Source organism: Jatropha curcas, chromosome 3 (genome assembly GCF_041381405.1).
Source record: "Jatropha curcas cultivar XTBG-Jc1 chromosome 3, XTBG_Jcur_1.0, whole genome shotgun sequence".
Lineage (NCBI taxonomy): Eukaryota > Viridiplantae > Streptophyta > Magnoliopsida > Malpighiales > Euphorbiaceae > Jatropha > Jatropha curcas.
Window position 1 is genome coordinate 4388708 of NC_143153.1, and position 69453 is coordinate 4458160.

At 31.3% G+C, this 69453-nt stretch overlaps 10 protein-coding genes across 22 annotated transcripts; 5 read left to right on the top strand and 5 right to left on the bottom strand.

The window, feature by feature from the left end:
* The first annotated feature begins 1130 nt into the window (after positions 1 to 1130).
* On the top strand, positions 1131 to 1923 carry LOC105644127 (2Fe-2S ferredoxin-like superfamily protein). Its single transcript, XM_012229394.4, has one exon. The coding sequence runs from the start codon at positions 1234 to 1236 to the stop codon at positions 1723 to 1725; it is 492 nt and encodes a 163-aa protein (XP_012084784.1). The 5' UTR covers positions 1131 to 1233; the 3' UTR covers positions 1726 to 1923.
* Positions 1924 to 7002: 5079 nt separating this feature from the next.
* Positions 7003 to 8036, top strand: AGD11 (ARF-GAP domain 11). The gene has a single exon (XM_020683203.3). It carries the CDS (start codon positions 7250 to 7252, stop codon positions 7715 to 7717), a length of 468 nt encoding a protein of 155 aa, XP_020538862.1. The 5' UTR covers positions 7003 to 7249; the 3' UTR covers positions 7718 to 8036.
* Positions 8037 to 9599: 1563 nt separating this feature from the next.
* On the top strand, positions 9600 to 14002 carry LOH1 (RNA-binding CRS1 / YhbY (CRM) domain protein). The gene is made up of 5 exons (XM_020683355.3): positions 9600 to 9875; positions 10914 to 11148; positions 11868 to 12186; positions 12494 to 12901; positions 13319 to 14002. The coding sequence occupies exons 2-5, from the start codon at positions 11018 to 11020 to the stop codon at positions 13862 to 13864; spliced, it is 1404 nt and encodes a 467-aa protein (XP_020539014.1). The 5' UTR covers positions 9600 to 9875; positions 10914 to 11017; the 3' UTR covers positions 13865 to 14002.
* A 254-nt stretch (positions 14003 to 14256) lies between these two features.
* Positions 14257 to 17416, bottom strand: LOC105644104 (protein FAR1-RELATED SEQUENCE 2). Of its 3 annotated transcripts, none has more exons than XM_012229367.4 (3): positions 17262 to 17416; positions 15309 to 15900; positions 14257 to 14699 (listed from the first exon to the last, which is right to left on the bottom strand). In XM_012229367.4, the coding sequence occupies exons 2-3, from the start codon at positions 15852 to 15854 to the stop codon at positions 14478 to 14480; spliced, it is 768 nt and encodes a 255-aa protein (XP_012084757.1). In that variant the 5' UTR covers positions 15855 to 15900; positions 17262 to 17416; the 3' UTR covers positions 14257 to 14477. The 3 variants fall into 3 exon arrangements, with proteins under 3 accessions (XP_012084757.1, XP_089574926.1, XP_012084765.1); XM_089718800.1 differs by having other exon boundaries at positions 17246 to 17344; XM_012229375.4 differs by lacking the exon at positions 17262 to 17416 and adding an exon at positions 16986 to 17193.
* Positions 17417 to 19663: 2247 nt separating this feature from the next.
* Positions 19664 to 23929, bottom strand: LOC105644082 (protein FAR1-RELATED SEQUENCE 5). Of its 9 annotated transcripts, none has more exons than XR_002285576.3 (4): positions 22179 to 22607; positions 20847 to 21055; positions 20538 to 20635; positions 19664 to 20018 (listed from the first exon to the last, which is right to left on the bottom strand). XR_002285576.3 is itself a non-coding variant. In XM_012229351.4 (3 exons), exons 1-2 carry the CDS (start codon positions 22605 to 22607, stop codon positions 20852 to 20854), a joined length of 633 nt encoding a protein of 210 aa, XP_012084741.2. In that variant the 3' UTR covers positions 20273 to 20635; positions 20847 to 20851. The 9 variants fall into 9 exon arrangements, 6 of the variants coding, with proteins under 6 accessions (XP_012084741.2, XP_037496080.2, XP_012084733.2 ...); XR_002285577.3 differs by having other exon boundaries at positions 20538 to 20654; XR_001047354.4 differs by having other exon boundaries at positions 20538 to 20664.
* Positions 23930 to 25282: 1353 nt separating this feature from the next.
* LOC105644066 (Far-red impaired responsive (FAR1) family protein) lies at positions 25283 to 30756 on the top strand. 2 transcript variants are annotated; one of them, XM_020683333.3, is made up of 4 exons: positions 25283 to 25481; positions 26452 to 26912; positions 28836 to 29014; positions 29591 to 30756. In XM_020683333.3, coding segments are annotated over exons 1-4 (723 nt in total). In that variant the 5' UTR covers positions 25283 to 25480; the 3' UTR covers positions 29673 to 30756. The 2 variants fall into 2 exon arrangements, with proteins under 2 accessions (XP_020538992.1, XP_012084706.1); XM_012229316.4 differs by lacking the exon at positions 29591 to 30756 and adding an exon at positions 29272 to 29587 and having other exon boundaries at positions 25284 to 25481.
* Positions 30757 to 31090: 334 nt separating this feature from the next.
* Positions 31091 to 35081, bottom strand: LOC105644052 (protein SIEVE ELEMENT OCCLUSION B). Its single transcript, XM_012229296.4, has 8 exons — positions 34786 to 35081; positions 34615 to 34671; positions 34272 to 34328; positions 33708 to 34156; positions 33146 to 33252; positions 32838 to 32959; positions 32087 to 32554; positions 31091 to 31988 (listed from the first exon to the last, which is right to left on the bottom strand). Exons 1-8 carry the CDS (start codon positions 34993 to 34995, stop codon positions 31329 to 31331), a joined length of 2130 nt encoding a protein of 709 aa, XP_012084686.1. The 5' UTR covers positions 34996 to 35081; the 3' UTR covers positions 31091 to 31328.
* Positions 35082 to 36557: 1476 nt separating this feature from the next.
* On the bottom strand, positions 36558 to 40094 carry LOC105644040 (protein SIEVE ELEMENT OCCLUSION A). 2 transcript variants are annotated; one of them, XM_089718801.1, is made up of 7 exons: positions 39791 to 40094; positions 39575 to 39631; positions 39038 to 39489; positions 38580 to 38686; positions 38155 to 38294; positions 37563 to 38030; positions 36558 to 37419 (listed from the first exon to the last, which is right to left on the bottom strand). In XM_089718801.1, the coding sequence occupies exons 1-7, from the start codon at positions 39995 to 39997 to the stop codon at positions 36790 to 36792; spliced, it is 2061 nt and encodes a 686-aa protein (XP_089574927.1). In that variant the 5' UTR covers positions 39998 to 40094; the 3' UTR covers positions 36558 to 36789. The 2 variants fall into 2 exon arrangements, with proteins under 2 accessions (XP_089574927.1, XP_089574928.1); XM_089718802.1 differs by having other exon boundaries at positions 36558 to 37416; positions 39791 to 40093.
* A 7997-nt stretch (positions 40095 to 48091) lies between these two features.
* On the top strand, positions 48092 to 51637 carry LOC105644852 (protein SIEVE ELEMENT OCCLUSION A). Its single transcript, XM_089718803.1, has 7 exons — positions 48092 to 48393; positions 48553 to 48609; positions 48686 to 49137; positions 49491 to 49597; positions 49880 to 50019; positions 50176 to 50643; positions 50790 to 51637. Exons 1-7 carry the CDS (start codon positions 48187 to 48189, stop codon positions 51414 to 51416), a joined length of 2058 nt encoding a protein of 685 aa, XP_089574929.1. The 5' UTR covers positions 48092 to 48186; the 3' UTR covers positions 51417 to 51637.
* A 1878-nt stretch (positions 51638 to 53515) lies between these two features.
* Positions 53516 to 58239, bottom strand: LOC105644033 (protein SIEVE ELEMENT OCCLUSION B). Its single transcript, XM_012229277.4, has 7 exons — positions 57909 to 58239; positions 57391 to 57450; positions 56363 to 56811; positions 56162 to 56271; positions 55011 to 55132; positions 54476 to 54943; positions 53516 to 54375 (listed from the first exon to the last, which is right to left on the bottom strand). The coding sequence occupies exons 1-7, from the start codon at positions 58128 to 58130 to the stop codon at positions 53737 to 53739; spliced, it is 2070 nt and encodes a 689-aa protein (XP_012084667.3). The 5' UTR covers positions 58131 to 58239; the 3' UTR covers positions 53516 to 53736.
* Positions 58240 to 69453: the final 11214 nt, after the last annotated feature.

Below are 69453 nucleotides of genomic sequence, written 5' to 3' on the forward strand. Positions count from 1 at the left end.
GCGAGGAGGTTGACCAATCGGTATAGAAGCGTCAATTGGGGCAGGAGGAGGGGCCAGTTGAGAGAAACTCATGATGGAGTAAAATCAAAAGGGGGGAGGCTTTGAAGTAAGACTTTAACAAGGATAAAATAACTCATTCAATGGGCTGGCTTACCAAATTGGTAAAAATTCTTGTGTTCAAAAAAATAATTTAAAACCTCTTACTCTTTACATTAATGAAAAAATTTGAAAAACCACACTTGATTAACATGAGGAAATAAAATTATTCATTCATAAGAGTGGTTATAATTTTTAATCCAGTTCAAATTTAAATATAAAATAATCATTTTTATGGAATAATTGTTTTTTAAATTTTGTTTAAATATTTATATAAACGTTATATAATAAATATTTTTCAAAATTATGAAACATAAGTTTTATAAAAATTAAAAAGCAAATTTCATTTGATGGGAAAATTATTCTATATAAATTTCTACCTGTAAATATAAATTTACACATTTTTAATTGTATGGAATATTGTATTTAATATTTGAGATATTAAATAGTAATATTCATTTTTTTTAGCTTTCTTACTACAAGAAGAAGTTAATAACAGGTATAAAATTCAATTTACCCCATGAATTTGAAAATAACATATAATTTTCTAAAAATCAATTTTCTGTACTATTTAATCCCCTAAACTTACGTCAAAAGAATAAAAAATTTATTTTTAAAGAAAAATAATTTTTTAATATTTTAATTAATGAAAATTATTTAAGAAGTTTATACTTAGAAAAGAAAAAATTATTTTAAGAATACAATAATTACAAAAAAAAAAGTATAGTGTAATTAAACAAAATATTTCATTTAAAAAATTATAAGGTTATAAAAATATTTATTATTTAATTATTTTTAATTATATTTTATTTAAATTAAATATTTTATTATTTTTTAAATATTTGATTTAAATTTAAATTTTTATTGGTAAAAATTTGGTTTTACCTTTCGTTCTTTTGGTTAAAATTTAGGGAGTAAATTATAAAAAAAAATTGTTTTTGGAGTAAATTATAGACTGCTTGACAAATTTAACCTTATTCCTAATACCAAACAATTATGATTGAGAAAGACAAGTGGCAAGAAGTTGAAGGTCACCTGTGTATACTGAACAAGAACCTCACCGTAGAGAAACACTTTTCTCCAAATCACCGCAGTTAGTCTACACAGAACCCGCATTTCTCCACAACAGTCGAAAAAATGGCAATATCGACTCTCCAGAGACTCTCTTCTCAATTCCACCGCCTCCCATCTTTCTCTCCTCTCACCAAATCCATTCTCGTCCGCACCTCTGCCTCTGCTGCTACCACCTCCTCTTCTTCCTCCGCCAAAGTCGCCGATAGAATCGTTAAGCTTTTCGCCGTCGATCTTGACGGTCAGAAGCGGGAAGTCGTTGGCCTCTCCGGTCAGACCCTTCTCAGGGCTTTAGCTAACTGTGGCCTCATCGATCCTGCCTCCCACCGCCTCGAGGAAATCGACGCTTGCTCCGCCGAATGCGAGGTCAGCATCGCCCAAGAGTGGCTCGAGAAGTTGCCTCCGAGATCTTATGATGAGGAGTATGTTTTGAAGAGAAATTCTAGAGCTAGGGTTTTGAACAAGCATGCTAGATTGGGATGCCAGGTCGTCCTTACACCAGACCTGAAAGGTATGGTTGTTGCTATCCCTGAGCCAAAACCATGGGATATCCCCTAAGAGGAGTATGATTTTAAGGTTTTGTTTTGGTTTTGTTTTATCTTGATGTTTGGACTCAGAATATTCAATAATGTGCACACTTCTAATGAATTTATGTTTCCTTAAAGTGGGATATTGTAAGATCACCCTTGAATTGGGTATGCTGGAATTTAATCCTGTTATTCTGGTTTAATTAATTTGAATTTTCTTGCAAAACAAGCTGCTTGTATTGTTGTGCTTTTTGTTGCTTTGATATACTTTTGTGCCCTTTTATGCCAGTTGACTGAGTGTAACACTGTCAAGGTTGCTGAAATAACAAACTGTCTTGACATTGTTGATTGCTAACCATTTTATAACTGGAAAATTAGAACAATGCTAGAGTGAACATGAAGAAAAAAGAAAAAGAAAACCCAAGGTTTCTGGTTCAAAGTCTTAGCTCGTGAAAGATCATTGTAAGTTTTAGGCACTGAGAATATGGAAGTCCAGCTTGCATTATTCAAATGGCAGACATCAACACTGCATAATGTGTTTCTTTTCTCATCAGTTATGCAAATGAATCATTAAACCCTTGCAGTTGTCTAGGTGTAACTGTAGTTTTAAATGCACAGGTCCTTGAGCTTGCTGATAGGAGAAGTTATAGATAGCAGTTTGAGATGTATTATCAAAGGCATAGGCAATATTGTGAGATAATAGAGTAGTTAGTGGTCAGGTCACTTGTAGATTATTTATATTTATATTTCCAAAATGTAGTTCTGTTTAGATTTTGTTCACAAAGAGGATGAATATAATTGCACATGGGGGAACCCATTTAGTTTTTCTAAAATAAAATTGTATTGGAACCCCATTCCCAATTGTATTGTATTGAAATGAAGTTTCCTTGAGATGTTAGATTATTTGGTAATTCTTATTAGAAATGTTCAAAAATGATAGTAAACTTAGTTTTAGGATGACACTGCTCTAGATGGTGTTTGTGAATTGTAAAAGTTGTTCAAAGGTGAAGTTTGAGCAGCTCGATGTTGTTATAGGGCGACTACTACAAAATATGAATGCTAACAAGACTTATTAAATGGCTTTAGAGCTTTTCAATGTATTCTTGTTAACTATTCTTGATTATGAGCAGCTAGGCGCAGAACGTTGTAAATTTTGCAATTGCACGAAATCATCCATTAGTATTGGTAATTTAGGGATTGTGCACTGTTTTTGATGATCACTCAATACATTTTGTGTTCTGCTATCCAGTATCAATGTTTTAGAATTGCACTTTAAATGACTACTAGTACATCCTGGAACGGATGAGAGTATAACCAACAGGTCATTCCTTGCTGAACTTGAGGAACAAAAGAAAAGATTTTAAAATTAATAGTGGATAATCTCCCTAGTATTCATGATTGGCACGTCATTCATCGGCACAAAACTTATCCCAATTGAGTGCTGCCCAGTGTAATCACACTTGGTGCTTGCCTATATTTGTTTGCGGATTGTTTTTGTTAGTATTTGTTGAGGTCGTTGATTCACGACATCTAGTGTCTTGTTTAATGAGAAAGGATATTTATGCAGCCAGGCACCGCCTCAAACTCCAATGGTTTAACCTTTTGTGGAAGAGGGTAATGGTCCTGTCATACTAGGCTTTCCCCAGTTAGATTTGGCATTCTTGATTTGGTTCAATATAAATTTTTTATTAGTTGGAAACAACTGAATTTTATACTATTTAAATCGGAAGTATGCAAAATCAAGCATAACATAACTGAATTGAATTCTTGTTCATTTAAACTGCGGTATTAGCTTGAGCATCAAAGCATAGGAGCCTCTTCATTCCCTAATGCTTTGGAGCTAGTTTGGCTCTAAACTATACACTGTGTGTTAACTGGGTAACAATGCTTGTGTGCTATTTGTTTATCATTTATTTTCTTTTGTTATGAGAGGTTAAATGAACCATGAGCAATTCTAATTAAATTGGCGGATGCTCTAGGTTAGGGTTTTCTATATAAGGTGCAAGAAAAATGTACCCAGAGCTTTTCTATTATTATTATTATTATTTTGGATAAGACTAAGAGCTTGTTTGGTGTAATTTGTAAATTATTCCATAAAATTTATAGAATTTATTCACAAATCTAAACTTTTCATGTTTGGAATTTCATTTACAAATGTTTGTAAATTTTTATGTTTGGTATAATAAAAATTTAATATTGGTTATATTTAGACCAATTTTATCAAAATTGATAGAATTTACAAAGGAATTTTAAACGTAAAAGGAGTACAAACTATTGAATCTAATGAATTCTCGAATAAATTTCATGTTTGATATAAACATGAAAATTAATTTATAAATGAATTTATTTTCAAATAATAAAATAAATTCAATAAAAATTTATTCCAAACATTATGTAAGATTGTACTGTATGAATTTCTTTGTAATGTTAATGTTATAAATTAATCCATGCAATGTCATTACTATTACATTGTATCACAGCTTATCAAACACAGGTCTAGTTGAAAAAAAAAAAAAAAAAAGGATGATGAAACTGTATGGGCTGTAACAGCAAGCCTAACACTTGGGCCTTGTGACTGTTTCAGTCCACTTAAAAACCCTCTCTCTATTTTGCTATCATCGAAACCCTAATTCCTATCTCTATAAATTCATATCTTCTTTGTTTGATTTAACGCTCCTTCTCTTCATCCCTACAACTGTCTCCATTGTTTTCGTTTTTTATGCTAAGCAAAATTTGAATCGATGGCTTCTACACGAAATTGTTTCTCTGTATTTTCTTCTCAAATTCATTCTTACAAGGAAACAAAAAACAGCAGGCAAAGCAAGTCAGCTTCTTGGCTGGATCTCGAAACGATAACGATCCAGACAATTTATTATCAAAAACTTGCTAAATGGAACGCAAGTCAGCATCACTCGCCTGAATCTGATCTCTCTCCGTGATTTTTCGGGCCCTTTTACTGCTGGCATATTCCTTTTTAAGTCCTTTTTTATTTGCGAAGCAAACGCACTCTGTCCCAAAACCGTTTTCATTTGAAACGAATGTTTTGAGGCAATTTCTTCGTTTGCGAAAGCATTTGATTTCTAGCTAACTCGCCCATTCGATCCTTCAATTCGTGATCCTATTGGGCACATAGTTGGACTACATTCATTTTTGGTTTTTCCGTTTTAACTCACTTTTTTGTTTTTATTTAATTGTAACATAATTGTCGCTGACAATTGTTTGATTTTCATTTGTTTCTCTTGTTGATTTCAAAGTCTAAGTTCCACCCCCTATTGAAGGGGATGACTTGAAGTTTCCATGGTGGATGACTCTACTCAAAAGTAGAGCTAATACTGTTGACTTGACTCCACTAGAACCTAATACTTTGACTGGAGAATAGACTCCTATATAATGTTTGGATTGGTGGAAAATATCGGAGAAGAAAATTGAGTTTCTTCACTTGTTTGGTTTGGGAATGAAAAATACGAAAGGAAATATATTCTCTCCAAATTTTGAAAAAAAAAATAATTAAAATTATAATTTTATTCCAGTTTATAGTACTTTTTGTAAAAAATAAAGCTTAAAACCATAATTTTTGACATAATTTTCTTTCTTTTTCTCCTAAATATCCAAACATCAGGAGGAAAAGTTCTCTTTTATTATTTAAAAAAAAAAAAAAGAATACAGGATGTACAATACACAAATGTTGAATTATTCCTAATCCTGAGAGTCAGAGTCTAGCTAACTTGAACATTTGGTCATTTGGTGGACCGAGTCCGCACAATTATATTATTTCAGGTCTTCTGTTTATATATACATGAAAATGATTCGAATTTTAAGTACGGGTGGTCAAATTCTTGAGTATAGCCAATCACCTGCTTTGACTAAGTGAAATGATAACATTACTCTTAATATTGTATTCATGAGCTATATTGTTAATAATTTTTGTTATATTGTTTTATATTTGCTGCATACTTATATTCTCTAGTATATACTTAAAAATTGCATTGTAGTAATAAACATCTAAATATTAAATTTATATTTAGCTGATATATACAATAAGACAACCATTTCATATTGGTACTTTGGAATCTAATTACTCTATTAATAAATATAAACTATTATGATTAAAAGATAATTTTATTTATATAATTTTTCTATTATACCCTTTTTAAATAACACATGAGCAATTATTTTATCGGAATAATGAGTAAGAATTAATGAGTTATAGAAAATAAAATAAAATTTGATAAGTGTTTAAGGGATTAACTATAATGCAAAAAAAGAAAGTGAATTATATTTTTAGAACAAACTAAAAAAAAAAAAAAAAAAAAAGGATAGATTATCTTTTAAGAGGGAGGAAATAAAAATTAATGTAACCGTTCTCTTAACGAGAGTTTAATATGTTCTCCTTGAATTTGTCATCTTCTTCTAACAAGAGTTTAATATGTTCTTCTTGAATTTATCGTTGGCGAAGAGTTTCTTGACAAAATTAAACAAAATCAATTATTTTAATTGTTATTTTCAAAGTATTTTGTTTTAGAGAAAGACTTTTCTAAGAAAAATTCAAGAAAAGTAACACTCAAGTAGTAGGCAAATTCTTGGGGCCAATGTAAGAGTAATTTTTTTATGCATGCCTAGTTAAGGTATAGTATATGTATCTCCAAGCTCCATTTAGGGTAATATTTAGATAAAGTTGGTAAAATTTATATTGAGATGCAGCTCATGTGCCATGGTCCAATTATATATATATATATATATATATATATATATATATATATATATATATATATATATATATATATATATATATATATATAATTGGACCATGGCACATGAGCTGCATCTCAATATAAATTTTATATATATAGTGTTAATTATTCGGTATTCAAAGAATAGCAAAGTGTTTTTTTTCAAATATGTAAAGAAATCCATAGTTAAAACTTGCACTCAAGACGCTGTATTATTACGTAACTAGACTTTCTTGCCGGGTCAACTGAGCAATAATCTCTTCTTATAACTACCAACGGTCAGTAGAATCCAAGAAAAGCCGGCCAGCACCAATTCTCACACCACAAATTAAGTCTCCTAATTGTCTAATCTTAAAATACCGACTTCAAGCCAAGATTAGTAAACGTCCATTTAATTGGACTCATTCAACACAAATATATAAAACATTCTTTTATAAATATGCTTAATTAAATTGTGATTTTAGTTTCTTCCTTTGTCTTAAATCACTAATTACTTCCTTAATTTCCTTTAATCCACTAATTTAACCTTCCATCATCACCACCACTCATTCGTTTTTCTCACTTTACTACCCTTCATTTTCTTTATATTAACAACCTTGTTATTTTCATATCTTCGCTTTGTGCCTTAGTTGAGATTTTAGTTTCTTTCCTTTTAGTATCCCTTTTCCCTTTTGCCTTTGAAACTTCTCTCTAAAGAAGAAATATATCCTAGGGTGTTTCGATCTTTACATAACATATAGATATATAGATTGTGGTTTCTTGATTATCAAGAGTTTCCTTTCCAAGCTCTCTTTGAAGGTTATTAACTTATTATATACATATTGAATGATGGGCATGGATCCGGCTGAGCTACGGCGGGTTTTCCAGATGTTTGATAAGAATGGAGATGGCAAGATCACAAGAAAAGAATTAAGCGATTCACTACGAAACTTAGGTATTTTTATACCGGACAAGGATTTAATCCAAATGATCGAAAAAATAGATGCGAATGGAGATGGGTTTGTGGATATTGAAGAATTTGGAGAATTGTATGAGACGATAATGAGTGAGAAAGATGAAGAAGAAGATATGAGAGAAGCATTTAACGTATTCGATCAAAATGGAGATGGGTTTATTACAGTGGATGAGTTGAAGTCAGTTTTGGCATCATTAGGGCTGAAACAAGGAAGAACCCTAGAAGATTGCAAGACGATGATAAAGAAAGTTGATGTTGATGGAGATGGAATGGTTAATTATAAGGAGTTTAGACAAATGATGAAAGGTGGTGGGTTTGCTGCCCTAGGATCAAGTTAATTATCATCAATTCTTCAATAATAGAGAAGGTAATAAACATGGTTTATATATATATATATAATATATATATATGTTCACAAATGTTTTGATGAAGATAGAAAGAGGAGAGCCTTTTGCAGGGTGAGACCTCTTTGTATCATTTTCAGTTCTAAGAACATGTAAAAAATTATGTGTTCTTGGTGCTTATATATTCTTTAAGTCTTAGTTGTTAATCAAGTTGTGTTGTTTTCACTTCTTGTATTTAGCTTTTATAGCTATTTGTATTGTTTTCAATTCATAGGCAAAAGGGAAATCTTATTATTTTTTTTTTCTTTTTTAATTAATCTTGTTCTCCCTTAATTTTATTTTATTTTTTTAAGTTCATTAAATTGGCAAACTTACAAATTCTTATTATTTCTATCATTCATAAGAACAAAATATTCCTCCTTCCAAACATGTCTAATAATAAGTTACAGAACATACGATAAAGCATGTATATATATACTTAGAATTCAATTTCAAAAGTGATAATCATAATAAACAACTAATTAAAATGTAGGAAAAAATTGCCTAGATCCGATCCATGTCCTTATTTATGGACCAAACAAATGAAATTATGAATTTTTTAAAAAGTGTCCGACTTTATTATTTTTTTCAAGTATATATGTTAACCCTCATTTCAATAAGAATTTATCACATTTGAAAATAACTTATTCAATTTATCATTTTGGGATTTTCTGCTAAGAAAACCAAACAATTCAAATAAATTGAAATTAAAACGCTGCATTTTATTTCTGAAATTGCAATGTTAATTCCATTTGGTAACATGATTAAATCTCCAACAACTTATTTAGTTTAAATAAATTCCATAAAATTTAATTGAATTCAATTGAATTCCTCCATATTTTATATTTTTGGTTTGAAAAAAATATTAAAATCCAATCAATAAGGTGTTGGTTGGAGCGGTAAGTGATTTCAAACCCCATAAAAGTGAGAACACAAACTCGATCCTTGGAAAGCAAATTTTATTAGAAAGGCCAATTACATTTTCGTTCTACAGAACAAGAGAGATTGTACCTCCTGTTATACCATTTAAAATCAATTCTTATCAAATTTGATAGAATTTAAAATGAATCCTGTAAAATAACATCACATTTAGATTAAAATTCTCATATATACATAAAAAATTTATCAAAGACATTTTGTTTTCCTATTGTGAAAAATGAGACAAAATAATAACAAAAAATGAAAATTTTAAATGACAATTAACTAATAATTTCATTTAAGAATAGATCCATACATTAAAAGTAAATAAGGATTATCCCCATTAAAGTAAAAATAAATAAATAAATAAATAACCAGTCAACTTTGAGAATTTCATTCTACTTAATTACTCTACTTATATTTATACATTTCCCCGCTATATTTGGCACATTGATTTGAAAAAGAAAAAATAATTATAATAATATTGTTTATTGATTTTTATATAATAATATTACAAATATATTAAATGTAATATTTTTTTAATAGAGTTAAAAATCATTATTGATTTTTAAATTGACTTCAATTCAAATTGTATGATTTAGAAATAATAATTCATTCAAAAACGAATTTCATATTTTTAATTTTATTTGAAAATGGATTTTATATTTTCAATTAAATGGTATGTAATTCTTTTTAAATTTCTCTTTGTTTATTTTTTAAAAAACAATTCACCTTTAAAAACTACTTTCCCCTTCTGAAAAGAAAGTAACTTTTTAAAAATAATTTAAGTTTCCCTTTATCTAAGAACTCTTTTATTATAATAAATTTATGAAAGGAAATTGTTTTTCTGGAATAATATTTTTTACTTTAGTGAAAGTTATTTTTATTTCAAATGTCTTAGTTTTACATTTTTCGTTTATTTTCCCAATTCCAACCCGCTGCTCGCTCCGCGCCTCTGAGACCGCCTTCACACGCTTATTTTGGTCATTTTCTCTCATATCATTATCACAGACGTAGCATCTCAGCCGTTTCCACGTCCAGACCCGCCACTCGCTGACTCGCTCCACGTCTCCGTTCCCTTCAGTCCTTCACCGGCCATACCATTTACTAAGGACTGGTTCAATGAAGTTGGAGTGCCTTGTTTCACTCCTGCCGATCTTTCCATTCTCTACATCAATTTCGTATAACTCTTGGGGTAAGTATAATCGCTGTTATTTAGGGTTTTTGATTTGGATAATTGATTTTGTAATCTTATTACGATTAATTTCAGTCTTTAATTTGTGCTTTGAATTTATAGTGTCGATGATATGTTATTTATTAACGTTTCTTTGAAACTCTCTTTGAATTGGACCAGATTGTTTCTTGTGATTTGATTAGTTGCGGTTAACTCGATATACTGTTAATTTTTTCTTGTTAATGATATAAATTATGTTTTTAAGAAAAAAATGGATGCTATATTGGCAGTGGCTGTTGGTTTTCGCCCTGGTTTTCATGTTGTTAGTGACTTTGATACTTTTTGTTCACTACTATTTTACTTCAATTTGAGTAAATTTAAGTGATTTGGATATTTATTTCAACAATTCATGGAATTCCTGAATAATAAATGGTACATTTAGATAAAATTTGCAAAGCAAATTCTAAAAACCAACATGGTTCACAGCAATGGAAAGAAGATGTAGGGGGGATATTTAATCCAAGTTCACCTGAAATCAATTCTCGAGGTGTGGGCTAGTAATTTCCTTATCTTATTTGTTGGTCCTATGGTATAAATACTTTAGTTATGATTCTTATGAAAATGGTTGATTTTTTTTTTCTAAATTTATTTACCTGGAGTATTAGTATATTAGATCACGCCTGACGTATGAATTCTAAGAGTAAATTTCAGGTTTACATACATGTCATCAATGTAAAGTCCACTTACTATCAGACCATAAAATTTAATATATGATATCACATCTAAATATTAAAAGAAAAGGATAACATATAGTAATTACATGAATTATTCTTTTTTTTTTTTTTTAAGTTTAGTATCTCTGCTTTATTTTATTTTATTATTGAGCACATGAAGAAACGAGTTTTTTTTTCCTTATTATTTTCCTTTTTGGCTGGAATTTTGTAATCAGAAAACTAAAAATGGATGTAGTAATAGACTAAGATGAAACTGTACTTAACCAATCATCAAAAGATAAAGATGTAAATTTTCTTTTGTTCATTTTTTCCTAAAATTAAACAGGTTAATCAAATTGGAGGGCTTTCAACATTTGGCAAGAATAAAAGAGATTAAAAACTACGAGTGTGCTGAAACAGAGAAAACCCACCGAAAAGCAGAAGAAAAAAATGGTGGTAAAGAGGGTTTTAGCATCTACAGCATCAGTGGCACTCACCAAATGTCTCCAGCTTAAGAATTTGTCATCTAATCCTTTGCTAATGGTTTATTTCTTTCCTAAGTCACTTCATCATAAAACCAGGTATTTCTCTTTTTAATAAAATCATATAATTGAGAGCTCTTAAATTGGATTTGGCATGTTTCCTTTTGTAATGCCTTTGCTTTTTCAGTTTTTGGTATTACTTATTTTTTGCTGTGATTAGCCGCTGAATTATTTACTTCTTTTTTTTTCTTTTTTCTTTTTTTTGGAATTCTTATTGAAAATGAAATCTGAAATTATGCCTGCATCTTAAATTAGGTAATTGTTTGTTTGTACTATATATTTATATTTAATAATGTATGAAGATATTTTGGCTGGTAAGCCTTGAATTTTTGGATAACATGTTTTGGCTAATAGTAGATTTCCTAAGTCCCCTTCATCTAATGTAATTTTGATTTGTTCATTGGTCGGTGAAAAACCTAATTTCCAAATCTGCTGTCAATGAAAATTCTTCAGCAGTCTTGCTTGATTTCTCCCTTCATAAAACTACTTCGGTTATGAATGGAATACGAGTTCTATTTGAAGAAAATGCTTTTTTTAGAAAAATACTCATTTGAGTCATTTGGTTGGTTTATCAAGTATCATTTTTCTCTTTGGTGTGGCACAAATTCCTTCAAATGAATCAAGAATACTAGGTGTGAAATTTTGAAATTAAACGGCTAAGAGGACTGTTCTGCTATTTTTAATGAACTTGAAAGTATAAATTGAAATGATATTTATTTGGACAGCATTTGTATGAAGATGAACTCACACTTTATTAGTTTGATTGATGTTATATGCAAGGCTTCTGCTCAGGCACCTGCCCTTGGACCATTCTGTCATATTAAAGGGCCTCCTCTAGTGGGACATCTAGGGATACACACTGGTTCAACTTTGAATGATGTTCACAAAGATGGGTTGCCACCAACTGATTGTGGGAAAAGCACAATTGTTGATGATTCTGGTGGTGCTAAAGTGAAGAGGAAGAAGTTGAAAGGAAAACGAGCTGTTGTAAGGTGGCTAAAGTTCTTCAGGTGGAAAAAGAAGAAAGAGTATGAAAGAATGACAACAGAAGAGAAACTATTGTACAAGTTGAAAAAGGTAGACTTCAGCTTTTTTCTTTTAGTATGTTGTATAATGTATAAGGAGAAATTCTTCCCATTTTGCTTTCCCAATTTGAGTTGGTCAATTGGAATAATGATTTCTAGAGACCTTTAGAATAAATACTTGCTTCCTGATTGTATTTTTATGCAGCATATATTTTTAGTATTTTTTTTTCTCTTCTTGGTTGGGGTGATGGGGATGTCGAGGTTAACTACCTAGTTGAAATTTTAAGCTATTGTTAACTGATTATGGTATGCTTTCTTGATCCACCTTCTGAATATGATTTGTCAGTTCCTTCCTATAGGCTCGAAAAAAAGAGGAAAGGCTTGTTCAAGCTTTGAAAAAGATTGAGCCTGCAGAATCATCAGAAACAACTCATGATCCAGAGATATTGACCCCAGAAGAGCATTTCTTCTTTTTAAAGATGGGCCTCAAGTGTAAGAATTACGTCCCAGTTGGAAGACGAGGAATATACCAGGGTTTAATCCTTAACATGCACTTGCACTGGAAGAAACATCAAACTCTGCAGGTGGTTGTGAAGACATTCTCACCAGAGGAGGTCAAGGAGATTGCTGCTGAGCTAGCACGATTGACTGGAGGGATTGTGCTAGATATTCATGAAGAGAACACAATAATCATGTACAGAGGGAAGAATTATACGCAGCCACCAACAGAAATAATGTCACCTAGGATCACTCTTCCCAGAAAGAAGGTCATCATTGTCCTTGCTGGTCATCATTGTCCTTGCTGTCTGTTTTCTTTATTCCCAAATAACTTGTCATCAGCTTTTCAAAGTTAACAAAAATCATATGAACAGGAAATAGTCTTGCTTTCTTCCTCACTGCAGTTTGAGTAAATTAGGATCTTTTCCCCCCCTGATCTGACGTCATCAAATATTTTTTTGGGAGAACTACGCATAATCATTTTTCTTATTTGTTGCCTGATCACCCTTTATAGAATTCTTCCAGTGGTTGATAAATACTTTGTAATTGAAACAGATAAAGCATGGAAACAAAGGCCACACACATGCACACACATTCTTGTTAAACTTATAAATTCAAAAGAGAGCTTTAATACTGAATTTTTGTGTCGGTTGATTTACCTATTCTTTCCAATCTATCTTGTGCAGGCTTTGGATAAATCAAAGTACAGGGATGGCCTTAGGGCTGTCAGGAAATATATCCCTCGACTTGAACAGGATCTTGAATTGCTTCAAGCACAAGAAGCTAGGGGCAAACTTGAAACTACTTCAGTTGAAGAAACTGTGAAGACCGAGTTTAGCGGTAGAAAATCTGGGAGCATTTCAAACATTCCATTTGAGAATTCAGAAAAATTGGAAGAAATTATAGACAGGCAAGAGAAATGCTCTGAGGACGAATCTCCTATGGATCTTGGAATGTCATCAGATTCAGAAGATCTATCAGATATTTTTGAGACTGACTCTGAAACCGAGACTCAGGATAAATCAAGACGCCCTCTTTATTTGGATGAGTTTGAAAAGTTCCCAGTTGAAGGTAATGGAGAACCTAAAGATTTTGAGGATCATTTGCGCCAACTATCTCAGGACTCAAAATGGGCCACAGAATCTGAGAAAGACTTGCAGTCACCTACCTTCGATGAGGTTGACCGTATGTTTCTTCGTGCTGCTTCTCTTTTGAAGAGGAAGAAGAGATAGGAGATGTGCACAAAGCTATAATACTCACCATTTTGGTTTTATGCACTTCTTCAATATTTATTTTCTTTGATATGATTATTGGTTAGTACTCAGGCTTAACAAAACTGTCCTTATTTATTTCATCATCTTTTCCTTAAATTTTCAGAGAATGCGTTTGTTCTCATTTATTTGCTTTTGAATTTTCTTTTTCCCAATTTATCAACGCCAAGCTTTATGCATGCAATTAAAGACTAAAGTTGTATTCGGCAACAATTTTTTTATAGATGCTATTTTTTATATTGTTCAGTAATATAATATTTTAAAAAATAAAATAGCATTTTATAAAAAATTATTATATAGCTCAGTAACATAGTGTTTTAGAGATTGAAATAGCATTTTAGACTAAAATAGTATTTATAAAACGTTAACTCCAAATTAATTCATATAATGTTAATAAAATAGCTAACAGATATTCGCTAGGTGTGTAATAATTAAGAGACCTGCAAACGTTAAACCTAAAGAGCAAGACATTCACCGTGACCAAAAGTTAAATTTGGATAGGGACAAAAAAGAGAGAGAAAGAAACCGGAGTTGTATGGACGCCTATAAAAGGAAAACAAATGTACAATCTGCTCTAGACATATTTGCAATCAGAATCTTCCAGCAGCTCATTTTCAAGTTCTTTTACATTGTTAACAATATCCTGAACTTTACTTGACAAGTGATTAGTATGCTCCTCAATAAAAGCCAAAACCATGTGCAGTTGTTCCTGGTAAGCAGCACACTGACGTTTACATCGCTGTTTCTCACTGTTGAGCTCAATGGTTAGTTCTCGTATCCTCCGATCCTTCTCATACTGAAAAATAAAGAATTTTAGGGGAGAGATTATCAAAATAAGAATAAAACAAATGTTAACTAAGTACAAACTGCCATATAATTTGGTTCAGATGATTATGCATGACAATCATTCTGCACTTGATAAATACGAACACAAGTCAGAAAATTTGGGATTTCTCATCCAGGACTCGTCATTTGATCTAGGGAACTGATTTCTGATTGACAGTCAGAATAATAATTTTACCAGAATTTCATTCCAACTCAATTTCCTATATTAAATGTGCCCAAAAAAGTGCCTACAACACCAGGCTGGAGGCTAGCTATATTGTATTGTACAGAGGGAATGAATATCGCACGCTAACCAAAACCAGTGTACAGAATTTTAGGACTTAGTTTGTGACTGAATTCTAATAATTGGTGACAGGCCTGATTTGTCCAGAGTAAATCTCCCGTAAGTTCCCAGCTAAGAGTAAATCTCCATAGGTTTCCAGTTTAGAAATGAGCTTTTATACAACCAATTGATCGACATCATGTTGAACAAAAACTCCAGATATTTGGGAATAATATCATAGAAGAATAACGAGCAACATCAAAAGCATTTCAACCTGTCATGAGAAAGATAACATACCTCACTAACCAAATTTTTTGCAGATCCTCGCCATGGTACTTTACTAGGAGACATTAATGTGTGATTGTGTTCTTTTACAAATTTGGTTACGACCCATTTATCTCCATCCCTTAAAGCTAGCCTCAACATTGCATGACATCCTTCTCGGGTTATCGGTGGGGGTGGAAGAACTCTATCTTTCCTGTACATGTATTTCTTTTCACGAAAACCTTCTTTAGAGCAAACAAAATCCTGACCAATAACCATGTTATTTACTCGAGACCGCCGGTTATGATGGATGCGAACAGTAAACCCTGTACGCCTGCCATAAGCAATATAAAATTCCCGAGCATCATCTCTTGACTTGAACTCCATGCCAATATATGGTTCCACAACATCACTCATTGAAAGCAAATTTTCATTAGATTGCTCTATGATCTTGTCAACTTCGCCAAAACATAAATCGATATTTTTCGAGAGATCATCTGCAAATTCAGGCCCATCATAATCTTGAAAACACCTTTCGCTGTCATCTGAATCAAATGTTTGATTAGTTGAGCTCTCCATTACGCTCTTGATGCAGATTTAGACAATGTTCTCATCCATCCAATAGCTGCATCCAGGAAAGCAAAATCAGATTTTCAATCTCCTAGTTTATTTGCATAGATCATATGTTTTGAGCTCAGAATAAGCAACGAGATTGTAGTATTAAAACAACCGAGGAAAATAATAACAAGCTCCTGCATCTTTACCAAAAGCTTATTTAGCATGAAAACTGCTAAATCAAAACAACAATTAGGGTCCTAAGAAGTTTGATCGAGGATGATCCAACCTTCGTCCCATTTTCACAAAGTGGCCTTACACCACAGCTCACTTAGGGTAGTCGAGGATTTTACCGTTGACCGAAATGTTCAAGTACTTGTACTTGCTGAAATCCTGGAATATAAGGGAGAGTACTCTACATGCAAGCTAGTCTCATCCTTTAAATGGAAATTGATTTCCTTTGAATTTCCAAGTTCATTTATTTCTTAAACAACTAAACAGAACTTGTTAGCTATTAAAGAATTATACTTAAAAAAATTGATTCAAATTCAATATAAATCTTATGTCATTCAAAAATAAAAATATCAAACAAATTTATCTTCCTTGTGAACCAAACAAAAAAAAAGGAATCCAATTGAAGAATGGCATTCCATTCTCAATTCTAAAGTGAACCAAACATGGCTAAAACTGTACCTATCATAAACTGGTACACAACATTATTAGGTCAGTTAATGAGGAAAATATAACTTTCTGAAACGAAGTATTAGATCCTAGTCAAGAAGGCCTCATTTGAATGAAGCTTCTAGCAGAATTTCAGAATTTCTAAAGATTCTAACCTTGTAAGTTGCAGAAATTTAAATCTAAATAAATGAGATCAGAGGAAGAAAAAAAAAAATTAAACTTGAGTCATGCATAACACATCAAGGTCACCAAAATCCACTAATATTAGCCATAAAAGTTAAGAAGAGAAAGTATATATATCTAGCTAACAGTACAATACACTATTCTACAGAACTTTCACCCAAATCATTAAAAATGTCTAATTTACAAGTTCCCATTAACGATTCAAATTAAGTTTGAAGCCTTATACTGTAATTACTGAAGAAAAATATGGTCTGCAGTCAGCAATACAAGTGTACAATCTTAAGCCCGTACCTGAGATGGGTTTGTAGTAATTGGAGTAAGACATTTGCGACAATATTAATATGGCAGAGAATATGAAAGCAAAGGCTCTAAATCTAGCTTTGAAGATCAAATATTTAAATTCTCCTTTTCTATTCATTTTTTCTTAGCCCTAATTTTCTAGGAAACCGAATGGAAAATTGTATTGTAATTAGTAAAGAGTCGTGGAGGAAGAAAAAGAAGAGAAAAAAAAAAGTTTAAAAAAGAAAATAAAATGGCTTCAAAAAACTAACGTGTTGATTAGCGTACCAGAAGCAGTGAAAACCCTAGGATTGCAGAGTGTTGAAGCGGCAGCGCAGACATGATAGACCGGAGATGTACGCGATCACATCTTTATTTGCTGCGTTTGGGCCCACAGATTTAGTTTTTCCACTTTTTAATTCCCTTTGAACGGCAACTGTCTAACGTTATAGTTTTCTTTTTTTCTGCGAAAGAACGACAATGTCGTTTCATACAGATCAAGATTCTTCTTAGATCCTTTCGTCAAGTCATTGGTATAATGAGTTTGTCAAGGCTTTCAGATTCCGTTCGGTCATCAATTAGATAAAGGAAGATGAGGTTAAATGGTTGATCATGATTGGGCGGAAAGTCAAACTGATATTTTTTAAATATATTAAATATTATATAAAACAATTTAAAATTAAAAAATTTATTAAAAATTATATATGTGAATTAAAGTAGTAAAATTATTGAAATACAAAATATTATAATAACTAAAATTCACTACAATAATAGCTTTAGCAAATAATTGAAACTAAAATAAAAATAAATATTTCTATATATTATTAACATTAGAGGGATTTTCAATAACTTGTATACATAATAAATTTAACAAATATACTTTTAACCTTATAAAAAGATCAGAATATTACATAAAACTACTTTTATAAATAAAAATAAGAGTAAAATATTTAATCTGTAAAAATAAGACAATAAAATAAATCATAATTATAAATTTTAGCAGTATAAATGTTGCACAAGAAGTGATATAATAATTGAGAGAAATGTAAGAATTATAAAATATTAAAATAAATAATTTATTCAAGTAAATTAACATAATAAAGTTTTTATTTTAATTATACATAAAAGGGATTTTACAAATGCATTGACTAACTAAACTCCTCCCATTAAAATCGGTTGACCCATTCACAAATATCAGATTACCGGTTGAAGCGGCCGCATAGATCGTTCTTCAACGGTTCTCATCTAAAGAGGGTGTGGAACTGAACCGACCCGATCTGACTCTTGATGTCAATTTTATTGTGGAACTGGTTGGGCCGGTCTAGATTAGAAAACAAAATCATCAGTGACCTCTGTAAGGTGATTGTTTCATTCCGGGTGAAAATTAGAAAATAATGTTTGGAGACGAATAAAATTTTTTTTTTTACTTTTTGAGAGCAAAACATAACTTTTTGTATGACGTAAATTTTTACTCTTCGAGGAACCAAAATGTCATTTTTAATAAGAAACCTTTTTTTTTTTTTTTTTTCGTTAGATGCGATGCTCCTCACTCCACTTGATTTTGCCCCTACTTTTCTTGGAGAATAGGGCAGATGATTCTTTCCTAAAATTGCATTTTGTATAGGCTAAGCATTCGATTAATTGAATTAAATCGAAGCAAATTACCCCAAGTTCGAGCCAATTAAACATATTTTTATAGTAATCGAAGGGTATATAATCCGATATAAACTGAATTGATCGATTTGATTCAATTTAAATTTGACTATTCCAAATCAAATTAACATTTTGAGTTTAAAAATAAATTAGTTAGTTATATATGATAACCAAACTAAAATTGAAAATTAAATTCAAATCTAATCAAAATGAGTCAACTTATTTAGTTTTCGGTTAGAAGCCAAATGTTACTCACCCCTACTCACCCCTAACTCTGATACGATGAGGAACATAACTATTGTTTTATCAAGTAAACTCTTGCATACTTGTTTTCAGAGCATGATAACCAACAAAATAGGGGTTATTGTAATTTGTTCTTAGCTGAAAGAAGGTTATGAAAACACTAATGATGATGATGATGTGTGTATTCTTTGCAAATGTATCTCTTAAAACCTTGTTCCACAATAATAATTTTATTAATGGTTAACTATTTTACTAACTGATAATATTAATTGTTAGTACCTAGCTGTTTATATAGTTTTTCAAATCATACGTGCTCAATGAAAATAGTTATTTGATTAGTTAGTAAACATAAAATAAATTTAAAAGAAATCAATTAAATATTGTCAAACGTCACATTAAGAGTCACATTAAGAGGATAACATTTCAAGAAATACTCTCTCGACCTCCGAAAATATTATAAATATTATATTAACAAACAATATAATTAATAAAAATACATTAGGATACAAAAGATACTACAAGCTGCAAATCAGGTGGTAATCTGATTGGTCTTCTTACTTATGTAATGAGTGGAAGGTCTCATATTTGAATTGTATCGACTATACTTATTTTCACCAATTTAGTGAGTCAAGGGGAAGGATTATCTATGTTATATAACCCGCAGTGTTATTTTGGCCTATAAAAGCCTCTAATAAATTAAAAAAAAAGACACTACAAAGCTGCACGTCAAGATCGATTATGTGAGCTATAAAGGGGCTGCTGAATAGTTTTCTAGAAAATGTTGACGAGCAAACTGAACCACAATCAGGAAAAACCAAACCTATCGTTAATAATGTTCACAAATTTCAATCCGAAGTTTGATAGTTACATGTACAATAGCCCGGGAATAATACAGCACTAGGTTGCACATATTTTTGTATTTTTAAGATAGAGATGACCAAAACTATACTTTTGATAGCTTAAAGATTAGAGAGTGCCATTTATATGACATTTGTACAAAATTATTGTCTAACTGTATGACTTTTGTTGGCAAAAGAGAGGATGCTCAGTTGTATAACTTGTGCTTATTCATAACATTCAATTCTCCAATTTCAGTGCAAGAGATCAAGTTCATTGCAAATTTACATGCTGCTGGTACTGCTCCTTGCGCTATACAAAAGTGAAACCAAGGCATGCATTATGAGAATTGTTGCTCTCCCTCCTACTCACATTGTGGTGGGACCCATATGGTGGGGGTCCACCTCAATGTGAGTAGGAAAGTGTACTCTCCTTCTATTCTACTTGATAATTTCACAAAAAATCAGTTAAGTTGAAGATTGCCCACAAATAAAAAAGCACATATCAGTGAGACATTGTATCTTTATCAAACATGCACGGTTTCATGTTGATGTCTAGTTCATAAATTGAGGATAATTGAGTTGAAACTTCATTTTATATAGAATCATTGTCAAAACTAGCCAAATGTACAAGTAAGATTCTCGTGTACCAACTACCAATGAAACAGAGTGAGATGCATTATTAATGAGAAAGTAAGGCATATCAAGTGTTGTGGTTTAAACATGTAAGCAGGGAACAAGTGTGTTGATTTTCCAATAATGATAACTTTAGAGAAGTATGAGTCAATTCTTGATTGTTTAGAGGCATGCAAACCACAATTTGAGCACTGACCTTGAGCTATCACGCCATTTATTAACTGAAGTTCCAAAATTTTGGGAGCGATACTTGCTCACTCGGATAAACTTCCCTTAAATCAACGAAGAAGTAATCTGGAAAAAAAACCACTGTCTGCATTTTCCTTTAAATCAATGAATAAATTAGAGAGATATGGACAACCGTGTGAAATTTCTATTGCATCTAATTAGTAGTGTTACAGTGCATTGAATGCTAAAAAATTGAGTGAAATAAATTGACTCTAATACATACTGTGCATGATGAAAATGTATTCATGACTGAAACTAAATGACATTGGTTAAATACCAGGGCTATCTACGGTGGGAAAACTTTTGCACTTCAGATTCAACTTTCCTCACATTGTCAACGATAACTTGAATTTTTGAAGAGAGCTCTTCAGTTTGCTCCTCAACATTATTCATAAAACTAAGCAACTTTTCTCTGTAAACTGCACATAATTGCTCCTGACGCTCCAACTCTTTGGTCAGTTCTTCAATTTTCTTATCTTTATCACCCTACGAGTATCAAACAAAAATCAATTGCACAGACACAAGGCACCATCTATATCACTTAAAATAAAAAAACTGTGTTAAATTAAATAGATAGATTTTGATTTTTATCACTGCATTACACTAGGATCACCGATCAGAGACATCAGAGCAATAATCTGTCATTAAATCATTATCCTAATTAAATCCCATAAATATCTCTATATAAAATAAATAATTCCTGATGCATTATTAAGTTGAATAAAAGTACAGAGTAGATGAAAAAAACAACTGCTCGCACACCAGAAGGAAATGACAGGGAACTAAACTTACCTTAAGCAATTAATATGAAATGACAAGAGAACAGTGCATAAGAGATGGACAGGGGTTTAAGCTGTAGATAATGGAAGAGTTTAAAGGTTCTGTTTGGAGCAGGAACTGAATAATATGTTGAAATAACAGTAAGCCTAGGTAAAAAACATAGCAACTCCAATCCCAGCCCTTTATGAATGCAATCTGTAAGTGGTACCTTTTTGATAAAATGATGTCTCTTTTGGCACATACATATATACTTAGCATTGTTCTCAGGGTTCCTGAAGCATTAGAGAGTTCAATTCAGCAAACACACTAATTGAAAACTGCCAAAATTTGACGTGTGGCTGATCTATTACATAATCCAAGGAAAATTTCCACGGCCTATTCCTTCTAAAGAGGCCAAAGCCATATGTCCAAAAATACAAACCCATTGCAATTGTAAACTAATAGTGCAGAATGCACCATTTAATTTAAATGTATCGAAAGTGAATGTACCATACTAGCCTTTAGTTATTAGTCCTAGTCCAAATACTTGCAGAAAGGAAACACAGGTTCAATTATGATGGCTGCAACCAGCTACAGAATTAATTCTGGAATTACATACAGAGTGGAGAAAATAACTTTGCATTGAGTTTCTTTCTTTCTTTCCTGTATTTATGTATATCAACCTAGCTATGCATTCAGTTATATCACATAAACCTATCCAGATATTGGTAATGCAATGGTGTTGAATATAAAGTAATACATGATACTATATAAGGGTAATATAACTTTGTCAAGAAAATAAAAAAGGAAATGGAACAAAAAAAACAAATGCAGAGATGAATATACTAACCGCTGTACTGAATCCATTAGCAGTAACAACCAAAGGATGGTTATGATCCTTTTCAAATCTTGTAACAACCCATTTTCCAGACTTTTCCATTTTAACCAGGATAGTTGCTTTGCAACCTTCTCGTGCACTAGATCGTGGCTTCTTATCTGGTCCAATCGTGCTCCTATGTTTAGGAGAGAAACCTTGTTTATTACATCCAAGTCGACGAGCAAGAGTTCTTCCATCAATCCCAGACCGACGGCGTTGCATAATACGCACAACAAACCCTATCCTTCTGGCATACTCAATGTAGAATTTCCTAGCAGCATCTTCAGAATCAAATTCCATGCCTACATATGGTTCTAGAACTCCATCTCCTTCTACAGAAACATTTTTTTCTTCAACAGAGATGTCAACTGCTCCAACTTCCTTATCCAAGTCCACTGCCATAAAGAAATCATTCAACATGAAAATTAAAACATTGCACAAAATCTTTATTTTTTGAAAATGAAGTCCTTGTCATAAGAAGCCATCCAATTCAAATTCAAAGCTAGAAAACTAATATTGGATCTAATATCCATGGCCAAGTGGAATTATAAGGTGAAAAATCTCAACCTTTGTTTAAAAGTCCATTGCTTTTTCTTTTGAAGATGGAAGAAGAAATTTAAAATAAGCTAAAAGGAATCCAAAATTAGTTGAAGCCATGTACCCAGAGTTTACATAGCACTTATGGGATGAAAACATTATATTCAACCTTTTGGTATCTTTATTGAAAATATAGAAATCTCATCCAATTAATATGGCCAAAAAAGTCCATTTATTTCAGGCGGAGTGAGGAGGGATAGTCATTCAGGCATCCTGAAGATTCATGGAAAAGAAAAGAAATAAAAGATTCTGGCCATTCTCCAAATTTCTTTGCACTAAATAATGGGTGCCAAAATCTTACTGTAATAGTTAAAGCCTAGGCTGAGACCAATGACCATCGGAGGGAAAAGACTAGCAATTGCCAAAATTTGACTGATTAAAAATAAGAAAATAAAAGAAAAATTGGCAAAATTGGGATTTCCACAACAGCTCATGACATGTAATGAGAAGTTAACAAATGAAATAATAATTCTGATTAAATAATTGGCTGAAATTTGGGAAGATGATACAATATATTGCAAAATCAAGAAACTCCAAACCCACGGGCACAACTTAACAGAACTGCCAGTTTGAAATTTAAGCAGGTAACGTAAAACGATAGCAAATGATTGGAATCGAACAAGGCTTAAAATTAGGAACATATTTTACTAACATAAAAAAAAAGTACGAATTGATTTGAAAAGTTTGAATTAATATAAGAATGCACCCATCTAAAGCATTAAAAGAAACAAAAATTACCATAACGGAAAAAGAGGCGAGTGAGCTAACTAATGTATGCATCACTTCTAAGTAAAGTCAAAAACTGTAAATCCTCTAGACCAATTTCCTCAGCAACCAAACAGAGCAAAGAAGACAAATTCAGAGGAAACAACATTATAAGGGCAGAAATCACAAAGCTATAAAAGCAGAAGAAGAGGAAAATCGAAGCTCGAAATGTAAAGGAACTTACTGAATCAAAAAGATTGGCTTGAGACATTCAAAAAATTTGGGAGAGGCGAAGCGATCTTCGCGTTAATGCGCGAGTAGAGAAGCGGATGGCAAAAGAAACACATATGAAATGGAAGACTCACCGCCGTTGGATCGAGCCATCAAGGACTGTCAAAGTGCGTGATGACTGATGGATGAGTTTGAGGAATTACCTTGCGTGTTAGTACTCGGACCCTATAACTTAAGTTGTGAAGGGTTTTTTTGGCCTTATTTTTATTTTTTGGAATTTTATTTAATTGAACTTTCTTATTATTAATAAAAAAGCTTGTTTTTTTCTAAAGCTTTAAAATTTATTTCAAAAATTCAAAAAATGAATACATTAATCTAAAAATTAAATTAATTTTGAAATTTGAAATTAAATACAAAAGATATTTTCCTTTTTGAATTTTCAATGTATTAGATAAAATAAATTATTTATTTTGTGATATTACTTTCCAAAAAATATTCAAATAAAGAATAATTAATGTACTCATTGCATGAACCAGGATATATAAATTCAATATTAAACTTTTTAATTCATTAGAGGTCTAATTAATTAAAATAACACTGTGAATTATATAATAGAGGTAGCTCTCCTATTGGCTCATCAAATTAGTGAAATCAACATATTTAAGAAAACATTCTATTTAAGTTTGTTATATTATTTAATCTATCTATTTTCCCAAAGATTTCAAATATCAATAGCAACATTAACCTTTTGTCGTAGAAGGAGAAAAAGAAAAATAACGAGAAATATCAACTTGTTTATCATAGTAAATAGCAAATTTAATAACATATGTTGTTCTTAAATTTTTTTTTTTTAAGTTCATACCAGTGATATCTATTATTCAATCTGTTTTAAAAATATAGTTTACTTTCTATTTTCATACAGATTAAAAAAAGTAATAATTATTATATTTAAAAAATAATTTTATTCATATAATTTTCATATTATGCCTATATTAAATAACACATGATCAATTATTATATTTGAATACTTCATCTGTTCAAAAATATAAATCGTTTTGAGTATTTAAAGGAAAAATAAATGATGTTTTTACAATGTTACAGTTAACTGTTAATTTTGAGATAAAAAATAATTTAGCCATATTATTATTTTGTTATTATAATTTAGAAGAATTAATTGATTCCTTAATCCTTATAAAAAAATCTTAAACGACTTATAATTTAGAAAAAATAGAATAGTAAGTAAAAATTAATGATAATTATTAAAAATAAAATAAAATTTAATAAAAATATAATAGACAGAATTAATTATAATGCACAAAAGAAAAGTGATATACAATTTGAAACGAGCCAAAAGGTGATAATTCAATGTATGTTTAATTACTGAAATTCAAAAATACTTTCCTAAAAACACATTTTTCTAAAATAGTGATTTCCAAAAAATATGTTTAACTTCAAAACAAATGCAAAACGTGTCACGTTTTTACTGGTCAAGCATAGAAATTAGTTTCTGCTCAGAGAGTAGAGGACTCCTCCTCGATTTTTATTGCACCCTTTGGTCTACCACTTCCTCTGAGGCCTGAGCTTTCTCTTTCTAGAAACTCCCAAACCCAAAAATCCTTCAGAATTCACCAACTCACTCCAAACCGGGAACCCTTCATTTTCACTCACCCCAAATCACTCATTTCTTTTTCTGCGTTGCCGCTGAAGCTAAATTCATCTCTTTTGGACTTGAATTTGTGTAAAGTTAGTCTCTTTAACTCCTCAACTTGTTTTTCAATTTCATATTTTCTCTTTTTTACTTTCTTTCTTATGCACTTTGGTTTTTGCATTATTGATTGATTAGAGGACAATATAAGCTTCAATATACAGAGTTTCTTTTCGCTTGATTGTGTAGTTCTTGAGCTTTGACTAAAGGTTTTTTTTCCAATCTTAACTTTGGATTAATGTAAAATCTAGTGATTTTTATTTATTTATTGTGAAATATATGTAACTAATAAAAGAATTAGGGACTAAAAAACTTCTCCTTCGTGTAGCTTAGAAACTCTGGAAATGTAGTAGTGTGCAGCAGTAGAGCTTACTGTTTTGGGTTTGCTTTTTCTTATTGAGTAAAGATATTGAGTATCATTTCATGTGTCAACTCAAAGGTTAGATGGTGTATTTGTTCTTGGTGTTGAAAATTATGCTTATTGAATTCGAATACTATTAGTTTTAAGCATCTTTTTCAATAATGTGAAATTTGGATTATTAAAAACGGCTGAATACAAAAATTGGTATTTCTTTTTATAAAAAACTTTGGTAATCTTGGTTAGTGATGGGCATTGAGGCTTGAGTTTGAGAGTAATTGTTCTGGGCAATTTGGTGCTATGCACTAAAAATGGAAAATGACATTGAGCACATATATTTTACTTAGATTAAGTACTTAGGGAGCCCATAAAATAAAATTAGCAGAAGATAAATTGTACAGCTCCATATTATTTTGCAAAATAGCTAGTTACATCATTACAACATCCATTGCAAGGGTAATTTATGTAATAATTTGAATTAGAAGGGTAATTTTAGTAAGTTAGAATACAAGATGGTTGCTTATTCGAATTTACTCAAAAAGAAAAGGGGAGAAAATCTAATTGGAGACTTAATAATTCCCTTCCCCTTCCTTTTGAGTTTACTATTACATTTCAACTAACTAATAGTATTGCCCTATGTTTTCTGGTAGTGGATGAACAACCTTCTGTGAGTGAGGATGGGGACATGAATCAAATTGTAGAGAGTTCTAATAGTAAAGAGGTAACTACAACTGAAGGAAGTTCTGATATGGAACCATATGTAGGCATGGAATTTGAATCTGAAGAGTCTGCCAAGGTGTTTTATGATGCATATGCTACACGCTTGGGATTCATGATGCGTGTTGATGCCTTTCGACGTTCAATGCGTGATGGGAAGGTAGTTTGGCGCCGGCTTGTATGTAATAAAGAAGGATTTCGCAAGTTAAGGCCTAGAAGAAGTGAAAATAGGAAGCCTCGAGCAGTAACAAGAGAAGGATGTAAAGCCATGATAGTGGTAAAGAAAGAAAAAACAGGAAAATGGATTGTAACAAGATTTGTAAAGGAGCATAATCATCCACTAGTAGCCACACCTTCTAATGGTCGTCGAACTGTGCTTTTATCTCAAACACCAGTGAGTGCTTTTAGAGGAAAAGAAGTTTTTTCAGAAGTGCCAGTAGCTTATAGATATTTTTATATAATGTTTGCATTTTTAGGTCACCAACTGATTTTGCTCTTCACTAACATCTAGTTGCATGATTCTCATTGATTATAAATGCTGAAATATTGTTCTTGTTAGTAGTTTTTGTCCCTATTACCAATTGTTTTTCTTGTCTGCTTTAAAGATTTACTCATTTTAGCTTTGGCAGTGTCATGCCAACTGGGACATGTTGCTTACCAATATGATTACATAAGTTCTGATGTTTCTTCTTCTTGCTGCAACACTAATGTTCTGATTTTCTGGTGGTGTAAGAAGCTGCTAACTGGTGATTTTAGTGTCTGAAATAAACGAGATAAGATGAATAAATGCATAGTCAAATTTTAGATGAACATTCTGTCTTGATGAGTAGGTTCTGTTCAGAGTAGTCTTTTTTTCCTGTGTCGCCTGCCTGCTTGCCTTGTTTTTTCTTGTCAGTGCATATTCCATTAACTATCAAACAAAGGCAGTATTGTGTGAATGCTATTCTGGTATTCTGAGAAGTTGGAGGCACCAAAATGGTTTTTGTAAGCATGGGCGTGAACTTTTTGGACTGCAAATTGAGTAAGCAGCTGTAGGATCAGTGCATAGGCTGGCCAAATGAAGGTGCTAAATGCTGTCAATGTTGCTTCTAGGAGTGCCTGCCCAATTGCCAATTCCTTCTAGGTAGGCTATTTATTTTGGTGAAAAGAAAAACCACATTTGGAGAAGGTTTCCTCAGATACCTTCACCAATTCTTGAAGCAAGCTGATTCTTTTTTTTTTTTTTTTACCACTCGGGTAATTGAAACTGAGTTACTTGTTATGTGAAATAATCTTCTTTTCTGCTCACCTTAGGAACATTCTGATTATTGGCATTAGGAATTTTCTTTAACAGGTCATATAAGGCTAAATAAACACCTTATCATTGTTAATTGGGGTAGATGCTCTAATGCCAGGTCCTATGCTTGTATAGAGGCTATAACTGGGAAATTTGTGGTAGATGCAGTAAGCTGGAAAGTTGCCTTCTGTGATTGTGCAAAGCTACTGGAAGTTGGATATTTGTTTGCATGTAGGCCTTCCTTTTTGGCTTCCCCCCTCTTTTCCTTCTTCTTAATTCTGATCTTGTGTTGTACTGAACTGTTACTTCCTTTAGTTGTATTCTTTAGATGCTAGCATGCCTGTCTATTCTTCATATGAGAATCCGTATCTATGAATGTTGTTTGACCATTTGTCCTGGCCGAATGAACTAATTTTCTTCTTCCAAACAGTTGAAAATCTTATGCACAAATTTTATCGTCCATCAGTGTGACACTCTTCCAAACAGTCTACACCTCTATAGATATCTCAGACGGATTGACATGGGCTACAACCATCCATATCTGAAATACAATTTTTTGCTTTTTTTTGTTTTTTTTTGGACAAGGTGCTCCAATTGCCTTGAAGTTGTGAATTTGGGAAACTGGAGCGAGAAGTTCCTGAAATATCAATTGCTTTTAAGATGATTAGAATCTAAAATTTGTCCTTATTTGGTTCTCTTAGCCCCAAAAGATAGAAAATATTGAATGATTGAAATGCCAAATTAAGACTACTGGGTTTTGGATGTGATGCTTAACTTTATCTGTTTCAATATTTGATAATTCTCATTTCTGGATGGATGAAGTATTACACATTAATTTATTATTGAATATCTTTCACTCTCCACCTACCTTTGGCTAGAGAATGATCACATGATATATTTATTTTGATCTCCTCTCAATTATTCTTTAAATCAATCTAGCACATATTTGTTTTGTCCTTTGATGTGGAATAAAAGTTTGTTTTTCTACATTATATTCAAGTAATAGTTTTACTATATGCATGTTTCTTCTATAATATGTAGGATGAGAAAGATGTAAAAATTCGAGAATTGACTGCTGAACTACAACGAGAGCGAAAGCGATCTGCAGCTTACCAACAACAACTTGACATGGTTTTGAGAGAGATGGAAGAGCACTCGAATCACCTATCAAGAAACATTGAGGACATAGTGCAAAGTGTGAGAGAAATCGAATCAAAGAGGTAGGCAGTAGCTTCATATAGACACAAGCTCGATTAGATATGTTGGCTTGTATATGTACAATTTCTTTGAGATGCCATTGGTTGTTTCCTGAACCTAGTCTGAACTTGTCGGTTGAGCAGAATTAAACTTTACTAAGTATAAAAAAATTTTCATAAAACTAATAAGCATTCTGACTCATGTTAAAACTGTTGCACCTTCTCCTTTTCTTTCTTATTTTGGAACTTATATTCTATCCATCTGTCTTTTACCACCAAAGATGCATAAGGAACTGAGTTGAAGAGCAACCAACTACGGGCTTTCTGTCAAAAAGAATAAAGAGAAGGGGGAAAAAACAGAAGAGGGATGCATATGGGATAGAGTTGAGTCTTTATCTTGCTGGATTTATAATACCACGCATATAGTAACCATAACAAATTAAGAATCAGCAAAGACTTGCCTTCAAACTTATATCGAGAGGCACACTTGAACGTTATATAAAGCACATCTGGTTCAAGAGGCTGTCTAGGTATAGGAAATTAGGAACATTCTTGACATTCTCAAACAGTATTTGTAAAAGTAACTACATTTACCCACAGGCATTTTTACACTGCAACACTTTGTATTCTTTATGCTTGGTGGAGACCCATATTGCATAAAACATGGGTTGTACATAAATGAACAGAGCAAGAAGCACAATTCCCCATAGTGATCCAACTGCACTAAAAGCACATTGACCGCGACAAGACCTATATCCACCCTTATCGGGATGACTTTAGCCATGGAAGGTGCTAAAAATATAATCCCAACAATGGACGCTACAGCTGATAAGTAGAGCATAAAATCTCTTCCCACCTTAAGGTGCAACTCTTGGAATTTTTCTTTCTGGTAAATGTTTAGATAAACCTCGAGTGTTTTGGCTACCAAGCTTGATGGGAGGAAACAAGCTAAATGATATGAAGTCATACACAGTACACTTGGGATCTCATGAACACCCTTCTTAAGCTTCTGAGGCTCATCTTCATGTAGTTACTGATTCTCATTATGATTTCTCACCTCTATGTGAAGGTATCAAGTTTCCTCCTTAATTACTATAATTCTTAGACCAAATGTATGGTTAATATATATTGTATATGGTTACATATATATTGTATAATATCTATCTCATGCATAGTGAGAAAGCCAGAAATGCAATTTTTACAACTTTTCTTGAGTAGGAAGAGGCAATTCAAAATTGCAAGTAATTGAGACTTATTAATAATAACATATGTGTTTGATTGATGATTGATGATTCATCACACAGTAACTTATATTAATTGTAAAGCGTTCAAATATGACATCTGTCTTCTTGAACCAAGCAAGATAGCTACAGACAACACACCAACGGAAATTTATGTTGCTAGAAAAGAATGGTATGCTTCACCCTTCCTCCTTGTGGAAGAAGGCCAAATTTAGTGAAGACATCGTTATAGCTATTGACACTAGTATGTCCAGTTTTGTATGTGTAAGACTTGGTATTGCTTGTACTTCTGAATGATAGTATTATGACTAATTTATTCAATCATAACATATGGATTTTCTTGTAACTAATTAATTATATACATATTTGTGTTTAATTTAAAATTTAATGATTATTGATTAGTTCTTTAAAAGCGTTGAAGTTGAAGTTTATATATTGTGAATCTTATTATAGTTTGTAAGTGAATTCTTGTGAAGTTCTGTATGATGATGATATTAAGGATAAAAATGACTATTGAAAATGCAATTGGCCCTAAAAATGGATTCCATTTGATAAGAATGATAATTCAAAATGCCACAGCGTCTAAGAAATATAGTTCATTTTTTACTTCGATGAGAAATGGTGTAAAATTGTTTCAATATATACAGTATTAATTGCTTAAAAAACTTTACCATACTTTAGTTCTAATGTAATTTTTATTTATTTTTTATTAGTTAGCTACTGTGTTCACCTTAATCCTTTTTAACATTATAAAAATTTAAAAGATGAAAAAATAACTAATACTTAATATTGTATAAAAAATAATAAACGAATATAAATTATGAGTATAATTAAAACGAGCAAGTACGTACAATACGTGTTATAAAAAAAATTATTAATTAAAGGAAAGTTTTACAACACTCTAAATTAACAAAAGCACTCGCCTTTCAAAGGAAAGAAAAAAAAACAAAAAGAAAAAAAAAAAAAAAAAAAAAAGAGCACACGGTCTAGCACTAGCTAGACTAGACATTGCATTAACGAACGAAAACAAACACAAGTCGCACAACAAAATTATTCTGACAACGAACCTCAGGCAGATATTGCACAGAGCAGGCTTACTACACGCAACACTGATACGTCAGGTACTTGTGCATTCTCCGGCCACACGTTGCACATGTCATCATCTCATCCTGGACCTCAAGAATTGTCGCCGGCAGGACAATGTGGTTGCAATGGTGTGTTTTGTAGCAAAAATGCTGTGCTTGGATATCAAGTTGTTGTTCGATTTGGTTGTTAAGCGTTGCAAGAAACGAGTCGCTACTCGTTCCAAGTTTCCACCATGTGTTTATTTTTAACAAAACATGCAGAATTACTTCGCCTGTTGCTTTAGCCAGTTTCTGATGACATCCTAATTGACCCAATATGGCCCATCCTTTACAGCTTCCATTGAAGTTAAGCAAAGTTATAACATCTTTCATTATGTTGTCTTCTTTTGCATTTTTCCCGCTTTTTAGCCCTGAAGAGAAAATGCTTTCCAATCTAGTCCAAAATCGCCAACTTTTTGTTTCTTCTGCTTTCCAATACACGCCAATTTTGTTTGTAACAATGAAATCGAAAATGGCTTTGTTGGCTTGATCGATTGTATTGCTCTTGCTCACGTAAACTAATTCTATGTTCAACTCGGTGAACTCTTTAACGCGAGTTATTGCTGCAATGAACTCCTCAATCCATTTCATGTCTTCTCCTCCATAGAGGCACACAATTGGTGCAGGTTTTGTCTGCAATATACATAACGTATTAAAATCAAATTCTACTATCTATAAATGAAATCTATGCTTTAAATTCATAAATACCAGATGGGATATTGTAAACTTACCGAATCAACTAGATAAAGATCATGAATAAGAATATCTAGTGTCAGCTGCTTCTCTTCCCATAGCGATATCTCCTTCTCAAGTGATGATCGGAGCAGACCAGGCAAATATCCTTTTAGCCAAAGCAAGTCAAGAGTATAAACAGATTCTGCACGGCCCTTTTGATCAACCGGCACCAAAATTGCCGATTTTGAGAACTTCCATACTTCCTTGATGTATCTAATAACCTCTGGTTTGACAAGTGAAGGGTGCTTTACAGTATACCATGGCATCAGGGATTGCAAAGACAAGAATTTTTGTTCGTTGAATTGCCCCTCCACAATTGGAATCCAAACTAGTTGATACTGAATATTATGCTTTCTCTGGAGTTGTTCGAACAGTTTATCAAGAGCTTTAATCTCTATTTCCCATGCATCAAGTCCAGAAATCAGCAACAAAACGTTTGCATCCCTCAATACCTCAATTTCAAACTGTAGATTATTGTCACAAGAATTTGTTATATTAAACTTAATGTAATCAAATGGTGTGCATAATTCTATTTCTATATAATATAAGAGAATCAAACGGAAACGAATTAAATTAAATTCGGTTATTTTGAGAATGATGTTTAATCATCAAAAGTAATATTTTTTTTTATATATAAATCGATAAAAAAACAAAGTTATCTTAAATTGTAAAAAATAAAAAATTAATTAATGTTGAAAAAATTTAGTTTGTTGTAACATATGGTGACATTAATATTAAAGAGCAAACCTTTTGCTTAGTGGTGCCTTTGACAAGGGAAAGCTTTCTGCCCTCGATAAGAAATAAGGCCTGGAAGATTATTGTAATGTCTTGGACAGAGTGAAAAAGGTTGACCAGCACATTGTAAGCCTCTGCATTATCCCATATTCTTTATAAGCCAATTGCAGCAAATTAAATTAAGAATTGGAAGGAACTGGTTTGAATTTGGATCTTTAAATTTCTAAATTAAATTACGATAATTGAACAATAATAAAATTTAAGACAAAGGGTTAATAAGATTTGAATTTTTAATTATAAAATAATAAGCAATTACTTACCAATTTCTTGTTTGATACGACAGAAATGACTTTGCAGGATTGTCTGTATGCTGCTAACTTTAGTAGCCAATTCTAACAGTTCCCATGTCATTACTGCAACGGTACGCCTGAAATTATACAAGCAGATGACTTGCTATTTAATTCACATCAAAATTAAAGAACAGATTAAGTAGAATTTGAACACGGTTTAGAGTCCAATTAACAAAAATAAAGAAAGGTTAAACGAGAAAAGAAGAACTCCCAAGATTTTGATCAAGTACACACTTTTAGCTTTATATAATTTGGTAAAGGCACAAAGAACTTACTTTGCTCCTTGCTATTTCAATATTAGCTATATTAATATTTATATTGATATGAACAATAAAAGAAAAATACAATATTCCAGAGCTTTCGAGGATGCATAATATAATAATTTAGAGAGTAAAAATAAAATTAAATTTAAAAGTTTTAAGATTTAAAATGCAATCTAATTTAAAACTTAAAATTGATGAATAGTAAGAACCAAAGTCTATGTCAACATAAATGAATCCTAAAAGAAATAGATATAATAAAGTAAACTTACTGATTTTTCAATCCAATGAGGCCAACAATATGAGAAGCACAAGTCACAACACTATAAATTGTCCAGTAGATAGCTCTGGTAATATCGGTTGTGGCAGTTGAAAATGGTGGTTTGTTACTTGCAACATACTCAGAAGGTAAAGTATTGAACTGAAGAACAGATTGAATTAAAACAATTATAGCCTTGTTAAGTTCAATAATTGCTTCAGAAAATTGTTCCAAAAAGTCATTATCTTCCATTACGCCTTGTAGTTGCTTGAGCAGAGCTAGATTCTTGGAAACTTGATTTTTGCTGTAAAACTCAGTAAGCATATAAAATTCTCCATAATTAACAGCAAATGCAGCAACTGCTATCATTAGCTTTGCATCCCAAGAATAGTTTGAAAGTAACTTTTCAAGTAACATTATAGTTGTTTCTTGAGCATTTTCACCTGGGCAATTGCATGATATCTGCATGTACATTATTAGGTAGGGAGCTTTGATTTTTGTCTTTTCTCAAAAAAAAAAAGAAGAAAAAGAAAATGGTAGTAGAAGTAACAATTTATAATCAAGAAAAATAATTAACCTTGCAAGAGAGCTTGTTTATGATTTGAGCAGGTTCTTCATGCACTATCGATATTCCCTGCACAAAAAAACCGCATGTAAGCATATGTATGTATTTCCTTTTCTATCTCACTTTGATATCTTAAGTTATTTTTTATGCCGCTGTACTTATAAATTGCAACTTATCAAGGTTTCAGACAAATTAGAAAGTTTCAAATGTATAAATAGGAGAGAAATAAAGGGGTTTATTCCATCTGTTTTCTCTTTAAAAAAGGGATTTTTGAATTTTGAAGACATATTTGTATTTTAAAGTTGGTATTAGAAGAACCTTTCTATATTTAAAAAAAAAAAAAAAGATAATTAACCTCGCAACAGAGCTTGTTTATGGTTTGAGCCGGTATTTCCAACACTATAGGTGATCCCTGCAAAAAAGGGGCCAAAAAAAAGAAGCAAACCTGCTTGTAAGTATATACACATATTTCCATTGAGCCAAAAAATAATTAATAAAAAAAAAAAAAAAGGAAACTGGAACATACACTTGTGACACCAGTACCACTTCCGCTAGGATTGTCAGGAAGCAAGATTTTGGTAATAATGGTGGATAAGTTTTCAACATCAACTTGGCGGCCATCAGGTTTGTGGGTTCCTTCAACCTTGCTAATTATCGCACCATCGTCGGACTGCAAGAACTTAGGTATCGAAAGTGAGGTTTGAAGTGTTTGGGTCATTTGCTGGGTAATACTCATATTTGGCAGCAACGAAAGAAGTTTAGGTTTGGAAATGGAGAATTTAGAACAGTTAACTGAAGGGGAAAGAAAGTTTGGTACTTGTTTTGAGTCTTTGCTTCTTATATAGACACAGGTAGTAGAGGCATCCGAAAGAAAAAAACAATTACCAAGACCCACCACAGTCAAGGGAATCACATGTTACATCAATATGATTCTTCTATAGAGCCATGTTCAAGAAAAAGAAAAAGCAGTAGGAATGTGCGCGAAGCCAACAATAAAAGAAGGCATCGATTATCTGTGTTGGATTACTATTTATTAGAAGTGTTTATGGTTTAATTTGGTTCGATTTGTAAAAAATTATATAAACTAAATTTATAACAGAGATTTATAAAAAAATTTATAACCGCATAAAATATGAATAATTTAACTTTTTTTTTTTGGAGACGAAGAAAAAGTAATTGAAAAGAATGTGAAGCTGGAGATAAAATAATTTAATATATGAGAAAAAAAAAAAGTCATGTCAAGGCATCCTGATAAGTATAAAGTCCTGACATATTAACAAAACACAGCTATATCGCTTTCAGCTTTAACCCTAACTGAGGGTCTTCCTGGGCCCACGAGCTTGCTTCTTTTAAGCTTCCTTTCCTTTTTCTCGTCTATATTTAGATTTAGTGTATGCTATTGAATGAGCAATGACAAAAGTATTATTAAAACTAGAATGTTAAAAAGGAAATTAAGTTTAATTTGATGATGCCTTTCAAAAAGAAAAGAACAAAAAAAAAAAAAAAAAAAAAAGAAAAAAAGAAAAAACGTGATAAACGAAAGGATCTATTTTGTGATATATATATATATATATATATATATATATATAAAAGATTTTTTTTATAAAATATTACTGTTTTGTTCTTTTTTTTCTCAAGTGTATGGTGAAAATATTCTCCTCTAAACTAAAACACCATTTGTGATTATATTAAAAAAAAAAAAAATTGTTTGTGATTTGTTTGGTGAAAAAGTGGATCCATACACTTGATATTGATAAGTATTTTCCAATTTTATCTAAGATGATATAGTAATTTTATCTAAGATGATATAGTTTATTAGAAGTTGAAAGGGTAGAGGTGGACTGGATGAGAAGTTAGAACCCATGAGATGAAAATATATGATATGAGCTTATTTGGGCCAACCATTATTAGAAGATTAGTGCAAACCAATTAATTAGCTAACTTAGCACTCTTATATGCCCTTTGTAAATTTGGTATTTAGTTAATGTGAGATTCTTAACATAGCTGTTATTTCTGTTATCTTTTATAGCGGTAGATGATCATTACTCAAGAAAAAAAAAACTTAATATATGATGAACTAAATCCTGGTCAACAGGCCATCACACATACACTTAAATCTAAGTGGATAGAATAAGAGAAAATCTAAAACCAAAAGAAATACACGAAATATCATATATAAAAGATCTATCATAGCATCTTCTAACATATATAGAAGTAGAATTTTCTATTTTTGTTAAATTAATAAATAACACACTTAACAATATATATGTTGATTACCCATATCAAAAGTTGAACATGTAAGAGAGATATGAGGCTTGAAATATCCTCCATATTTTATTACATTATACCAAAAAAGTCCATTAACAGTTCATTACAATAAACTGCAGGTATTATATGACCTGGGATCAATTTTTATTACACAACAAACAAAAGCACACTCGTCTAGTCCTCCCCAGACATTACATTAACCACAAAAACAAAATTATTCTCAACGAACATCTGGAAGTTTTCCCGCCACAGTGCATGCTTACTACACGCAACACTGGTACGTCAGGTACTTGTTCATTTTCCGGCCACAGGTTGCACATGTCATCATCTCATCCTTGACCTCAAGATTAGTTGCAGGGAGGACAATGTGGCTGCAATGGTGTGGTTGGTCAGCCAGAAGTTGTTCAATTTGGTTGTTAAGCGCTGCGAGAAAAGAGTCGCTAGACCATGTTATTATTTTTGACAAGCTCTGCAGAATAACATCACCCATTGCTTTAGCCATTTTTTGATTAGATCCTAATTTGCCAAATATAGCCCATCCTTTACAGGTTCCATTAAAGCTAAGCAATGTCATCACATCTTTCATTATGCTGTCTTCTTTTGCATTTTTCCCATTTTTCAGCCCTGAAGTGAAAATGCTTTCCAATCTAGTCCAAAATCGCCAACTTTTTGTTTCTTCTGCTTTCCAATAATCGCCAATTTTGTTTGTAGTAATGAAATCAAGAATTGCTTTGTTGGCCTGATCGGTCGTATTGCTCTTGCTCACATAAATTAATTCTATCTTCAACTCAGGGAAGTCTTTCACACGTGCTAATATTGCTGCAGTGAATTGCTCAATCCATTTCATGTCTTCTCCTCCATATAGGCATATGATTGGTGCAGGTTCCGTCTGCTATATATATAACATAAGCAAGTTTTCATGTTATTTATTGGTAGCTCTAATAAAATCAAAAACCAGAAATCAAATTATAACATCAGTAAACGAAAATCTGTACTTTAAATTCATCAATTCCAAAAGGAATGAAGTAAAAATACCGAATCAACTTGATAAATATCTTGAATAAGAATATCTAGTGTCAGCTGATTAATTTCCCATGGAGACTTCTCCTTTGCAGGTGATGATGGGAGTAGACCGGGCAAAGATCCCTTTTGCAAGAATAGGTTTAGAGCATCAACAGTTTCGGTACGTCCCTTTTGATCAAAAGACACCAGAATTGCCTGTTTCGAGAACTTCCACACTTCCTTGATGTATCTAATAACCTCTGGTTTGACAACTGAAGGGTGTTTTACAGTATACCAAGACATCAGAGATTGCAAAGACGAGAACTTTTGCTCATCGACTTGGCCCTCCACAATTGGAATCCAAACTAGTTGGTATTGAATCTTTTGCTGTTTTTGGAGTTGTTCGTACAATTTCGCAAGAGCTTTAATCTCAACTTCAGATTCATCAAGTCCAGAAACGACCAGCACAACCTTTGAGTCCTTTAATTCCTCAATTTTGAACTGTATTTTATTGCCAAAAGAATTTGTCATATGTATATATATATATTATAAATTAAAAAAAAAAAAAAAAAAGAAAACCTGAGTTTGTTGTAACATATGGTGATATTAATATTAAAGATCAAACCTTTTCCCTAATATTGTTGCCCTTCACAAGGGATAGTTTCGTCTCGGTCCTGCCCTCTTTCTCGACAGTAAAGAAGGCCTGGAAGATTGTTGTAATGTCTTGGACAGTGTTAGAAAGGTTCACCAGCATATCGTAAGACTCTGCATTATACCATCAGATTTATAAGCCAATTACAATTTTCAATAAATTAAATAAAAAATTTGGATCTTTGCATTCTACATAAATTAATTTTCAATGTAATCGAAAGATTTTAATTTAAATTACCAACGTTATAATAGAATGACATTAATTAAAATTAGTAAAGAATTAACTGAAATTAAGATAATTAACTACTTAATACAATTTAAGATAGAGAGTTAATTTTTTTTTATTATAAATTAGCAAATAAAGTTTCTGATGATTTATAGCAATATGCGATTACTTACCAATTTCTTTTTTGATACGAGAGAAATGGTTTTGTAGAATTATCTGTATGCTGCTAACTTTAGTAACCAATTCTGAGAGTTCGCATGTCATCATTGCAATGGTGAGCCTGAAATCATGCAAGTAGCTCTATGACTTGCTATTTACTTTACAGGAGAATTGAAGAATATATTAAGCTGAATTTGAATAATTTAGAGCCTAATTAATTTTAAATAATGAAGGTTTAAATAAGAAAAAAAAAAAGAATTTGCTTAAGTACTAAAATTATATAATTTAGCAAAGACCGAAAATGGAATCTAATTTAAAATGTCACAAAACTAAAATATTATTAAAAGTTTAAGAATTAAGATGCCATCTAGCTAATATAAACCCATCCTAAATCAATTAATTTAGAGTAAAAAACAAAAATTAATTTTTAAAAATGAATCCTGAAAGAATAGATTTAATAAAATAAACTTACTGATTTTTTAACCCAACAAGACCAGCAATGTGAGAGGCAGAAGTTACGACACTGTAAATTGCCCAATACACAGCTCTGGCGATATCAGTTGTGGCAGTTGAAAATGGTGGTTTGTTATTTACAACATACTCAGAAGGTAAGGTATTGAAGTGGAGGACACTTTGAGTCAAAGCAACTATAGCCTTGTTAAGTTCAATAATTGCTCCAGAAAATTGTTGCAATAAGTGATCGGCATCTTCCATTATGCCTTGTAGTTGCTTGAGCAAAGCTATATTTTTCGAAACTGAATTTTTATTATAAAGCTCAGTAAGTAGATGAAATTCCCCATAATTAATAGCATATGCAGCTACCGTTATCATCAACTTTGCATCCCAAGAATAGTTTGAAAGCAATTTCTCAAGTAACACCATAGTTGTTTCTTGAGCTTTTCCACTTGAGCAATTGCATGAAATCTGCGTGTACATGCATGTTAATTTAATATATGTGCATAAAAATGGTATTAGAATTTACTATTTATAATCAATAACAATAGTTAACCTCGCAATAGAGCTGTTTTATGATCTGAGCAGGTACTTCGCGTCCTACAGAAGTTTCCTGCAAAAAATTTACAACTGCATGTAAATATTACACTTGTGATTAACATATTATTGTAAATATTACATTATAAATATTATATTTTAAGATTATAAATACTATAGTAATGAAGAAAAATGCCAAAAATTATTAATAAAGAAAAGGGAAATTGGAACATACAGTTGTGACACCACCACCAGTACTGGGATCGTGAGGAAGCAAAATTTTGGTGATAATAGTGGATAAGTTTTGAACATCAACTTGGCGACTATCAGGCTTGTGGGTTCCTTCAACCTTGCTAATTATCGCACCATCGTCGGACTGCAAGAACTTAGGTACCGAAAGTGAGCTTTGAAGTGTTGGACTCACTTGCTGCGTTGCCGCCATGTTTGGTAGTAATGAAAGATTTTTGGTTTTGTAACGGAGAATTTAGAACAGGTGACTGAGGAATTGTAGCGGAGAGAAAGTCTAGGACTTGATTGGGACCTCTAATTGGCTTCTCTATATATACACACACACAGGCATCTTGATGAACTGTCAATCGAAAAGTGAGGGTTTACCTATTAAATATATTCTATCTAGGGGTGGCCACGGTTTCGGAACCGAACCGAAAATTTCCGGTTCCGGTTCTGGTTTAGAACCGAACGGTTTCAGTTTCGGTTCCGGTTCGTTGACAGTTACAAAACCGACTGTCCGATCGGTTTTCTGACCGGTTTTTCGGTAAATCGCATAATTTTAAATTTTAAATTTTGAAGATCGGTTTTCAAAATTTAAAAAATTTGAAAAAGTTATTTCTAAAAAAATTACACCTAAAAAATTAAAAAATGCTTCAATTAAATTTATTTTTTTAAAGACTTGAACTTATTTATTTTCTAAAAAAAGTCTTCAATTGAATTTATTTTTTGTTTAAAAAAGTTTGAACATAATTAAAAAAAAAAGGGCTTGAACTTAATTTTTTTTTAAAAAAAAATTAAGTTGTCTACGTATCCTCTTGGGGTTTAGAGGATTTGTGAGGAATTTGTAAATAAAATGAAATGAGGTATTTACAATAAATCCAAAAAATTATTTTTTCAAAAATACCTTTGAAATTAGCCGTTTATGGTTGTTGGGAGAGGTAATTAAGAGATTTCACAACAAAATAAAAAAAAAAACTGACAGTTTCTAACGGCTAGAACCGCCGATTCGAACCGGCAGTTCCATCCGGTTCCGACCGGTTTGTGGAACCGCCGGTTTGCGGTTCCAACAAAACTGGAACTGGAAATCTCCGGTTTTAGTTCCGGTTCAGACCGATTCCGGTTTAAATTACGTTTCGGGACCGGTTCGAACCACCAGTTCCGGTTCCCGGAACCGTAATATGGCCACCCCTAATTCTATCACTATATTATTGAAGATTTAGCAACGAAATTCAAAACAAAAAATTATGAATATTTTAAAATTTGTCAAAGTTTGCCACGAGTTATAAACTTTTAAAAATTTTATATGGTATGAACGAGCTGCAAATTGCCAGAACTAAAAATTTTATACAGAGCAAATAAGCTTTAAATAATCAAACTTAGTGTTTGATTTTATAATTTAATGATGCAAAAATTCAGTCACTAATTCTAGGATAAGTAATTAATTTTCAACTCTTTTTAGTTTTCCCTTCATTTCATTTTTTTTCATTTTTTTTTCTTATTCCTTCTTCTCCTTCATCTTCTTTTTTTTTTTTTTTTGAAAACTTATTTCTTAGTCTTCTTCTCCTCCTTTTTTTTTTTCTCCTATATGTTATTCTTCTTCTTCTTTTTCCTTTTCCTTTTAACATATTAATCTTAGTGGCACTAAGATCCCTTGCTTTTGCTATGATAAAAGTTGTTAAAATATTTGTGTAAGAAGTCTTGTATGGAATAAATTTAATTAATGTTTTTGAAGTTTCTTTTTCTATTTTAAAAACTAAATTAAGATAAGCAAATTTTGATTTTTTTATATCAATATCAATTAAAATTTTCATTTTAATCAATATTTTTCAAGTTTCTTGTTTCATTTTCAAAATTAAATTAAGATAAGCAAATTTTTGATTATTTTTTCCTTTATATAAATACCAAAACAAGTGAAAAATATTTAAAAATAAAAAAAATAAAAATAACTTGAACTTGGAAATAATATCAAAATTTTTCAATGCAACATTGGGTTAAAAAATTTATATTCGTAGTCCAATTATTATTTTCAAAATTTTTGCTTAATCGGTAATATATAATTCATAAAAGAATAATAATAATTTTAACAAAGGTATAACAAAATATGTGGAAAAATATTAGCACGAATATCATATCGTTTCTACTCTGCGGCTAATAAACCAGCAACTTTTCACAATATTTTAGCCACGGATTTACTATCCGTTTCCATATGCCGTTTCTAATTCTATTCCTATCCGTTCCTATGTTATGCTGACTTCCAGCCAATATTAGCAACGAATTTTCTTTTCTACCTTTTCCAATCTGTTTCTAATTTTCTAAATTTAATCAGTAATTGAGTCCATTTTCCGTTTCAAATATGTTTCTTACTGTTTTCTATTCAGAAACCGATAAATCCGTTGCTAATCAGCAATTTTCTTGTAGTGGATCGATGATTTAGAAAGAAAGGAGAAATATACAAGAATAAGGAGGGAAAAAAAAACCAAGAAAAAGGAAGGAGACGGAAAAGAAGGAAATTAAGAAACAGAAAAAAAAATGTATGAGATATAAAGAAAAAGAGGTTATTTGCATTTAAATGCTGAAATTTGGCATTTAGTGAGGAATTTTCTGTCACAAAATATGGTAATTCCTTCACTAAATTCTATTTTGTCGTCCATTTATTCTAAGTAAAATTTTAAAATTTTAATTTTTTTAAGTCCATCCAAGTGATCACGAATACCAATGGATTAGCTGCAAAATGTACTTTTTGGCTTGTAAGTTCATAATTCGTTGCGATATATAGCTATTTATCGGTGATTTATGTCACCTGTTTTTTTTTTTTTGTTCCGTAATTAATCTATCTCTAGCAAGTTGATAAAATAGATGCAAATATGTAGTGTATTTTACTAATAAAATTTAGGAGATTCGAACTTGAATCTATTGTCAGGTTGTATATACAATTTTTTTTTATCAGCAAATTATATATGCACTTACTACTGGATTATACCTTAATATGCATTGAATGTGAATTTTCTTGTAGCATATTTAATATTTAAACTATATATATATACTATGTTAGTTAAAGCATAGATATTTATTTACAGAAGAGGAGATAAGAAATTAAAAGAAAATAAAGCAAAAAAAGAAGAGAGTTCATGGCATGGGTCCAGGATGACGCTTAGTCAAGGCTAAAGCTCAAAGTGCTAGCTGTGATTTGCTAATTTGTGTATATCCTTTACTCTTAGTTAGAGTGTGTTGACTTGACTAGTTTTATTCTCAACCACCTTATTAATCAAGTTATAAAAAAGTTTAATAAAATTGAAAGTGAAAGAAAAAGAGCTAAGAAGAAAAGAATATATTTTTTTTAAAAAAAGAAATAATAACAAATAAATGGTAGTGCAGAGAATACCTATTATTATTCTGGGGCCAATCATTTAATAATTAAAAGTTATCTCATAATTTAATAATTAAAAAATCAGATCCTTTTAAAATCTTACAAGTGTCAACCAACGGTTTTGTGATAAAGAAGGACAACATGGTGATTGGTGAGAACAAAAGCACATATCAACGAACATCCAAAAACAGTTTGGAATTAGGAAGCAAGGTATATGTAACCTAAAATCCTAAGTAATTTCACATCAAAAGATGAATCCCACATTACATAAGAATAAAATAAAATAAAGAATATATGTAAATATATAAAATTTGAAGCATATTGAGTAACGTGACTCAAACTTAATTGGAATTGTTAAGCTCACAGAATTTGAGGTGTAGTAAATTGTGAATTAACCCGCTCTTGAATATTTGGGATATATATATTGGATCCAGGATAATTGTGTCCGAATAAGGATTACGAATCCTATATTATTTGTTAGTTAGAGTTTATTTAGGAGTCTAATATTATTATAAATATATTTTATTATTATATGTTAACAGTAGTCCCCCTTAATTTATTTGGTCATTTTATGTCCAAATGTAGTGCTTATGTCTTTTCACAGTCTGATACTATTATTTTTTTTTATTTATATTAGGTTTTTATTGCGTTGCTTTATGAAGGCTTTTATTTCAATGAGGCATTGGTCTTAGAGGGGGGCATCCGAAGAGTCGCCTCATTTAAAGAAGGGACACTTCAGTGCCTCACCTAGCCTATATAAGGCCTCTATCTCCGTTCATTTGTTTCACTTCCCATTTCTCAACCACCAAAGTGTCGTTATATCTACGTTATGTTTGGGGATATCAAAAGAGTGGCATTCGGTTGGTTTTGTGGGTGGTATGCCTTCTAGCATCCACATGATTAGTAGGACAAGAGGCAACCCTTTCAGTGCCATCATGTATGCTTCTGGAGCTACCTTCTGGTCTCCCCTACTAGTAACGACTTCGGCCATATCGGAGTAAAACTTCATAGTGAGGTACCTAACACATGTGGTTGCTTCCAATTCATACAGGGCTGGTCTACCCAATATAGCATTGTATGGGAAATGAATGTTGCCACCATTAATTCCAATTTGAGTTTCCTCGACGAGACTTCAATTCCGAGCTCTAGGGTTATGTCTATGGACCTAGACACTTGCACAGGTTTTTTCGCTAAGGGGATTTGGACAGGTTTAAGCCTTACCTAGTCTAGTTAAAAAGCCTTGAATATCTCCATAGTTAATAAGTTCATTGCACTACCTTCGTCCACCAACACTCTTTTTACCGAAAAGTTTTCCAAAATCCCCTTAATTACTAGAGCATCATTGTGGGGCATGTACAAACTCACCATCGGCCTCGGAGAATGATATGGGTGGCCTGGTGCTTAGTTTTTGTTAGGGTAAAATGGAATAGATCTTCCTGGCTCTCCTTTTTCTACTAAATTGCTATCACCCCCCGATGAGCCGCCAAATATGGTGTAGATTGTGCCTAAGGTGTGAAATTCTTTTGGCTACTTGTCTTTTTGTTCACTTTTCCTCCTCACTCTTCCAACAAATTGCTTCAGTTTGCCTTTTTGTACAAGGCGTTCTATCTCTTTCTTCAATTGCCGACAGGCCTCGGTCTCGTAGCCTACATCCCTATGGAACTTATAACATTTGCTCTTATCTCAATTGTTTGAGATATCCTCCTTCATCTTTTTAGAATAATAGAACCGAATTTGATCGCCATGTTCTCGTATCCAAGATAATATTTTCGAGCGTGGTCTGTTTAAAGGGGTAAATTCCCGACCTTACTGTAGCTTATCTCTTGAGTATGGCATTCGAACAGAATAACTAGTTCATGAGAGCCGAATAGGTAACCTCCTTCGGGGCGATCGTCTCCTTACTGGAGATGAATGTCTCTTATGTCTATGCCTCTCTTCTCTGGGCGATCTGTGTTGTTGAGCTTCATAGGTTTCGTCTAATTTTATGTATTTGTAGGCTCGCGCCATAAGCTCGGCGAAAATTAGGGAAGGGACTATACTCCAACTTTCAAACAATCTGCTGTACCTGCAATTTTTTGCCATGGCGCTAACAGCTACCTCTCATCATTCAAGTTCTCCACTTGCATCGCCATTCTTTGAAATTTGGATATATACTGCCTCAGGGTCTCTCCCTCCTCTCTTTTTAAATCTATCAAATAATACGAAATTTTCCTGGATGGTGCACATGTCATGAAATGGGCTCGAAATGCTGTGACCAACTGAGAGAATGAATGAATGGATCTTGTCTTGAGTGTTTGATACAACTCTTGGGCCGCCCCTTTGAAGGTAGTTAGGAAGACCTTACACATTAAATCATCCGAATTGGTTTGCAAGTACATCATAGTTCGAAAGGTCGTCAGATGGCTCCGAGGATTGGTAGATCCATCATAGGATTGGAAAGTAGGGAGCTTGAACTTTGATGGAAAGGCTGCGGCCAAAATATTAACTGATAAGAGTGAGCCCTATCGGAGTCCATAATCTCCTACTTCTCTTGTCTCTCTATACTCCTAAACCAGTTCCTTGATAATATCCCGGAGCTTTGCTCCGTCCACCATTGGTTGGGTTCGACGTAGTTCCTAGCTGTTGGAGATAGTCATACTAGGGTTCACCTCTGATTTTGCCTCACAGTATCAATCAGATATTGGGTGATTTCGGTGCTTAGGCGAAGTTGGGGGTAGGCTATGCTCTTGGTGAGGAGGGTTCACCGGCCTAGGAGGTGATATTAGATCGCCTTTAGGCTGAGGGTTCTCCAAGAGGCGTTTCAGCACGTTGGTAAATTGTGAATAAGCTTGGGTTAAAGCAACCCCTACTTGAGGATCAGCGGTTGATGGAAGGATGAACAAGGATTATTGGTTGGCCTCGCCATGGGTGTTGCCTTGGCCTTCAAGGTTGAGGCACTCAGTGTGATCAGTGGCCAAGGGAATCGAGAAAAAAGTTTCAGGATTTTAGGGTTGAAGGTGTATTCCACGCTCATCGCACCAATTGTTAAGCTCTCAGAATTTGAAGTATATTAAATTGTGAATTGACCCCCTCTTAAGTAAATTTGGGATAAATATATTGGACGCAGGATAATTGTGTCAGGATAAGAATTACAAATTCTATATTATTTATTAGTTAGAGTTTATTTAGGAATCTAATATTATTATTAATATATTTTATTATTATATATTAATAGGTATTTTTCATTTAAAAGAAAATATCATTAATATTTTTAAATAAAAAAATTGGATATAAGTGCAGAGCTCGGGTACATGATTAATTTATAATGAAATGAATAATATAATATATTATACTTTAATATGATATTAATGTCTCATGTTCGAACAAGTTGAACATTCGGACCCAAATTCAACCGCACAAAATTAATTGAATATTAGGCGCAAGACTGAAACTAACGAACATAAATAATATTCCTTTTGTCCCATTTTGTTTGCATAGTTTAACAAAACTCGCATATTAAGAATTTAGTCAACAAAAGTTATTTTATCATTTTTAACCCTTTAATTCATTAAGACATTAATAAAATCCTTCATTTAAGGAATAACCTTAAAGGTTATTATGAAAAAAAAAAATTTTACATATATAAATTTAGAAATCTTATAAACATTCTGTGACATCCAAAAAAAATAAATAATAAGAAAAAAAAATGAAACTGAGAGGGTAATAATAAATAACTAAAGAACTTATAATAAAATAGAATTGATAATTGAGCTAGTATAAGTTAATTGGCTGTGCAAACGGATTTTAACACTCACTTACAAGCCTAATAGTTTTTAGCGTTTTTTATTTTTAGCTTGGAATAATCTTACCAGAAATGATAATATAAATTTGAGACAACCGTGCAATATTCTTATATTTATTTCATATAAGACTTCTTACAAAAGATTTTAGCAACTCTCATCATAGCAAAGCAAGGGATCTTAGTACCATATAAAATTAATATGTTAAAAGAAAAAGGAAAAAGAAGAAGAATAACAGATAGGAGGAAAAAATAGGAGAAGAAGAATAAGAAAAAATGAAAAGAAGAAAAGAGAAGGAGAAGAAGAAAAAGAAAATTAAAAAAAGAATAAGAAATAAGTTAAACAAAGATGAAGGAGAAAGAAAGTTTAAAAAAATTTTAAAAATGAAATTAAAGAAAAAACAAAATAAAAAGAGTTGAAAATTAATTACTTATCCTAGATAGTGACGAATTTTTTTTGTCTCTAAATATTAAAATCAAACACTAAATTTGATTATACAAAATCCATTTATACTGTATAAAATTTTAAATTCTGGGCATTTTGCAACTCGTCATACCATATAGATCTTTAAAAAAAAATTCAAAACTCATTGCAATACTTTAATAAATTTTAAATTGTTCATAATTTTTTTTGAATTTCGTCGCCAAATCCTCAATAACATAGTGATAGAATATATTTAATTGGTAAACTGTCGCTTTTCTAATAACAATTCATCAACAAATTATCAAAAATAGGCATGTAAATTCGTTTTTATCAATGAAACTGTTTCCGTTGCTATTTCTGTTAGTAATTCTAAATCTTATTCTAGTAACCAAAATAAGTTTGGGATTTTTATTCTCTTCAAAAATGACTATAAATGTAATTTTAGTAGATAGTTTCTTTGAATGATATTCAATTATTATTTAACTATATATTGATAGTAGAACAATGTCTACACTAACGTGAAACCTAACCCTATGAGATTATAATTTACGGGGAAATAAATAAATATATGTTGATAATGAAAAATTAATAGAAAAGTTATATAATTAAATAATTTTTTAACTCATTCACTGGTCTAACATGTGATTCACTTGGCTATAGTGGGTCTATCCCCTCTAGATGCCTGTGTGTGTGTATATATAGAGAAGCCAATTAGAGGTCCCCATCAAGTCCTAGACTTTCTCTCCACTACAATTCCTCAGTCACCTGCTCTAAATTCTCCTGTTCTAAATTCTCCGTTACAAACCCAAAAATCTTTCACCACTACCAAACATGGCGGCAACGCAGCAAGTGAGTCCAACACTTCAAAGCTCACTTCCGGTACCTAAGTTCTTGCAGTCCGACGATGGTGCGATAATTAGCAAGGTTGAAGGAACCCACAAGCCTGATAGTCGCCAAGTTGATGTTCAAAACTTATCCACTATTATCACCAAAATCTTGCTTCCTCACGATCCCAGTACTGGTGGTGATGTCACAACTGTATGTTCCAATTTCCCTTTTCTTTATTAATAATTTTTGGCATTTTTCTTCATTATTATAGTATTTATAATCTTAAAATATAATATTTATAATGTAATATTTACAATAATATGTTCATCACAAGTGTAATATTTACATGCAGTTGTAAATTTTTTGCAGGAAACATCTGTAGGACGCGAAGTACCGGCTCAGATCATAAAGCAGCTCTCTTGCGAGGTTAACTATTGTTATTGATTATAAATAGTAAATTCTAATACCATTTTTATGCACATATATTAAATTGTACACGCAGCTTTCATGCAATTGCTCAAGTGGAAAAGCTCAAGAAACAACTATGGTGTTACTTGAGAAATTACTTTCAAACTATTCTTGGGATGCAAAGTTGATGATAACAGTAGCTGCATATGCTATTAATTATGGGGAATTTCATCTACTTACTGAGCTTTATAATAAAAATTCAGTTTCGAAAAATATAGCTTTGCTTAAGCAACTACAAGGCATAATGGAAGATGCCGATCACTTATTGCAACAATTTTCTGGAGCAATTATTGAACTTAACAAGGCTATAGTTGCTTTGACTCAAAGTGTCCTCCACTTCAATACTTTACCTTCTGAGTATGTTGTAAATAACAAACCACCATTTTCAACTGCCACAACTGATATCGCCCGAGCTGTCTATTGGGCAATCTACAGTGTCGTGACTTCTGCCTCTCATATTGCTGATCTTGTTGGGTTGAAAAATCAGTAAGTTTATTTTATTAAATCTATTCTTTCAGGATTCATTTTTAAAAATTAATTTTTGTTTTTTACTCTAAATTAATTGATTTAGGTTGGGTTTATATTAGCTAGATCGCATCTTAATTCTTAAACATTTAAAAATATTTTAGTTTTGTGACATTTTAAATTAGATTGCATTTTCGGGTTTTTGCTAAATTATATAATTTTAGTACTTAAGCAAATTCTTGTTTTTTTTTTCTTATTTAAACCTTCTTTATTTTTATTAATTAGGCTCTAAATTATTCAAATTCAGCTTAATATATTCTTCAATTCTCCTGTAAAGTAAATAGCAAGTCATATAGCTACTTGCATGATTTCAGGCTCACCATTGCAATGATGACATGCGAACTCTCAGAATTAGTTACTAAAGTTAGCAGCATACAGATAATCCTGCAAAACCATTTCTCTCGTATCAAAAAAGAAATTGGTAAGTAATCGCATATTGCTATTAACAGAAACTTTATTTGCTAATTTATAATAAAAAAAAAATAACTCTCTATCTTAAATTGTATTTAGTAGTTAATTATCTTAATTTCAATTAATTCTTTACTAATTTTAATTAATGTCATTCTATTATAACGTTTGTAATTTAAATTAAAATCTTTCGATTACATTGAAAATTAATTTATGTAGAATTCAAAGATTCAAATTTTTTTATTTAATTTATTGAAAATTGTAATTGGCTTATAAATATGATGGTATAATGCAGAGTCTTACGATATGCTGGTGAACCTTTCTAACACTGTCCAAGACATTACAACAATCTTCCAGGCTTTCTTTACTGTCGAGAAAGAGGGCAGGACCGAGACGAAACTATCCCTTGTGAAGGGCAACAATATTAGGGAAAAGGTTTGGTCTTTAATTTTAATATCACCATATGTTACAACAAACTCAGGTTTTTTTTTTTTTTTTTTTTTTTTTTTTAAATTTATATATATATATATATATACACACACACACACACACACACACATATGACAAATTCTTTTTGGCAATAAAATACAGTTCAAAATTGAAGAATTAAAGGACTCAAAGGTTGTGCTGGTCGTTTCTGGACTTGATGAATCTGAAGTTGAGATTAAAGCTCTTGCGAAATTGTACGAACAACTCCAAAAAGAGCAAAAGATTCAATACCAACTAGTTTGGATTCCAATTGTGGAGGGCCAAGTCGATGAGCAAAAGTTCTCGTCTTTGCAATCTCTGATGTCTTGGTATACTGTAAAACACCCTTCAGTTGTCAAACCAGAGGTTATTAGATACATCAAGGAAGTGTGGAAGTTCTCCAAACAGGCAATTCTGGTGTCGTTTGATCAAAAGGGACGTACCGACACTGTTGATGCTCTAAACCTATTCTTGCAAAAGGGATCTTTGCCTGGTCTACTCCCATCATCACCTGCAAAGGAGAAGTCTCCATGGGAAATTAATCAACTGACACTAGATATTCTTATTCAAGATCTTTATCAAGTTGATTCGGTATTTTTACTTCATCCCTTTTGGTATTGATGAATTTAAAGTACAGATTTTCGTTTACTGATATTAGAATTTAATTTCTGGTTTTTGATTGTATCAGAGCTACCAATAAATAACATGAAAACTTGCTTATGTTATGTATATTGCAGACGGAACCTGCACCAATCATATGCCTATATGGAGGAGAAGACATGAAATGGATTGAGCAATTCACTGCAGCAATATTAGCACGTATGAAAGACTTCCCTGAGTTGAAGATAGAATTAATTTACGTGAGCAAGAGCAATACGACCGATCAGGCCAACAAAGCAATTCTTGATTTCATTACTACAAACAAAATTGGCGATTATTGGAAAGCAGAAGAAACAAAAAGTTGGCGATTTTGGACTAGATTGGAAAGCATTTTCACTTCAGGGCTGAAAAATGGGAAAAATGCAAAAGAAGACAGCATAATGAAAGATGTGATGACATTGCTTAGCTTTAATGGAACCTGTAAAGGATGGGCTATATTTGGCAAATTAGGATCTAATCAAAAAATGGCTAAAGCAATGGGTGATGTTATTCTGCAGAGCTTGTCAAAAATAATAACATGGTCTAGCGACTCTTTTCTCGCAGCGCTTAACAACCAAATTGAACAACTTCTGGCTTTCCAACCACACCATTGCAGCCACATTGTCCTCCCTGCAACTAATCTTGAGGTCAAGGATGAGATGATGACATGTGCAACCTGTGGCCGGAAAATGAACAAGTACCTGACGTACCAGTGTTGCGTGTAGTAAGCATGCACCGTTGCCGGAAAACTTCCAGATGTTCGTTGAGAATAATTTTGTTTTTGTGGTTAATGTAATGTCTAGGTAGGACTAGACGAGTGTGCTTTTGTGTGTTGTGCAATAAAACTTGATCCCAGGTCATATAATACCTGCAGTTTATTGTAATGAACTGTTAACGGACTTTTTTGGTATAATGTAATAAAATATGGAGGATATTTCAAGTCTCATATCTCTCTTACATGTTCAACTTTTGATATGGGCAATCAACATATATATTGTTAAGTGTATTATCTATTAATTTAACAAAAATAGAAAATTCTACTTTTATATATGTTATAAGATACTTCCGTGTATTTCTTTTGGTTTTAGATTTTCTCTTATTCTATCCACTTAGGTTCAAGTGTATGTGTGATGGCCTATTGACCAGGATTTAGTTCATCATATATTTAGTTTTTTCTTGAATAATGATCATCTACCACTATAAAAGGTAACAGAAATAAGAATCAAATCACTTGAAAGACTTACTTACACAGGCTGTATGACCTGTCTATACATCAGATTAATAGTGTTTCGATTCAAACGAACGTATTTCTGATTGTCCACAAAAAAAAATAAATCAATAAAAAATATCCACACCTCTTATTAACAGTGTTTTAAAAATAAGATTTTTTAAAATATTTTAACTATTTTATTATTTCTTTTGGAATGAATCATAAAAATACCCTCTTTACAATCAAAATGTCCTCCAATACCCACACCTTTATCCACAGCTTAAATGCTAAAAAATAGTTTAAGATTACAATTGATGTTAAAGCATACATATTTACAGAAGAAGAGACGAGAAAAAGAAAAGAAAGCAAAAGAGAAGCGTAGGCCCAGGATGACCGTTAGTTAGGGCTAAAGCTGAAAGTGATATAGCTGTGTTTTGTTAGTTTGTGTGCCTTTATGCATATTAGGGTGCGTTGACATGACTGTTTTTCTCCTCATATATTAAATTATTTTATCATATATTAAAGTGATACAGCTTCACATTCTTTTCAATTATTTTATCTCCGTCTCCAAAAAAAAAAAAAAAAAAATTTAAAATAAAGTGATATATGAACTCTTTTTAATTAGAATATAATGATTATTATGGTTTGATTTTAATATAAATTTTAAAATAATTATAAAATTAAAAAAAAAAAGTAACTATCACTTTATTTGACCCGTAAACTATTAGAAATTGTAAAATTTTTTATAAAAATGGAATATAAGAAATAATTATGTTCTATTTTTTAAAAAAACATTCATGTATCAAAAAATTAATTTTAAAATATTATTTATTATCAATTAAAGAAACAATATAAAAAATATTAAAAATAATAATAGAGATTGTCCATATACTATTAATCCAAACTCGTTCATTCACACAAATGTATTAAGTTAGTCCAAACCCGAGGTCAAGAGTTTTTTTTTTATAATTTATAAGCCCTAAATATAATTTAGGATGCTATTACAATAAAATGTCAAAGATCAGGGTGAAATTGGTATAAAAGTCAAATTAAAGTGAATTGAACGAAATGTTAAAGTTTAGGGTGAAATTAACATAAAGGTTAAATTGAAATAAAATTACAACAAAACCAAAAGTTGAAGGTGAAACAATATATTAAGCCTCGAAAGAAATCCCTAAATTATGATTTTATTAAAACTTTAATCCTTCTATCTGAAATAACTTATTTTGACTGTCAATTGATTGGAAAATGATGAAATTAACCTTACATAATTAACATATGATGGCTATTTGTTTTCAAAAACTAATTAAAATGTCTTTGTCATTTTGTTAACACTTTAATCCTGCCATCCAAAATGAAAGGATAAAAGTGTTAACCAATCATAATTTTAGAGATTTATAATTAGTTTTTAAAAATAAAGGTATATTATATTTTAATTTAATTATAATTTAGGGATCAATTTATATATATATATTTTTTTTGAAATAAAGATTGAAAGGCTGTCATGTGGATTTTTTCGCAAAATCCAGCCAATTAAGTGGGAAGTAAATAATTATATTAATAACATTGGAGTTTATTAGGAAAATGTTGAGCGTCCAAATCAAAAGCCGAAGAAACAAAGAACCTTCAAGTTTTTATTATATCATAGCATACCAGTTCCTACAGGTGCAACATGGGAACCAGTTCCAGGACACAAACTAACGAAAGCACACTCATCTAGCACAAGCTAGACATTACATTAACCACACATCAAACAAAACAGAAACAAACATAACTCCCATAACTAAATTATTCTTGCAACCAACCTCTAGCAGATATTGCATGAAACTCACTTACTAAATACAACACCGGTACATCAGGTACTTGCTCATTTTCCGGTCACATATTGCACATGTCATCAATTCATCCGGAATCTCGGGAATGGTCGCCGGGAGGACAATGTGGTTGCAATGGTGTGCTTGGACAGAATTTTGTTGTTCGATTTGGTGGTTAATTGCTGTAAGAAAAGAGTCAATACTAGTGCCAGGTTTCCACCATGTATTTATTTTTCGCAAAATCTGCAGAATAACGTCCCCGGTTGCTTTAGCAATTTTCTGATGAGATCCCAATTGACCAAAAATAGCCCATCCCTTATAGCTTCCATTAAAGCTAAGCAAAGTCATCACATCTTTCATTTTATTGTCTTGTTTTGCAATTTTTCCATTTTTCAGCCCTGAAGAGAAAATGCTTTCTAATCTAGTCCAGAATCGCCAACTGTATGTTTCTTCTGCTTTCCACTGCACACCAATTTTCTTTGCAGTAATGAAATCGAAAATCTCTTTGTTGGCTTCATCGATTGCATTGCTCTTGCTAACATAAACTAATTCTATGTTCAACTTGGTGAACTCTTCAACACGAGTTATTGCTGCAATGAACTCTTCAATCCATTTCATGTCTTCTCCTCCATAAAGGCATATGATTGGTGCGGGTTTTGTCTGCAATATACATATATATGGAAATTCACCACAGTAAAATCAAATTCTAAAATCTGAGAATGAAAATCATTAATACTAAACAGGGATAAAGTAAAATTACCGAGTCAACATGATAAATATCATGAATAAGAATATCTAGTGTCAACTGCTTCTCTTCCCATGGTGATATCTCCCTTGCAGATGATGATGGGAGTAGACCAGGCAAATATCCTTTTAGCCAAAGGAAGTCAAGAGTATGAACAGATTCTGCATGTCCCTTTTGATCAAACGGCACCAATATTGCGTTTTTCGAGAACTTCCACACTTCCTTGATGTATCTGATAACCTCCGGTTTGATAAATGAAGGGTGTCTTACGGTAAACCATGACATCAGAGATTGCAAAGACAAAAATTTCTGTTCATCCAAATTGCCCTCCACGATTGGAATCCAAACTAGTTGATACTGAATATTGTGCTTTCCTTTGAGCTGTTCGTTCAATTTAGCAAGAGCTTTAATCTCCACTTGCCATATGTCAAGTCCAGAAATGAGCAGCAAAACTTTTGTATGCCTTAATGCCTCAATTTTCACCTGTAATACCTCAATTTTAATACCTCAATTTTGACCTGTAATTTATTGCCACAAGGGGTAAATATACCTCTTCCTTAGTGGTGCCCACCACAAGGGGTAGCTTCCCATCGTCCACGTGGAAGAAGGCCTGGAAGATTGCTGTAATGTCTTGGACAGTCTCAAAAAGGTTGACCAGCACATTGTATCCATCTGCAATCATCTCATCATCTTTATAAGCCATTTGAAGCAAATTAAATTAAGAATTCGAAGAAACTTCTTTGAATTCGGATCTTTTCCTTTACATGGTATTAAAAGAGAATACATTTCTTTTCTAAAAAAAAAATTCATGTTTTTTTTTTCTGCTTTAAAAAAAAATAGATTGAATCAAAAGAAATTTAAATTATGTTATCTTATCTATCTATAGTAACGAAGAATTTTTTAAGTTAAAGATATTTTCTATCAAGTGAGGTGATAAAGATTTTGAGTACAAAATAGACAAATACCACATAGGCTTTAATCAAGTTTGACGATTAATATTTAACATTTAATCTCTACAAATTAAGAGAAGTCATCAAGAAAAATTAATCTAAAAATTAGAAAAAAGAAACTTTGTTCCACTTCATATGAATAATAATAATATGATGCCAAATCATCTAAAAAAGTTTAGCTTTTTCTTTGCAGAGATGAAAAGGTTTAGAATTTTTTATTATTTTATGTTCTTTGAAAAGTATTAATGATATTATTAGTTTCATAATTTATAGTAAAAAATTAATTTGAATAATAAATTTATTTCAAAATAATATTCATGACATTATTTATTTCATTAATTATTAAAAAAATTGAAGAACACATTATTAATATCATTATTGATACTTTAGTTTTATTGATATCTAAATTAAAAGAAAATCAAATTAAAAAATTAAAAAAATACGAAAAGTAACATGCAAAAATGTTAAGATGACATCATGGTGGTATGATATTTTATTTTATTTATTCATAGTTTTAATGGATTGAGATAGCCTTGTGGGCTACACAATAAGTGGTAATTCTCCCATCATTTCACAAAATTAATAAAATCTTTTATGGTTGAGAAGCTCAAACCCAAGACTTTTCATTCATCTAATCAGATTACATATTATTGAAGATATTTGTTTAGCCTGGTATTTAGACAGTCCCATATAGTAGATGTAGGTTAGATCACAGTGCAATTACAACGCCCAAATGGTAAGAGTTTTTTACCAATTTCTTGTTTAATACGAGCAAAATTCTTTTGCAGGGTTGCCTGAATACTGCTCACTTTAGTCGCCAGTTCCGACAGTTCCCATGTCATTGTTGCAGCAATGGTACGCCTGAAATCAAATCATACAAGTTGATGACTTGCTATTTTTTTTTTTTTCCAATTAACCCTAAAAAGAAAAAGATTTAATCAAGCATACTTACTGATTTTTCGATCCAATAAGGGCATCAATATGAGAGGCACAAGTCACAACACTATATATTGTCCAATAAACAGCTCGGACAATATCAGTTATGGCAGTTGAAAATGGCGGTTTATTACTTGTAAGATACTCAGAAGGTAAAGTATTGAACAGGAGAACAGATCGAATCAAGGCAACCATAGCCTTGTTAAGGTCAATAATTGCTCCAGAAAATTGTTCCAATAATTCAGCATCTTCCACTACCTCTTGCAGTTGCTTGAGCAAAGCTATATTCTTGGAAACTGGATGTTTAGTGTAAAGATCAGTAAGCAGATAAAATTCTCCATAGTTGACAGCATATGCGGCCACCATTACCACCAACTTCGCATCCCACGAATAGTTTAAAAGAAACTTTTCAAGTAAGATTATAGTTGTTTCTTGAGTATTCCGACCGGAGCAGTTGCATGATATCTGTATATAGATGCATTTCAAATTTAATGATATTATACTATGAACAATTGGTGTAGATCAGAAAATTAAAATTAGGGTTTCTTTTTTTTTTTTTTTTTTTTTTTTTGACTTTTATTTAAAAAAATCTTACATTTGGATGCTCGAAATTGTAATTTAAAAACCTTATTTTGAAAATTAACTTTTCAAATGTTCTAGAACTCTCAAAAAAAAAAAAAAAAAAAAACGTAGGATTTTAGATATTCAGTATGATAAGATTCACTTTTTAGAAAGTCAGTATGATAAGATTCACTTTGTAGAAAGTTGGTATGCTTTATACTTTTGTACACGTGTCTGCGTTCTGGCAGTTCGGAATCGAATCAATTAATAAAGCTAGAAGATTGTCTTTTACATTAGAGTTGAAATACAATAACAACATATGGCCCGCTATTAAAAAGTCTAATAATCATGCATGAATGGTCTAATAATAGATTTTAAATTCAAATTTATTTTTTCAATATTGAAATATATATAAAAATAATATATAAAGGCATAAAAATGGTGTTAGAAATAACTATTATAATCAACAAAAAAATAATTAACCTCACAACAGATCCTGTTTATAATTTGTGCAGGTACTTCAGTATTTCCTGTAGATGTTCCCTGCAAAAAGCAACTACATGTAAATATACGTACACATATACTCCACTTCTATGTATAACTACATTTCAATTATTTTTTTATGCCTCTATAATTAATATTAAGTAACTTAACAAGGATTAAAAGAGACTCGAGAGTTTCAAATATATAAGAAAGAGAAAAATCTAACGGGACATTTTTTTTTTTAATCAGCAAATTTTTATTTTATTAATAATAATTCCAGAAAGAGAAAATCTAATGGGACTTAATGTATCTCCTTTCCTCTTTGATCGGGATTTCAGGATTCGATTTTATTAGAAGTACTCAGAGAATAATATTCATGAATACATTAAATTGATGTGAAAAAAATAATATTCCTGAAGGAAATTTAGTTTTAATCATCTAGTTCAAACTAATGTGAGAATAACTTCCATAAATTCATAAAAAATAAAAAAGAAGCAAAATAATTAATTAGAACATACATTTATAACACCACCATCACCACTGGGATTGTCGTGAAGCAAGATCTTGGTAATAATAGTGAGTAAGTTGTGAACATCAACTTGGCGACCATCAGGTTTGTGGATTCCTTGAACCTTGCTAATTATTGCAACATCATCGGACTGCAAGAACTTAGGTACAGGAAGTGAACGTTGAAATGTTCGAGTCACTTGCCGCGTGGCACGTGATATTATTCCTGCCATGTTTGGTAGCTAGGAAAGATTTGTGGGTCTGGAACGGAAAATTTAGAACAGATAACTGAGAAATTATAGAGAAGAGAAAGTTTTGGGACTCGTTTGATGAGTTTGGTTCTATACCCTTCTCCTTATATAGGCACATGTTGGTACATGTCATATTATTTTTGGGTTTCTACACATTTCCTTACAATAAAACGTGTAGTATTCAGACAAGGGGAAGATTTATGTAGAGTCGGTGTACAAGCCCATTCATATATCGAACTAAGTATAAATAATATTTTGGTTCAATCGAAAGTATTTCTGATCATACACTGAAAAAATGACAAAATAATTATATTTTAAAAAAAAAAATTTTACGGGCTCCTTTTTCTGCTAGAATAATTATTTTCTTTAGTATAGAATTTTTACTTATATATAAAGTTTTATATTTAGAATGTCAAATTAAATAGTTTAGATTTCTTTACAATTTTTACTACGTCTTGTATAATTTCGTTTTTGAATTAACTAATTTATGATAAATTCATAAATGATTCATAAATTTATGTGAAAAAGAAAATCTATATAAAGGGTTGAGTTAATTTATTTTTTTCCATTTCTGCTATTTTAAAATTAAGACTTTATTTAATCGTTATATTACTATTAATTAATAATTTTAATATTTTATAATATAATAGGGTTGATTACCTTTCCTATGATGAATTGCACATGCAGTAGATTATTCCTTCACCAGTAACTAGTTCTTCCATATGGTTTAATATTGAGTAAAGACTATTTTAGGCATAGGTATTTGGTATGCCATAATGGAATTTTTTTTTCTTAAATTGAATAAAGCCATAACTAACATTGTATTTTAATAGAAATTTAGGGAGAATAAAATATTAAAGATAATAATTTTATTTATTCATTTATTTTGATGTTTGGATAAGTGAGAGAAAAATAAAAGAGAAATTAGTTTACAATTAGTAAAATTATGAGTTTTGTAACACACTAAATGCAATGAAAATCTTATGCCGAAAATATTATGCAAATTAAGTAAATAAGTAATAAAGATATATTTTATAAAACACATGACTTATTTAAAAGACTATTGAAATAGAAGGAATTGAAATTTGTAATATATTAAAGTGATGTGTTTGAAAAAAAAAAAATTCTAAAACACCTGAGGTATGATAAGACAAATGCACAAAAGCCTCCTAAGAAAATTTAGTTGAAAGGCTCCATAATTCTATATAAAAAAAAAATTCATATATCTTAATCTCATTAAAATAACAAAAATTAGGAATTAAAAGAATAAAATTCTAAAGCAAATGAGATTAACTAATAAGAATGTGAAATGACCAACTAAGTACCTAGAATATTAATAAACTAAAGTGACTAAAGGGTTTAAAGGGACATTTTACCGATACAAGTGGCAGCCAATCTTTTCCACGACAAGGCAAATGACTCACCTCAAAACCAAGTGAAAATAAAAACAAGTGTCCTTTAGTTTAAGAGAAAGGAGGACAAGTGTACTAAGAGAAAACACTTCCATCTCTTCACCTCCAAAACAAAACGTAGCAATTTCCTCTCCTCCTCCTTCTCCTTTCCACCATTCTCCATCCTGCTATAGCCTACTTATAGCATAATATCAAGTACCTATAGGAGTTCCAAAGAAAAAGTTAAGCCAACAAATATATAAAGAAAGGGAAAATGAAAGAAGCCAAAAGAAAAGTATGGATTCAAAAATTCTGCCTTTGGTTTTCATATTTCCATAAGTTTAAATTTTTAATTTGATGAATCAAAACTCAAAATTATCTTTTAAACATGTTACTTGATCAATTAGGATGTTGAAAATTGGTTTGGATTGAAAGGAATTGAACATGGAAGTGCTAGAAATCTTAATTCTCAAAACTGTCTCAATGAAACTGCTTCAATTTAGCGACTGTGTTTGTTAAATTAAATATGTAAACAAGCTTCAAAATTAATGAAATTTTATAGAGAGCTAGGCTGGGATATTGAAAAGTTTTTAGTAAAAAGAGAAGCGTAGAAGATGAAAGGAAAATAATTTATGGCTAAGTGAATACAGGTTGCTCACTGTGACACTGTAAATAAATTCAGTATTGTGTTTAGGCTGTTTGACCATGTAAATGAACTTCAAAAATTATAAAATTTTACAGCGATATAGCCTAAGATGTTAAAAGGTTGTGTTAAAAGGATAAGTCCAAATAATGAGGAAAAATAGAGATATTGATAAAAGAAAGTAGACTACTCAGTATGAGAAAACTGAAAATTCTGATTCTGTAATTAATTTATTTGAATAGGTTAATGAACTCTAAAGTTCATGAAATTTAATATGGGAGTATCCTGAGATGTTGGAAACCTCCTAGCAAAATTTCATGATAAGTGGATGTGAGATAGTGAATATTCAATCAAATGAACAAAGACTGCTCATGTGCAGAAAATTTTATGTTTCTAAATTGAGCATATTAAAACATAAGTGAATAAACTATGAACATGAGCATACAGTGGATGAGCATAAAGCTTAATACATGCAATTTTTGTCCCTAAAATTTCAGATTCAAATTTAATGAATAAAAATACCAAAGAAACTTAAACGTCAATAAAGAGCTAGAAACAAAACTAAAAGTGCAATATGTGTTTAAATGTGAATATAGGTCGAGGATTATCACAGAAATGTTTTGAAATTATAAGTGATCGAGAAAAATCAAATTCTCGCTTTCAAGGTGAGTTATAATATCTAACCCTCCCTTGTTACAATGAAACTTTTGATCAAATGCATACTATTATTGATATTTGAAACCATTTGTTAATTGTGATATTGAGATTGTGCATTATAAAACCTATTTGGCCTTTAGGCCTATTTGATTATACCAAGCCATTTGTTTAGCCAATATGATAGAATCTCAACTTGATGGGGGTTATACCATCAGACTATGTGCACATAGAGATTTGTGATTAAAAAGAGAAATTACTGTCCTAAAGTATGCAATGTGTGATAGCACTGGAATGTGCACAGTGATATTTTATCTCTCACTTTCCTCTTAAAGTTAATGCGTTAAGAATAACATGTAAATTTCATAATTTGTTTTTAGCAGAACCAATAGGTATTCCTTTGGCTTGTACAACGGAAACTTTTTTGGCTACAGACGTTAGAATATGAAAGTTGGACAACGGTTTTTCAATAGTTCATTTGTGTAATTAGATAGTTGGTTACAGACATTATTGGTCATGATTTAAATTCATTCTTCTTATCTCAAGAAGTTCTTGTATTTTATTTTTGAAGTTTTCTAGATTTTTTCGCTAATCATTTCCAAGTAGGTTTTGTTATATTTGAGGGCTTATAAGCTCGAATGTAGGGTTTGTTCGGTAAAAAGAGATATTTTGATAGTTGTTAGTTGTTTTAATAGCTTCTAATTATTTAGCTGTTTGGTAACTTTTTAATAAAACGTTAAAATCTAAACGTTATATGATTTAACTTTTTATAAAACATTACATTTAATCTCTAAATCTAGTTGAAACGTTATGTTACTAAACACTATAGAAAAATATTTTTACTTAAAAAGCTGTTGCCGAATACAACCGTAATTTTTTAACTTTATAAAATTTTTTCTGAATATGATTAATTAATAAAATATAATTTTTTTGCTGATAAAAAAATATAAATTTTTTGGCATGTTTAATAAATGTATACTCCGAGAATCTAACTCGTGTTAGTCAATAAGTAATGTTGTTGTCAATATGTTAGGTTTGAATCTCCTTTGCCAAATACTAAAATGAAAAAAAAAAAAAAAATGTTGTTGGTTACTTTATGATTTTTTTTCTCTTCCCTCCAAAGAAAATTTAGTTTCCTATTCAAGTTTCATTCTTCCCATATGTTGGCCCCATAATAAACAAACGTTTGTGAAAAACGTGTGCACAAAATACAAATATCTGTAGCAAAAAACCACAGTGCGTTATTGTTCTGCTTATAGATACTACAAGTGACTCAGAGAACAGGCCAACGCTCCTGAAACTAAAAACCAAAACGGGTCGATATTGTACCGTCAGTGGGAAAGAATTAATGCTAACGTCCAAAGCATTCACAGAAATTATTACTCTTTCCGTTTCATATTTTACTTTAGATCCTCATTTATAATTTCGAGATTAATAATTTTTTTTTAATTTTATCCGTATTTATTATATTAATTTATTTTATATTTGCATTAATTTTATTATTTTTATCATTATTCTGATGGCAATTAAATTAAATTTTTGATTACACCGATAATGAAAATTTTTTTATTATATCAAAACATGAAAATTATGAACTGGAAATATCAGTCTATGGTGGTGGTTTAATAGAAAATAAAATTAACATTAGTTTGTAGTAAAATTAAATAGGGAATTCTTATTTTTAATAAGGCAACTTAAGCATTTTATATTTTTAAAAATCAATATTTTCCAATCATTTTCTTCATTTTATGAAAAAGATAAATATTGTTATTAACATGGAACAAATTAAGGAATAAAAAGAAATAAATATAGACCACTAATATATCTCGGTGCAATTTACGAGTTGTGGTTTAGTTAGTAATACAGGCTGGATATGTGAAAAGAACTCTCAAGTTCGGTCTCCATTAAACGTACCTGCAGGAAAGAACAAAAAGCCTTAATTGTGACTAAATTTTAAACTGAATTAGATAATTTTTTATAATAGATTTCGAATACCGATGATTTACACGGGCGAAAAAAAAAATACGAAGTTATACATAGGATAGGACTTCCTTATTTCACCTGAAGAAATAAAGAAAAGAAAAGAAAAAAAAGGCAAAGAAAATATGAGTTGGATGCCGGCGCTTAGACGACAGGTAGGTTGAGACATGTGAGAAGTGAGATAGTCAAATTCCCACGTGCAATGGTCACGTGTAAAAAAAATATATAGAGCTCAGATCCAGGTTTTGAGGAATTGTTTTTCGTAAAACAGACGACTGGTTTCCGGTTTTAGTTTATTTATTTGCTTACTGTTATTATTACAAATTGTTTCTTTCTTTAATTGGTCTCTCACTCTCTATTCTGTAACCTAATCTCTCTTTTAGATCACGAAATCTAAGGACACTCAAACTATTTATTTTAAAATTTTACCTATGTCTATTTAATTCTTTTAAGAATGTTCATATAATATTAATATTAGTTTTATATTTTAACGAAAAAGATAAAAACGTTTCCACGTTGCCATCTGAAGAAATTAATACTTCCAAAAAAAAAAAAAAGAAAATATTATTCTTAATTTTTAAACTTTAAGAAAAAGTTAATGACAGTTTGTTGCCATTGTAGATAAAGATTCATATGTAACTTTTTTTTTTTTTTGAATGGTTGTTTAGGTTTCACTTAATAGTTAATTAAGAAAAACTGTGGCCTAATTTGTTGACTATCCAGATGAAGTTATTAATGTTAAGAAGTAATTTACCATGTGATTGTCAAATTTAAAATTACAAGCATTTAAAGGAGGTTTTAATCTTTCACACCAAAACATAGTCTTATGATAAATGTATATACGGTCTGATAATAAATTCATATTTATTCCCTTTTTTGAATAATCCAAAAAAAAAAAAAACTTTAACATTATCGCTTTTCTTTTATCTAACCTTAAATGTGAGTGCAAATAAACACTTGGTAACTACGTCAATATAAGAGATGATAAGGGTTAGTTTGGTAATTAGATGTTCTATATTTTGAGGGGTAACTTGGTTAAGATTGTGATGAAACAAGAAGATGGAAATGAAAACGATAAATTGAACTTTTTGGAAAAAACTTGTCCATGGATTAATTTTTCTTATGAAATATTTATCAATTTAATTAACTTTATTAACTAATTTATATATTACAATTTCTAGTTGGATGAAGATACGTAAATTTACTGTGATGATATAAAAATTAAATATTTATTATTTTTTTACCAACAATTTAAGTAAATTTAAAATTTATTATATTAAGTTTTTATTTTTTTTTAATACAAGAGAAGGGGCAAAATCCTAAAGAGACTAGGACATCGTATGATCTAAACTAAGCCAAATAACCCGACGCACATCCTATTTCATGAACTTCACAATCTCATTTGGAGGCTGGAGAAAAATTTATTTTCCCAAATCATTAAAAAATGTTAGCCTCCTTTGTTGAAAACAAAAGAAAAAAAAATATAAAAAAATTAGTTGTGCTCAATCCCACATCAGGGAGATTGAGTTTTGAGGGTGTTTGAATTGGCTATAAAAAGAAGCCAATGTTTAGGTTTCTAAACACACCAAAATATACCAAAAATACTTGAATGTGTTTTATATTAGGGATTTAGAGCAAGTCTCTTGGACTCCCTCGGAGTATAAAATATTTGGGGTGTTTTGAGGGTGTCGAGTAGAAAAATATTTTGTAATTGTGGTTGTAACAATTTGCCGCATAGTGAATATTTTTCTTTATTGTCGTTTGGCAACGGCCGTGGTTTTTCTCCACTTGGGGAGTTTTCCACGTTAAACTATCGTGTTCTCTTTAATTTCTCAGTCATTATTGATGGGAGCGGGTATAAAGCGGAAACAACCCTTAACGAAACCATATGAGGCAAACTAAAAATATTATCGAACAAATCAATAAACTGACCTCTTGAAGCGCAGAATCGCTCACTGGTCTTCTTTCCAGAGATCTTGGAGTCACCCACGATCTTCTGCAGTAATCCCTAATTATCTCTCTTTTGGAACTCTCTGAGTGGCAGAGAATAGAATAACGTCCGTCTCTTTATTCTTAGGGTTTTCCAATCTTATATTAAAAAAAACTCTCTTCGATAGGAAGATATTTTTTAATATAAAATAAATTAAATAAAAAATTATTTAATTAAAATAATATCAATTATTTTAAAACTAAATAATTTATCTATTATTTAATACACCCTTAACTTTCCAAATAATTAGGGCACTACAGGGACCGCAGGAATAAAATAAATCAGGCTACTAATTATAATAAGAACCTATGTAGACCAACATATTCTTATTATAATTAATCATGAATTATTACACTAAAAACTCATGACTGAACTCTTTATTTATTTTACAATTCCACAACATAATAAAATAATGTTCCCCACGTTAAGATTACAGATGCTGTCATTTAAATAACTTACTAATAATTTATTTAAATCACAATATAACTTTAAGATTGTCGCTCAACTTATTTCATGTGTCGGATTCAATATCCACCTGCAGGGTTTACACTATGAAACCCTATATGCTTACTTAAAGTGTATCATCAATCTCTAAACCGAGACATGGATTCTATCATTAATTAATATTTCACAAACACAAAATATCTTTGCCCAATTCACCGAGAATATTATTCCAATAATGAAACTCACCCTTTAATGAATCAAAGCACAAGACAATCAATGTTTGCTCATATTAAAATAAATCAAGATTAAGAACAATAATCATTATTTCTAATGTCCTAGAGAATATGTTTAACAGTCAGTACTAAACATCCATTCTCTACTTGGTCCAATTAAATACATACAAAATGTACTAATCACAATTATTGTTCATATGCTAATAACATTTATTTAATGCAAATTTCCAATTAAATACAAAGAAATAATTGTCAATAGAAAATCATTCATAGCTATACTATTACATATGCATGGTTAATAGTATATCTCTATCAATTATTTTATTTTCTCATTTGTTCGTGCTTGAAGTCGATCCAAAAGGCGGGAAAATAGCAATTTTCCCAACAAGTGGTATCAAAGCCTAGTTGTTAGGTGGAGCTTTTAGTGTTAAAATAATTTCTTGTAATTTAAATTATAAGTATTCACTGTGGTTGCGGCTTAGTCTGATCTTCCACATCAGAAATACTGTTGTTAGAAATTATTTTATTTTAAAAGCAGATGGAGTTTTAGAAGTCTTGAAGCGGGTGGAGCTTTGCTTTGGTGTGCTTGAGTACCAGTGGTGAAGGTCCTGACGATAATTATTGAAGTTATTCTGGTACAAAAGTTTTGATAATATACAATGCACGTAACTTTTGTCTAGAAGGCCGGATTTTAAGTGGGACCACTTGTGACCTCTCCGCCCAACTGAGATTTTACGTGGAATGGTAATACTGTCTAGGAGATCATTGTGGTCTTTCCTGTGTATTGCCGAATCGGTTTGCTTTATTAATTATTGGGTTCACTGTTATAAGTACAAGTAAGCAAGTCGGCTATGAGATGTGAGATTGAGAAATTTGACGGGAGAATGAATTTTGCACTGTGGCAAGTGCAAGTCAAAGACGTGTTGATTCAGTCTGGACTGCATAAGGTTTTGCAAGGTAAACCAGTCAGCGAAAAGAATTCAGGAAAAGACAGTGGCAGTAGAGACTCAGAAAAATCCAAGATTAGCGATGAAGAATGGGAGGAGCTAGATATCAAAGCGACAAGTCAAATTCGCATGTGTCTAGCAAAAAATGTTCTTGCTAATGTGCTTGGATTGTCCACGACAAAGGAGTTGTGGGAGAAACTGGAAGAATTGTACTAGGGAAAAAATATATCCAACAGGTTATATTTGAAGGAGCAATTTCATACGTTGAAAATGGCGGAAGGTACAAAGCTGTCAGATCATCTGAGTGTTCTTAACGGCATCGTCTCTGAATTGGAAACTCTTGGAGTGCAAACCGAAGATGAAGATAAAGCTCTCCGACTCATCCTGTCACTTTCTTCCACATATGAGCACATAAAACCTGTTCTGAAATATGGTAGTAAGGAAGTGGTGTATGCGGATGTGGTTAGTAAGCTCATTACTGAGGAGAGAAGACCGAATGAAATGAAAAATAAATCATATGAGGATTCAGCTTTATCTGTCGGTACCAGGAAAAAGAATAAAAGCTCCGGAAAGAGGAAGGTTGTCTGCTGGGGTTGTGGTCAAACTGGACACATGAGGAAGGATTGCCCGAACGGTGGAGCTGATTCGGCTAGAAGCTCTAACGTTGTTGCTGCCAATGTGATCTCCTATGGCGAAGGAGATGATGTGTTCTCTCTGTAATTGAGAGATGTGTGTCCTCATGGCATGATTGCTACCCGTTGAGATGCCATGGAAGAGGACGGATTATTGGTAGCTGGTCCACGGAAATGCGCACAGCATTGATTGACAGTTGATGCAAAGTGTGTGATGGAAAAAATATGTCGATGGCTAATGAACTCTCAGAAAAGTCAATAGGAGGGTTGCACCATAAACTATTAGCGGGATTTGACATGGCCGATAGAAAATTCTTAAAGTCAGTAAAGTGGTTCCAAATGACGATACTCTTTTATGGTGGAGTATGATAATTCTTAACGATAAGAATTATGATTGTCGGTAGCAGACAATGTTGTTTTTTTTTAATTTTATTTTTAAGGTGGAAATTGTTAGCCTCGTTTGTTGAAAACAAAAGAAAAAAAAAAAATATAAAAAAATTGGTTGTGCTCAATCCCACATCGGGGAGATTGAGTTTTGAGAGTGTTTGAATTGGCTATAAAAAGAAGCCAATGTTTAGGTTTCTAAACACACCAAAACACACCAAAAATACTTGAATGTGTTTTATATTAGGGATTTAGAGCAAGTCTCTTGGAGTCCCTTGGAGTATAAAATATTTGGGGTGTTTTGAGGGTGTCAAGTAGAAAAATATTTTGTAATTGTGGTTGTAACAATTTGCCGCATATTGAATATTTTTCTTGATTATCGTTTGGCAACGGCCGTGGTTTTTCTCCACTTGGAGAGTTTTCCACATTAAACTATTGTGTTATTTATTCTCTTTAATTTCTCAGTCATTATTTTATTTTCTCATTTGTTCCTGCTTGAAGCCGAGCCGAAGGGCTTGAAAATAGCAATTTTCCCAACAAAAACAACCAAATTAGCTAAACCATCCTCCACGTGATTAGCTTCATGAGAAATATATTATTTTTTATTAAATAAATACTCTTGATCGTGGAAATAAGAACTTAAAAGACTATATAGAAGTGATATATAAATTAAAATTTGGGTACAATATTTGACTATATATATATATAATCTTATTTTGACTATAATTTTTTTTTTTTTTTTTTACATTGATCTAATTTTAATCTTGCTGCAATTTTAATCTTACTATATATATATATATATATATATATATATATATATATATATATATATATATATATATATATATATAGACACACACATTGATTTTGTGTTCAAAAATTACTTTCAAATCTGTTAAATTTTTTTTATTTAAATCATATGGTATGCGAGTTTTATTTATTCAATTGATCTGGATTTACGTCGAGCATATCCATAAGGAGGTAGAAAACACTATCTCCCAAGTGTTTAAAGGGACTCCATACCTGCAAGCCATAGAAAAGCACTCTATCCTGACCAAATCATGAAAGCTAAAGCATGAAATCACAGTTTCAAAGAGTGGTAATTTAAAATTCATACCTATTATCTTGTCTTTTTTTTTTTTTTTTTTAATTGTTTCTACTAAAGTATTCTTCTAGCATTCATTGCGATTCATCCATCTCAATTCAGATTCTAATAAATCTGATTTTTTTTTTTTTTAATTTCAATTAAGGAAACATCTTTTGACAATCCAAATGCACTTCCGATTTACTGAATTTACGGAAACAGCCTCAAAATGTTTTCAAGCTGGGTCGTTGCCGTTTTCGTTTGTTCGAACGTTTTCAAAATGCGGAAACTTTCTCTACCTTGGCATTTCCATGCATCACAGGTTATTAATGCTAGCCTCAACTACTGGGGTTATTAATTTTTATTTTTACAATTTCAATGATTTACATATGTTGTTAAAATGAGGAAAAAAAGATAAATTGATATCTAAATTATAGTCAAATTAACAAATTAACTATAAACTCTGTTTTAAAAAAACTATGAAATCCTTAAATAATGATTTTATTAACATTTTAATCATTTTATTCGAAATAACTTATTTTGACTGTCAATTGATTGGAAAATGATAAAATTGACCTTACATAATTAACAAATGAGGAACCTTTATTTTCAAAAATTAATTATAATGTCTTTAATTTATGATTATATTAACACTTTCATCCTTCCATCTAAAACAAAAGGATCAAAGTATTAAAGAAACCATAATTAAGGAAGAACAAAAGTATCTCATGTATTAATTTAATTATAATTTATGAACGGGCTTATATTTTTTTCATTCTGTAATAAAGATTGGAAGGCTGTCTTGTGGTAATACAGACTGTTTTAATTTGCAAAATCCAGCCAACTGGAAAGTAAATAATTATAATTAACAATATAGAAGTTAAATTAGGAAAATGTTGAGCATCCAAATCAAAAACAAAGAA

Coding starts and splice junctions, on each gene's coding strand:
- LOC105644127 (XM_012229394.4), top strand. CDS start 1,234: ATGGCAATATCGACTCTCCAGAGACTCTCTTCTCAATTCCACCGCCTC.
- AGD11 (XM_020683203.3), top strand. CDS start 7,250: ATGATGGGCATGGATCCGGCTGAGCTACGGCGGGTTTTCCAGATGTTT.
- LOH1 (XM_020683355.3), top strand. CDS start 11,018: ATGGTGGTAAAGAGGGTTTTAGCATCTACAGCATCAGTGGCACTCACC. Junction 12,187..12,493: donor TATTGTACAAGTTGAAAAAG/GTAGACTTCAGC, acceptor TCCTTCCTATAG/GCTCGAAAAAAAGAGGAAAG. Junction 12,902..13,318: donor TCACTCTTCCCAGAAAGAAG/GTCATCATTGTC, acceptor TATCTTGTGCAG/GCTTTGGATAAATCAAAGTA.
- LOC105644104 (XM_012229367.4), bottom strand. CDS start 15,854: ATGGAGAGCTCAACTAATCAAACATTTGATTCAGATGACAGCGAAAGG. Junction 14,700..15,308: donor CAAAAAATTTGGTTAGTGAG/GTATGTTATCTT, acceptor TTTATTTTTCAG/TATGAGAAGGATCGGAGGAT.
- LOC105644082 (XM_012229351.4), bottom strand. CDS start 22,607: ATGGCAGTGGACTTGGATAAGGAAGTTGGAGCAGTTGACATCTCTGTT. Junction 21,056..22,178: donor CTAATGGATTCAGTACAGCG/GTTAGTATATTC, acceptor TGATACTCGTAG/GGTGATAAAGATAAGAAAAT.
- LOC105644066 (XM_020683333.3), top strand. Junction 26,913..28,835: donor TGCTTTTATCTCAAACACCA/GTGAGTGCTTTT, acceptor TATAATATGTAG/GATGAGAAAGATGTAAAAAT. Junction 29,015..29,590: donor AGAGAAATCGAATCAAAGAG/GTAGGCAGTAGC, acceptor ATTTACCCACAG/GCATTTTTACACTGCAACAC.
- LOC105644052 (XM_012229296.4), bottom strand. CDS start 34,995: ATGAGTATTACCCAGCAAATGACCCAAACACTTCAAACCTCACTTTCG. Junction 34,157..34,271: donor TAAACAAGCTCTCTTGCAAG/GTTAATTATTTT, acceptor ATGTACATGCAG/ATATCATGCAATTGCCCAGG. Junction 33,253..33,707: donor CTCATTGGATTGAAAAATCA/GTAAGTTTACTT, acceptor GTATAATTTCAG/GCGTACCGTTGCAGTAATGA.
- LOC105644040 (XM_089718801.1), bottom strand. CDS start 39,997: ATGGCGGCAACGCAGCAAGTGAGTCCAACACTTCAAAGCTCACTTTCG. Junction 38,687..39,037: donor CTTGTTGGGTTAAAAAATCA/GTAAGTTTATTT, acceptor GCATGATTTCAG/GCTCACCATTGCAATGATGA. Junction 38,295..38,579: donor TCGTATCAAAAAAGAAATTG/GTAAGTAATCGC, acceptor GGTATAATGCAG/AGTCTTACGATATGCTGGTG.
- LOC105644852 (XM_089718803.1), top strand. CDS start 48,187: ATGGCGGCAACGCAGCAAGTGAGTCCAACACTTCAAAGCTCACTTCCG. Junction 49,138..49,490: donor CTTGTTGGGTTGAAAAATCA/GTAAGTTTATTT, acceptor GCATGATTTCAG/GCTCACCATTGCAATGATGA. Junction 49,598..49,879: donor TCGTATCAAAAAAGAAATTG/GTAAGTAATCGC, acceptor GGTATAATGCAG/AGTCTTACGATATGCTGGTG.
- LOC105644033 (XM_012229277.4), bottom strand. CDS start 58,130: ATGGCAGGAATAATATCACGTGCCACGCGGCAAGTGACTCGAACATTT. Junction 56,272..56,362: donor CTTATTGGATCGAAAAATCA/GTAAGTATGCTT, acceptor ATTTGATTTCAG/GCGTACCATTGCTGCAACAA. Junction 55,133..56,161: donor TCGTATTAAACAAGAAATTG/GTAAAAAACTCT, acceptor AGATGATTGCAG/ATGGATACAATGTGCTGGTC.